The sequence below is a fragment of the Emys orbicularis genome, chromosome 1 (assembly GCF_028017835.1).
Source record: "Emys orbicularis isolate rEmyOrb1 chromosome 1, rEmyOrb1.hap1, whole genome shotgun sequence".
In the NCBI taxonomy this organism is placed as follows: domain Eukaryota; kingdom Metazoa; phylum Chordata; order Testudines; family Emydidae; genus Emys; species Emys orbicularis.
The window spans coordinates 105,527,968-105,600,056 of NC_088683.1; the positions used below are offsets into that span (position 1 = coordinate 105,527,968).

Consider the following 72,089-nt stretch of genomic DNA (forward strand, 5'->3'; position numbering starts at 1 on the left):
TTATAGTCATTGATCATCTAGTAAATGTCCATCATTAATCCGGAGCCATGTGTTCCCAAGAGATGGGGCTTGAATAATCTACCAGAGCTGAATTCGTTTGCTAGGTAGCGTTAATCTGAGTGAAATTCAAAATACTGTTACAACATACAACATTACAATAGAAACCAGCCCCTTGGAACAATATGGGTTTTCCCCCAGGGTGAAGTATGCAAAGAGCCCCTATCTGAGTGGCAGGTTGGGGGAAAAGGCTATTGAAAGTAAAATGTGAATCTGAAAGTTTAAAGCTGACTGCGAGATTCCGGACACCTTGCAAAAATCACAGGCTGTTGTTGACTGGCATCTCTTCTACTTCATTGCTTTAAAAAAAACCACAGATTTATAACATTCTTAAACTAACCGGTTGGAAATAATCATATTGCACGACATAGTTTAGGCATAGCTAATAACATTCTCTACGTGACAATATTTAAAGTAACGCTTAACACTCACAGCTGACATAGCAGCGGGGTTTAAACAGGGCTGGAAACCCATCGAGAGTTACTAGATTGAACAGCTGTCCCTTTCCAGGTCATTCTAATTTCCTCCCGTCTCCTCCCTGCGGCTGGCGGGGACTGTTGCTCCGGGAAATAAAATGTAAAGGTTTCTTTGTGATCACCTGTTCCCCAAATCGAAGACCTTGAAAAGAGAAATTCTACTTCCACCTTCTGAATGACCTGTATAATTGAACGCATTAGGTAGAATACGGACCAGTCCAATAGTGGGAATTCAGCTATAGAAAGAAGATTTTTCCAGTTAGACAATAAACGCAAAGAAAGACAGAGAGAGGGGGGGGGGGGAAGACTTTTTTTCACGCACAAAGCATAGAAGCTCAGATTCAGAGATGTAAACCGAATCCAGATTTCAATTGGCCTCTTAACAAAAGATCTTTATTTCTAAAACGGTAAAAAGATGCAACACTGCGGAAAATAAAGACACTTTCAAATAGAGCAGGAGGGTCCTGCTTTGAAATTACCATGAGAAGGGGGGTTATTTTAGTCTCCTGCGTACAGTGTCCGCAGCGCATTTCCATTGATCTCCCTGGGGCGGGCACTATAAATGGTCCTCACTCACTGCTGGGCTCCCCTAGTGTCAGACCCACAGGGAATCCTACATCCACCCCAAACCCGTCTCGCACTGTAAGGACGCCGGGGAGGGTTTTGTCCCACAGCCCTTAGCAGCGGGTGTATAGACCCCGTTAGCTGCCTATGACCGATCTCCGCTGGGGCTCTCACTGAGCAAGGCGAGGCCAAGGGCTGGTTCTCTGAAACTCGGCGCCTGTAGGCGGTGTGAGCTAAACTCCCTCTGCACAGGTGGATCTGGATTTCCTGAGCCGGTTTTCAATGAAGACCGACGCTGCGGGCGCCCCAGGCAGGAGAGCAAGCCTCCAAGAAGATGCGGAGAAGGAAACTCCGGCCACAGAGTCCCTAGGCAAGGGAGAGGGCCTGGTCTCGGAGGAAGAGGAAGGAAGAGCCACCCTGATCCTGACCTTCACCCTCCGGAATGCTAGAAAGGCCGGGCTCTCCAAGACAGTCAAAGTCTTCCAGGTACAAACCTCCCCATCCCAGCCTCTCTCCTAATCCTCGCCCTCCACAGCATCCTCCTGCCCTGCCTCTCGCCTCATCCCCTTCTGTGCTCCATCGGAGCCCCCTGCCTCTGTCCCCTAACCTTCCCCTCTCTTCTCACATGCTTATACTTTCCCTCAGACCCTGCTCGGCCTGACTCCGTCTAGCCTCTGCACGTGTCCCCCGCTTATGGGCCAGCTGCCTCTTCCCACTTCCTAGTCTCTCAGCTCTTCTGTTCCCCTGTATGTTAGCACCACCTCTTTGCTCAAAGGGGTTGGCTGGGGCTCTCCTGGCTGAAGGGGGATGCCAGGGGCACTTTGAAATGAGGATGGTTTGTTAGAGGGATGGGAACAGTTGTTTAGAGGAACCATCTTGCTGTATGGGGGTATTTGTCCAACGTAAGCAGCCCGCCCTGCCCTCTCCCATTCTCTGATTATGGTGCCTTCAGGTGGAGAACGATTCTAGGGTGAAGAGCCCTCAGCCAATGTGACCCTCTGGCTGTTATGATGCTGTGGATTCTCTCAGCAGATTCTATGCAAACTATCTGAAGGCAGGATCCGGAGTGAAAGAGTTGCTCATCTCCCACAGTAAAACACACACGCAATGGATAGTTCATTTTAGGCGTAAGAAAAATTGGCGTTGACATTTCTTGTAAAGCTTTATCCAGTTATCTTTTAAAAGACATATTACAGCTGCAGTCAAAGTGAGCTGTCTTTCAGTGATTTTAGATTTCTCACCACGTGGGCTTTTGTCTTTTGCAGACTTTTGAAGCTGGAATCCATCACCTTGAAACCAGGCAAGCCAAAAAATCCAAGAACACTACTGATGACCTCGAATTTTTTGTCAAATGTGAAGTTCATAATTCTGATGTCAGTGTCCTTATAAACTCCTTAAAGAAAGTGGCGGAAGATGTGAAAACTATCAGAGAAGAGAGAGGTATGCAATGTGTGGAACCTGTACCCTAATAGCTAAGTCCCCTCCTCCCACAAATGTGTCTAATTGTATTTAAATTATTCATTAGGTCCAGAGTTTCCAGTTTATGCATGTGACGTTAGGCCCCCTATCCTGCAATGTGATGTTCCTGAGCAGATCCCATATTCATGCATAGCTCCAGTGACCTCACGGAGGTCAGCCTTCCTAAAACACATCCCGGCATTGGGGTCCACCTGTTTTTCATGCATCTTCTGTTTCTAGATGATTCTGAAAATATAGCACATCAAAATATGCAACAGATTTTATCAATGTCATATTCTCCATAGTACTTCTATGCATTTTGTCTCTGTGTGTCAACATGTAGTAGTTATATTTTATATGAAATAGAAAATATTCAGGAAAGCTGATGTTCTATAAACAAGAAGTGCTATTATTATTATTTATTAGAATACAGAGTGTTCTCTTCTTTTTAAATTTCTAAAGGACAGGATATTCCTTCTGTATTATTACTTGTTCTCTTAGAAGAAAAACAGCCTTCTCACCAGCCAGCCTGAAATTAACAGTGGTCTGCGATCTAAATAGCCTTTGCCAGAGAACAGGGGCTCAGCCCATTGTGGTAATTCTTATGTTCATTGGCTGGTGAAGAGTGAATGATTTATGATCAAAACCTGAGGAAATGATAGAGAATACAGGTATATGGGCTTCATGCATGTGCGTAACACTCATTTATGCTAATGCAAACTACATTTTTTAGTTCAAGTATGAATAGGCATAGACTTAAACACATGCATAAGTGCATTACTGAATCAGGGCCTTAGGCCCAGTTCAGAAAAGCACTTACACACATGTTTATCTTTAAGCAAGTAGTTAAGATTCATTGACACCAATGGAATTTAAACATAGGCTTTGCTGAATGGGGACCTTATTGTCGGGAGCATATACTGTATGCAGTGAACTGTACACAGTAACACCTTCTTAATCAAATGCCACCTGGGACAGAGAAAACAATTCTGAAAATGGGGGCTGTATAAAGTGAGGTGTTATTGGGGGAGGAAATATGGGCCAGAGAGAGAAATGATAATGATAACACAGCTTTTCTTCAGCTTTACTGACATTGTCCGTTTGGGGTGGGGGTGGGGGGCAGAGGTTGGATTTTTTTAATCCATTGATTTAATAATCTATTTTCAGCATTCAAAGTCTGATTTAGGAAAGCACTTGAGCACATGTTTAACTTTAAAAAATGTGAGTTGCTAGTGAGGAGAAGTCTTGCAGAAATGAATTTTAAGCGGGGATTTTAACGTGACAAGGCAGGTTACCGAGTGAATAGGAACAAGGAAGGTGTTCCCATGAATGTGGAACTGTGAACGTGAGAATGAAACAAATGGGGCACCTCAGCTGGAAGCTTGGATGGAGGGCAGGGAGCAAGTAGGGAGCAGCAGAAGATGAGAGCAGAGATGTAGAGAGCTTGAATACAAAGATAAGGAGCTTGAATTTGCTGGGAAAGGTGAGTGAAAACCGGAGTGGCATGGTCAGAGAAATGAGTAGAGATAGTTATTATAGCACTGTTCTCAATGAACAGAGGGGAGAGAGGTTTGCTTCTGTCTTAAACTGTGATTTCATGTTGCTTAGCTCATGCAATTGACATGCAACCCATCATTAAGGCAGTCTCCTTTTTGTAAAGACAATTAATTGTCATGCAGTCATGAACTCAGAGCTCAATCCTGCAACATGCTGAGCTCTCTGGTCCTGAACCAGAAAAGCACATGCTGTCCCATTAAAATCAATCAGAATACTCACAGATTAAAAAAGTAAGAATGTGCATATGTGTTTGCAGGATTGGGGACCTTGATAACCTCAGCTGCACTTGCAAATAATCATGTCTGCAATTATTTGTTCCCATAACATTTTAGATGCAAAAAAGAGAGTGTTGGTTAAGGCCACACTGAACTTCAAGCATCCTGACTAAATGCAAGAATATCACCCTTTACAAAAGCAAATTTCCAACTGATTATAAATGGAGCTTGCCTGAGTGGGGAAAACTAAGTAGGGCCCTCAGGGTTTGGGTCACAGTGAACAGTGACATTGTTTGTAATTTTTCAACTCATTTTTAGTTCACCATTTGTAATGTGGGGGTGTAAGATATTCCTCCTATAAAGCAGAGGTGGTTATTCTAAGTGGCTCGTTTTTATTCTGTCTCTTCCCAAGCCTGTACTGAACCTATATCATTTAAATGTACCATTTTTTGCTGTCTCCAACAGTCCCATGGTTTCCAAAGAAAATACGAGACCTTGACAAGTGCCACCATCTGATGGCCAAGTATGAACCTGATTTGGACCATGATCATCCTGTAAGTTTAAGGTCATCATTAGTTTACCTTTGAAATTATTTAAATACATTGGTTAGTTCTGCTGTCCAGATGAAGCACAATAGAAAGAATTCTCTGTAAAACTATCCTCCGAAACAATTCTGTGCCCGACGTTTGTCTTTTAAAGAGGGGATTTACAATGGACATCAGTGAACTAGGAATGAATGAAGTAACCTAATAAGAAAAAAGCTTATAGACCTGTTGTATTAATTTATATGGAATAAATAGGCCCAAAGAGCTAAGTGTTAACATGATCCTGTCGCTGTCCAACATTAAACAGTGTCAAACAAGGTCTGGTGTTTAGTATACAGAGATCTCAGTCTGCTTAGTATCATGGCAAACATGCCATTAAAATAGTTTTAACCCTTTAATAAAGATACAGGGGGGGGAAAGGAAAAACACTTAAAACATTTTAAAGGTAAAGTATTAAGTAAGGTTTTCCTTTTAACGGTATCCCTTGTTCTCTTTCCCTTTAGCTGTAGAGTGTCTTTAGAAGGAAAATCCCCCTTGTCTGACAGTGTCTTAGATGGTAATAATTGTCCTTTTGTGGGGAAAGGGAAAAAAGTTAGTTGAGATGGGCTGGAGTTGTTGTTAGTGCCATTGTTGTTGAAATCTGATGCTGTTTCCTAGAAGACACAACAAGACAAGCACGCACAAAAGGGGAAAGTAGAGAATAGCAAAGATAGAAAATGCAATATCTGTCCCTGGTGTTGACTCTCACATGCAGTATCACTGTTTGAAAAACACTGGCACAGCACACGGTCTTATTAGGCTCTCTGAGGTGTGGCAAACCTGTACAGCATCAGGCTGTTTAAGGCATTGCTTTTATTTGCCTTTTTGGTCACAGGCTTACAGCAGTGTGCAAAATATAGTCTTGGCCAGCTAAGTCAGACTCTTGTTAGACAGAAGAAAAAAGGAGAGGGATAGGAAAGAGAAGACATAAAGTGGGGAAGGAAAAAGACACAAGAAGGGGCAAGGTGGAGAACAGTCTCACATCCCAGGTGGGGTTTGGGATTCAGTCACTGTCAGTGGAGGTGGTGATGTCATCTGGGTCCTTCTCTCTGGCCCAGTCTGGTAAGAACCATCTCTCAGGATCAGCACAAGGAAAGCCCAAAGGTATTACAGGAGATCCAGGGTCCCAGGAGACAGTGGGGATGGCAGCCATGATGGTAAAGCTTACTCTTTTGTGTTCTCCCATTTTTCAGTTAGCCAGCATGCTCCTAATTTCCCCCCACAACATCTCTTTTTGAGGACCCTAAAAAGGGAGTGATGGGCAGAATCCCCTCATTATTTTGTTCACCAACTAGGCCTAATTTCTGACACAGCTATTTTGGTTAATTAATTTCCAGATCCACACTTCTCTTGCTTACCAGCCATGATCTTAATATAATCCTTGAGTTATATCAGTGGCCTTTTTTTTTTTTTTTTTTTTTTTTTTTTTTTGAGGGGGAGGAGGCGGTTACTTCAGTCTTTCTGGCTCCCTTTTGAACCTTTCCCTGTCAACATTTATCATTATATGTGATTGGAACATTTTGTAAACTTTCATTCACTTTCCCACAGTTGAGCTTGCAATTAAGGTACATTTGTAGGCCCAATTATTACAACAAGTCCCCATTCAGAAATGCACTTAAGCACACGTTTAACTTTAAGTACATGGTTAAGTGCATCCCTGTTCAGAAAAGCCCTTTAGCACGTGATCAGGTCTCACTTTCTAGACAAGAAACCTCTCGTTCATTTGCCACCCCCAAATTACAACATATTAACCATGTGCTCGGCTGGTCTGACATAACAATGTGTTCCTGTTCCCCAACCTTCTGCATCTTGCCTTATTTTAGGTCTTGAGACTATGGTCTTTACATCTATTGGTAACTTTACACATGTGAGCAGTCCCATTGAAAGAGATCATACTACTTCCCTGGCGCACAGAGATTATAAAATGCTCTCAGAGTCAAATTCTTCCCTCAGCTAAATGTGCACAACTCTCATTGACTACAGTCGTATTCATGATCATAACCCTAAAGGAAAAGTTTGGCCCTTAACATGAAAAATGGTTCCAATAAATGTTGAATATTTTACAATAATAAATATTTGCACAGTGATACCGATCAGCTCTGCTTTATTAGTTGTGTTAATATGGAGCCAGAATTTAGATATGATTCTTATTATATCAAAAGTAATGTAAACCTGAAAGGGATTTGATTCCACATGTTTTTAATATTTATTGAATAATTGGAAAGACCTGACTGGAAGAGCTGAATTTCTATTAAAACATAAGGAAAAAGAAAACCCAAATTTAAATTTGCTCCCTTTTGAGCAAAATATCATATGTCCATCTCTAAATGTCTCATAATTAAAAATGGCTATCACGACCTTCCCTTTCCTAGGCGCACACTTTGTTCAGCACTGGTGTTTCTGTGTTGTTAGTACAGGCTTTTCCCCCCCATCCCTCAGCTTCCTGTCACGACCCTTGCCAGTGATAAGCGGAAGATCCTGTCTGCTTTTTCCTAACTCTATTTTGCGGGCCTTGCAGATCTCTTCAAAACCCACCAACTAACGACACTTCTGACTTTTATGTGTGAAAAACTACTCAACTTTTATTTAACCAAATTAAACATAACAATAGCTTTCAGTAACCCTTCTACTTACTCCCAGAGGGAAAGCCTGAGCTTATAAGAGTCTGGTGGTGCTTCCCTTCCTGACCACAGTCCAGCTCCCTGCCCTCCTCCGCGATCCAGCTCCTTTTCCCCATAGCAACGAACCTATGATCATTCAAATTCAACCCCCAAAAGTTCCAAATGAGCAGACTAATGGAGCTTCCATTCAGGAGTCCTGTGTTTCGGGTCACCCAGATGACAGAACAAGGAGTAATGGTCTCAAGTTGCAGTGGGGGAGGTTTAGGTTGGATATTCAGAAAAACTTTTTCACTAGGAGGGTGGTGAAGCACTGGAATGGTTACTTAGGGAGGTGGTGGAATTTCCTTCCTTAGAGGTTTTTAAGGCCCGGCTTGACAAAGCCCTGGCTGGGATGATTTAGTTGGGGATTGGTCCTGCTTTGAGCAGGGTGTGTTGGGCTAGATGACCTCCTGAGGTCCCTTCCAACCCTGATGTTCTATGACTCTATGATTCTATAAGTTCTTTTGGTCTTTGTCCAGAGACACATCTCATCTTACAATTTCACTTAACAACCCTTATCCTATAGCAACGTCTCCTAGCATACAATTTCACATCAACATAGTCCCTTTTCACAATGGCTAAGCAGAAAATCAATGGCGTGAGCTTAGTTTCTAACTCTCCCACTTAAATTGTGCCTTTCATTCTGTATAATGATCACTACTCAAGCCTACTATAGCTTCATGCTTAGCTGTGACCAAAGTACGCTACATTCCTGTTTAGGAACAGGTCCAAAGTCAGTGAGATTTCATGGGTGTAACTAAGTGCAGAATTTGGCTCACTCTGTAATATTCCCATGATTCCTTGCCACAGAGAGAGTGCAATAGAAGAAACAATCAAATTCAGGCCTGTTAGTTTTGAATGTTTCTGTCAGCAAATCCATTCAAGCCCATCACTGTCCTGATGTAAGAGTGATGCTAAATTATTTCCCAATTTAGGGCTACACTGACCCAGAGTACAGGAAACGGAGAGCCTTCTTTACAGACCTGGCCTTCAACTACAGAGAGTAAGTGCAGCACCACTGGAAAACTGCTTGTTCTAAATCAGTTTCACTCACATTTTGTGTGCTCTCGCAGTAAGTAGTCTGATTTTGTTCACCTGTAAGCAGCTTTATGGTTGATGTAACTTAATCCTAGGCCAATGGTCTGTGGTGCCATCTGTTGGAAAACTGAGTTAATCACAGAAACACACATCCCATACAAATCAGGAACATTTCAGAATACAATGAAAATTAATTTAATATTTAACTTTAGGGCTGCCTTCACACCTCACTTAGCTCTGCATAATTTCATGTAATTCTAGGGGGCAAATGGTCTCTATATGACTCTTTCATTTAAATTATAGGATGAGAGTATCTTCCTTCCAGGATTTGGCATGTACCTTAATAAACCTGTCAGGTAGACAAAGACTTGTGCATGTCCTACAGAAAAAAAAAGATGGACTTATCCTCAAATGAACAATTTACACTTTCTTGCCTTTCTGTGTAAAAACACATGGGAGTGGAAGAGAAGTCTGGGGGCTTGTTCTTGTGGACACTGAAATTCATTCTATGCACTTGTAGGTGGCATTAGCAAGATGCATAATGGCCTTGAGCTGTGAGCCACATGGTGCCCAAGAACTCAAGAGAAACCCTGAACCTTGGGAGATTTCTGCTTAATGACAGCCTCCGTACATTGTGGCTAGTCAGCCAGCTCCCTCACTAGTATTGTGAATTATCTCCTTCTCTGATGGTAGATACAACTACAGAGGGGAAGTTAATGCTGAAATATGCACAATATACCTATACACCCACTTGCTGTACAATTGTTGATGGTCTTCCAGCAGCTAAGCAATTGGAACGGGAAATAATACAGCATTGCTTCCTCTACATTCCATCAAGTGGTCCATCCTTTACAGTATTTCACTGTTTGCACCATCCCTGGGGATTTGGTGGAGCCTAGGACACCTGGGTCATAAAACCCTTTGGAATCCTTCAGGATGATTATTTATTATTTGTATTTATTTTAGTATGGCAAATAATCCTGAGGCGTATAAAGAAAATTATACTTGAAACTAGAACTCAAGTCAGCTACATAATTTTTTCTCTCTCTCTCTTTAAAGAGGAGACCCTTTGCCTCGAATTGAGTACACTGTCCAGGAGACTGCTACTTGGTGAGTATATTTTTCATATCCTGCCCCATGACAAGTCATGGGGTGATTCCACTGAAACCCAAGGGAATTTCAGAGGTGCAAGAAGTGCACAACAGTGCCCTACATTTTCAAATAATATTTGACATCTCTAATTTTAATTGATGTATTAATTATCCCTTCTTGTTGTTCATTTTGCAGAATTCTGTTCTCCCCATGCAAGTGTAACTCCTGGTGTTGCTAAGAGGAGTTACATACCTGCACTGAGGGGTGAATAGACCTCTGAATCTATTTCCAGGTTACATTAAGTGGTGAGAATACATCAAAAGGCTCAGGGTTGGTGCACCTAAGTGAGGGGGGCTTTCTGCTACATTTGTGGCCCCTCTTTCTGCCCCCACCCAGTTTCCAAGGTAACAGAGGCAAATTTGATCCCTGGCAGGTTGGAACAACCTCAGGGCTGCTCTAAATTGCACTGGCTAAGGGGCTGTTACATCCCCTGTGATGTTGGTAGGAGGTGTGGCACTTAGGACCAAAGCAGCACAAAGCAGACTTAGTAGGGATGTGGATCTAGCCCTCAGAGTTCTGGTTCAGTTAAAAGACACTAAAAAGTTTGGCTACTTAACCATACTATACAGAACTCTTGAAAAATCTGCAAAATTTGTCTGGAAAACTCATGAGAACAAGTGCTTTTTTAAGATTTCTTTTGCTTCTGGATGGGCTGGAAATAAAACGAAACTGTTTCTTGCAAGGTATTTTTGGCAGCTCCTGTCTTGGCCAGAACCTGGAAGTGTGTAAGACTGAAAAATGATCAAATAAATGTTAACTGAGCATTTCAGAATCTTTAAAAGAGATTGGTCCCAAGCCAGAAAATTCAGATCTGGATCCAGATCTGGATTTGAGTCTGTGGTTTTTGTTTGGTTCCTTATAAACATAGGGGCCTGAAATCATCTGTTACTGGTCTCTGCCAGAGAGAGGATGCTGGACTAGCTGAACCACTGGTCAGTCCAGCATGGCAATTCCTATGTCCTTAACTTAAAATTGAACATTATCTGGTTCATGTTCTACTTAGGGGATAGTGTGAAAAAAGAAGAGAGAAGGGGAGAAAGAATAATCCAGTGGGGGGAAAAAGGGTGAAGATGGAGCAAAAAGAGTGAAAAGCCATGTGAAAGTGGGAAGGAAGAGAAAAATCAGTGTAGTCAAATGTATATACATATACACACACACAGAGAGTGTATTTTTCCATTTGAATTTTTCTCTTCTCCTCTTTCCTCCCCTGTATATGCTAGAACCGATGCAAAGGTGTGCTCTTAATATATACATGCTGAGATAGATAGTAGTGCAAGGGAGTGCATCTATCTAGCAATTTATGGGGTGAGGGATGTTTCTAACCCCAGTGCACAGCACAGGTTTCCCTTTACGTTAAAAATGTTCCTTTTTAAGTTGACTCACTCTCTGAATAAACATGGTCTTAACTTACAGTAAAAAAGCTTCATGATCTCAGATGAACCCAGGGCAAGCCACACTAGAGAAAGTCACTTTTCACACCAGTGCAGCCCATTTCCCCTGGTGTTTTCCTCATTGTAGCTATCCCAGTGCAAAAACCCCAGTGGGATTTGCAACAAAAAAATAATGCAAGAAATTCATTAAACCTAGAAGACATTTGCCAACTTCAGAAATGGATGAAGGTTTTGGAGGAAAGGGGAATTTTGATTTCTTGTCCACCTCCTTCCATCTTCCCTAGCTGCCTTTCAAAAAATCACACTATATAGCAATAATTATTGTTATGGGTTACTTGTTTTACAAAAATGTCTTGTGGTCCCACTTGAGATCAGGGCCCCACTGTGCTAAGTACTGCATGTACACATAGTTGAAGATTGTACACTCTTCTGGGTAGGGACTATCTAAATGGACAAGACGGACAAAAGGTGGGAGAAAGGAAAAATTATTATCCCCATTTTACAGATGGGTAAGTGAGAAATTAGACAATTAGCCCAAGGTCTTACAGGGCACAGCCAGGAATTGAGCCTAGATCTCCCAAGTCCCCAACCAGCACCTCAGCAACAAGGTCATCCTTTCTCTCTGAAGGAGTGTTTTATTTTAAATAAAATCCATTGGGCCTTAGAATTTGCAAAATGAGCACCGGATAACTACCAAGGAACATCATATCCTACTCATCCAACTTCTATTATTTTCACACGCTAGATTTTCAAATAACCTTTGAAAAGTAGTAACATGCCTTTTAAGTCCTTAGCGTCATGTGCATGATGGCTCTCACCAGCCAACAATATTGGCATGTTCTGGTGTGTGGGAATGTTGTATTTAAGAAAATTAAATTTTGTGTTCTTTCCTGTTTTTCCCCTTTTTCTGCCAACCTCCGTCACGGCAGCCATTCTCCATCTAGAACTATTCCCACAGTGGTAAATGGAACAGGCCTTTTGGGGGTATCTATCTATCTCCTCAACACAGTTAGCCCCAGCAACCCAAATTCCAAAATTAGATCTCACAGTTGTTACCGTAGCTTCCTAGGGCTGTGTGCTGAGGTCAGCTGCATTACAGCACAACTTAATATGGATACAGGGAAACCAAAGGGGAAATTTTTTAACATGCTGTAAAGTCCCTTGATGTTAGCTCTGAAGAGCTGTTGGATGCCTTTAGTTTGTAGCAACATGTGTATAAAAATGAAAACAAGAGCAGAAATCTCAGCTTCCAAAAACAGGGCTTGGACAATCTGAGTCTACGTTGTCAGGCATAGTTATTGCAGAGCCATAAACGGAACGGTCATGGGAGCAAATGGGGAGATGTTTACTGGGAAGAAGTTGAGCAGGAAAAGGGAGAACAGAGGACAAAGATATTGAGACATATGTCATGTGACAATAGTAAAGGCGGACAGTCACCTTCTTCTAACAGAGAACACGGAACTTGATTAGAATAAGGAAACAGCATTATCCCTAAAGCTGTCCCAGCTGTCTTTCCCACTGCTTCACTGTCAAGATTCTGCCTAGAATCTTTCACAGCCCTCACCTGTCATTTTAAAGAAACAGCACACATATGGTTTCAGCATGCGTGCATTTACAGTGCACTTAATTTACAACACTATTCAGATCAAGGTTCAGTTTTAGAAATCCAGATTTTTACTAGCTTTTAGTATTTACAAAGAATATTCCCTTTTAAAATAGTTATTACCTTCCTCCTCCCACACTAAATAGGGCCTGATCCAACTCCACTAAAGTCAGTAAGAATCATTTCTCTGCCTGTAATGGGAGTTGGATCAGACCCTAAATTTCTCAGGTGTATTATCCTTAGTGTTCTGAATAAATTTTATCTAGGGGAGGTACTAGAGATGGTCAGGAAATAATTTTCATCTCACAGAATGTTTTTGATGAAAATCAAATTGTCATTGATTTTTTTTTTTAAATTAAGTATATAAGAATGGCCACATGAGGTCAGGCCAATGGTCTGTTTAGCCCAATATCCTGTCTTCTGATAGTGGCCAGTGCCAGATGCGTCAGAGGGAATGAACAGAACAGGGTAATTCTGAGCAGTGGTGTAGCCAGGTGGAGGGAACGGGGGAGCATCAAAAAAAAAAGACGCCACCTGCTGCAGCGCTTTTACTGACGGGGCGGTGCTTTTACTCACCCGGCGGCGCTCCGGGTCTTCGGCAGCACCTCAGCGGTGGGACCTTCACTCGCTCCACGGGTCTTCGGCAGCATTTCCTTCAGTGCCGCCGAAGACACCCAGAGCGAGTGAGGGTCCGCCGCTGAGGTGCCGCCGAAGACCCGGAGCGCCGCCGGGTGAGTAAAAATTAAAAAGGCGCCAAGATGCTCAGTGGGGGAACTGCCGCTGCCCCGCTCCCCCCCAGCTATGCTACTGATTCTGAGTGATCCATTGCCTCTCACCCAGTTCCAGCTTCTGGCAGTCAGAGGTTTAAGGACACCCAGAGTATGGGGTTCTGTCCCTGACTATCTTGGCTAATAGCCATTGTAGGACCTATTCTCCATGAACTTATCTAGTTCTTTTTTGAATGCAGTTATCATGAGAACATAAGAATGGCCATACTGGGTCAGACTAATGGTATGTTTTTAGGATTTTGTCTAAAAACCTACCACTGAGTGTGTATAGATATATATTTCTCTTTCTCAGCAACTGAAATTGTTCAGCTTATAATTTAAAAATGTAGGGTTTTTTTGTTTTTAAAAAATTGCTTTTCAGGTTTTTTATCAAAATCCCCTCAAATTTTGAGACAAACAGATTTTTTTTTCAAACATTTTCATTGATTCAAAAAGCCATTTTCTGTGGGAAAAAATGTTTTGAAGGACCATTTTCTACTTCCTCTAGCAACTCCAGCACTCCTCTGTGTCCCAGGGAATTTTAAAAACCCATCCCCATCATCTAAGGGTGGCGCATCTTTCCACAAACCATTGATCACACAGGGAAGTGACTACAGCCTGGCTCAGGATGGACTTCCTCCGCTTTCCCCCTCGTGGCCTGGGGTCTTTGAAGGCAATCCAAAGAATGAGAAGAGAAGGAAGTGCAGAAGGAAGGAGAGGAGCACATGTTCCTGAGCTCACCAGCTGCTCCTCCTGAGCCGCTCTGAAACTCTCTGTGGAGGGGTTTGGTGTTAGGAGGTTCCGCCTTCAAAGCAGGTTAACTTTTCCTCTGCCTCTGACAGCTTACTATGGAGCTGCTTTCCACGGCTTTCAAACCTAGAAAAGCTGTGCACTGAAGCAGTGGGAATTTTGCCTGTGTAAGGACTGCAGAATTGAGCCCTACGTGTACACAGTTCTGTTGTCCTGTCACTGAATTGTAGCCACCTCTGGGCTGGAACACTGCAGCTGTGCAGTGCAGATCAATAGTGCACAACAGCTGAGAATACTAAATGAAGACCACTGTTTCTTCTTTCTATTGTCTAAGAATAAAGTATGATATTTTTTTATTTGCAGTGCTTATAATTTTCTAAAAAAAGGAAACTGTTTGCAGTAAAAGCATATGTAATACTAAACTTAGTTCTAGAGCAACCCGTACAATTAATTTTAAACTTGTCTCTATTGTAAGTGTAAACACAATTTTAAATTTTCTAATAGGGAAGTATTGGTCTATTTTTTAAAGTTTTGTACAGTATATTTAAAGTAAAGTAAGCATATTTAAAAGTCTGTAATTTCTGTTTTCTAACTCAGCCCCTTTCTACTTGGTTTGTAAGCAGAATTCATAGGAACATAGGCCTGGAAGGGATCTGCTGGGTCAAGGCCAGTCCCGTGCTATCACAGGAAACCACAGCATATAAGTCCATTCATAAATTTATCAAGCTCCACCTTAAAACGAGTTAGGGTGTTTGGCCCCCACAACTGCTACTGGGATGCTGTTCCAGAACCTCACCCTCTGATGGGTAAAAACTTTCATTTAATTTCCAGCCTCTTGTTCATGGTCAGTTTATACACAGTTGTTCTTGTGCCAACATTGTCCTTTAGCTTCAATAGCTGTTCTCCTTCCATGGGGCTTACCCCCCAATGCATTTATAGAGAGCAGTCAGATTCCCCCTCAGCCTTTGTTTTGCTAGGCTAAAGAGGCCAAGCTCTCCTTGTCTCCTCTCACATGTTAGGCTCTCCATTCCCCTGATCATCCTCGCAGTTCTTCTCTGCACCTGTTCCAGTTTGAATTAATCTTTCTTGAACACAGGTGACCAGAAGTCCCACCCCCTGGTGATAACTAGAGGTAAAGCAGCCTCAACACAGGGAATGTCCCTTTGCTGCTGATCGTAGGCTTCCGAAGGCAGGATCACAAACTCTTCTGCAGGGATTCGCCTTGTCTTCTCAGAGTGTGGACTGCAGTCTGAGGGGCTGCTATAGGACCAGGTTCCTCTGCTTATCCCCCCACTCTCACTCTGCCCTTCCCACCCTTCTTGTTAGGGTGGGGATGGCCAGCACTGGCCCTTCATCATCATTGGTCCCTACAGCTAGAGCAGGCTGAATACAGGGCTCACAAATATTCATTTGAATTTCCAGCTGCTCAGTTCATCCTTATTCATGTGCTCTGTACAATGGTTTGGAGAATGCCTGTTCCTTGTACAAATAGCTGCATTCACATGTGAACCGAGGTATTTATGCCCACACAAGATATATTCATTCTTTTTATGTTATTCCCCATTTCTGTCATCCAACCAGGGAGTAAGAATAAACCATATGGAGAAGAAAGGGGCCAAAAAATGTCAAAATATCCTGGCAACAACTTCTTTCTCTGTGGGGCTTCTGTCCTCCATGTCTCCTCCTCCAAGCTCTAAACTAGAAGGCCAGTATCTAGTGGCTTCTCCTCTTCTATGCTGATGGTGATAATTATGCAGACAAATGGTGCTGAAAGAGACGTGGCTACAAAATACACTGTGGGCCAAAGCCTCATCCACACAATTAGATAAAATTCATTGACTGTGTCTATTTACACTGGCTGAGGCTCTGGCCCCTTGACTTTAAAGTTTGTTTTGTTTTAAAACGAAATGACTAATATTAGTCCCATAGAGAAAAGGGACAGGGCATCCAGCATCTTATCAAGATACAAACTTGCCCAAAGCTGAAGAAGAATATTTGGACCTGGAGTTTTGGGTCACACTCATTTCTAGTCTCCCATCCTGCCTAAGCTTTGGTGCTAGTATTAACAGTAAAGTCACTCTTGGAAGTAAGTATGTCCAGATTCTTCCCACAAGTCTAGATAAGACTGTACAGAGAGCAATCTTGGACTGATGCGCTGCTTTACACCCTATACAATACCATTAAAGTCAATGGTATTCTATGGGAAATAAGTTAGGGCAAAATCTGGCCTCTTATTCTCCTAAACTTTTCCTGTCTTCTCTGTGGAGATGGAGCTCATGCAGCTTTTACAATACTGACAACAGCCACTGTCTAAGTTTGTTTCTTTTTTTCCCAATTACACCCACGCTAACATAAGAAGTTTATGTGATGGAATGACAACATTACAAGATACTGGCTATCACCTCCATAGCAACAATAGCAGCAAAAAACTTACAATACAAAAACAAGAGAAAGTCATTTTCTTTAGTCAGTATTTCCAAGAATGATCTCAATTTTCATAAAACAATGTTTATACACTTGTTAGAACCCCAGAGCTGGGTGTGAATAAATATAACCATTTCTATAAGCTTCCCTGCCATCACTTGTTGGTTTATTTTGCAATAGCTAAATATATTTTGAAAGTGGGGCCTTTAAAATGAAATAATAAAATACATGAGAAGGGCCCAAACCAAAGCCCTAGATTCCATGCACTGCCAACTAATTTTATATAATTGTATATAGCACCATTTATTACAATAAGCTAAACACCTCCAAAATTTGAGGTGATGGACATCTCCATCTTGCATTCAGAGCTGCCTGGGTGGTATCTTGTACCTATTACCCCCCAATCTCTGTCCCGATTTTTCACACTTGCCCTCTGGTCACTCTACCCTGATGCAAGAAAGCACTGAAGCATATCCTTCACTTTATGCACATACTTCGTGCTTTCCTGAATAGGGAAACTCTGGGTGCCCGTTTACAATTGAACAGTTCATGGGGTTCCACACAGGCACCAAGATCTGCCTGAGCAGCGTCAAGTGCAAGATCGAGGCCCGTATCTGGTTCCTCGTTTTGTGCCCATCTCCTGGAAAAATCCTACCCTGCAGCGTCCATCCAGGCTTCGGCTTCAGAGCATCATTTTTTCTGAGCTCAGCTTGGTTTTAGATACCCTCTATGCACTGCCTGTGTGAATAGCTGTGGTTCTGAAGCCAGGGAGAAGAGGTGCTGTTCCTAGTAAAGGAGATGAACTAAGGGTTGTTGTTCTTTCAGGAGGGAAGTCTACAGGAAGCTGAGCAGCCTCTATCCTACCCACGCCTGTAAGCAGTACCTGGATGCCTTTCAGCAACTGGAGAAATGCTGTGGATACCAAGAGGATAGTATACCTCAGCTTCAGGATGTCTCCAGATTTTTAAAAGGCAAGACATTACAGTCCACTGTATTTTAGCACTCCCTAGGTTGGGAATCTACAATGATGTGTGATGGAAAGAGGTGTTGATGGTAGACCCCCATTCTGAATGAACTGGGCGTGAAGATCTGTTTGCTAATAACAAGGAGAGGGGGTTAGGAATAGATACAATATTGAGAGGGTGCAAGCTCAAGTTAGTCTGTCAGCAGACATTTGAGTGACAGAGGACAGTGGAGATTGAGATCCTGTATTACTAACCCCCCGGATAGATTCAGTTCCAAGACAGGGTGTGCCTTTTCGACAAATCGGCTTGCCAAATTCACTGTAATCTGGAGTAGCCAAGGAATGGCTGCAGTAAAAGAAAACACCCTCCTTGCTGCTCTCCCAGCAATAAGAAGGGTGCCAGACGCAGGCCAAAGACAGTTGCTAAAGTATGGCAAAATAAATATATAAATGGTAGATTTAACTTAAAATACATTAAGTTTAAATTGGATGTTTATCAAATCAAGTGAACCTCTCAATCTGCCAATAAACAGATGCAAGACAAATTGGCTTAACCTACTGCTGAAGAGATTTCCAGTACATTGTCATTTTAATTAGAGACTAACGTATATTGGGCCAGATCCTTGTGTTGATCCAGAAGCACAAAGGGAATGGACAGCTGCATTGCTAGTGCAGCCAGAAATTCCCCAGATGTAGAGACATCCTTCAGTGGTGTAAATTGGAATGGCCAGGACTATGTCATCCACTCACCCAACCCCAGGAATAGCAGGCATTCCTGGGTGGGCTGAGGACATTGCCAGGGCTAGGAGGAGGTGGAACTGGAGCACAATGCCCTCCAGCAATTCCAAGATGGCAAAGCAGTCCTTGAGATTTGCTGTTGCTGACATAATGTAGAGCTGCCTTTAGGCTGCTCTACATTATGCTGGGAGCCCGTGGTTGGGTTAAGGATAAGGAGAGTGGAAAGATGCCTGAGAGGCAACCTCCCACATCCCATATACTCATGAGTTGAACATTGCTCAGTTGGGCCTAGGGATCTGGCCCATTAGCTTGTTCACTAACAGAATGTGAGAAATAACTAAGAATATTGTAGGTTTCCTTTAAGTTTCCTTGCTGGATCATGGGGACAATGGCCTAATTCTGATATCACTTACACTGGTGATACACAAGTATAACTCCATTGTCTTCAATTGGGGGTTATTCCTGATTTACACTAGTGAACATGTGGTCAGAATCAGATTCATAATACACATTGTTTTTCTTAACACACCGTTGTTGTTACCTTCATGTCCTAGTCCTGCCACTGCCTCTGCTCAGGTGGCTTCTTCCAGACCCCTACTGATCACAGCCAGTGTCTGGAAGATGTCTTGGACCAGGTCACTTGTCTTTTTCTTATCATTTGCCTCCCACCAGAGGTCAGAGGGTGTTTCCCTTTGAAAACATGCCGCAGTGAAATTGTCCTGAAAAAAAGTGTAAGACTTGAAGGTGCCTTAGCTAAGGGAAGTTTGTTCAATATAAGAAAAAAGAGAATCACTTAAAATAATAATGGATCACAACATTCCCAATCCCAACTAAGGGAATATCATACCTCACTGTGTAGGTAAAATGACATTTTGTTTTATTGATTACCGTTCATTTTGGAAAATCCTACACAGTGGGTTCAACCATGTCTTTCCTTGACTCCCTGAGCCAAACCGCCAGGCTTCACCCATCACCCAGCTCCTTCTCTGTTCTCTCTTCCTTTTCTGCTCCATTGAGCCTCTCCTTGGTGTACATGGCAACCATATCTGCCCCTGACCAATTTAGGGCTTGTTTTAGTATTCTCCCTCCCCGCTTCCTGTCTATCCCACCCTGCACTCACTATAATATCGGAGCATCTCTGGATGGTGGCGAGGAATTGGATATGTTTCTTCTCTGTGTGTTTTACTGCCAGCAGTCAGCAGGGAGCTTTAGCTTTGTAAATAGGTCTTAGGATACTGCTCTGAATGTGACTGATATTGGTATTTTTTATCAGTCCTAGCTCACTTCAGAAGGGATAACAGAAGCGGGGAGATTAGGGCAAAGTAAAGATCTACTGGTGCGCACTCTTTGTATATGTACAGTTAGATTTTGTTTAGTGATGTCTGTGGCTATTCACATCTGCTCTAGATTGTGGTCCTAAGTTATTTCCATGTGTCATCATGCAAGTTGTTCTGGGCAAAAGTATGATAACAAATCATCAGTTAGAAAACTCTGCAAATATCTATCGGGGGAGGGAAATTCAGAGTGTTCCACAAACCAGTGTTGTTTATGGCTGGACTTATATAGTGGTGGATAAGATACTTGGGTCTGGACTGAATCAATATCCATCGATACCTCCTTGTCACCAATAATTCTAACTTTAGATTCTCCTTATCACACAGCGTTCCTCTTAGGGCATTGTGAGAGTTGCAGTTACTGTCAGATCCCTTTGGCACAAACTCACTCTAAGTCAGAGTCTAATGGTACCATTGCAAGATCTGCAGCAGCTGCAATAGCCAGTCCAATGTCAGTGAGCCATCTTGTGAGATTAGGGTGCATAAGGCGTACCTCTTATTTACAAATACCTTGGGTGGAATCCAGCCTGTGTTGTGGATGGCGAAGAGCTGCACTTCCCCAGAGGAGCTCTAGGTGGCATTGTGTCTCCCAGAATTCCATAGCATGTGGTGGGGACATGCCAGCCACTATATCCTATACTGAGAGGCAGTGTGCAGTTCCTTCCAGCTGTAGGTGGAGCTGTGGTCATGTGCAATGCTAGTCCTGAGCAGTCCCAGTGCTATAGCCAGGGCCTAAATGCCATGACAGGTCTCTGAATAGCTGGTGTAGGTTCTCCCAGTTCCTCCTGATACCCTTGCACAGGCAGGTAGTCCAAGTACAATCTAAACTCTTAGGCTAGGTCTACACTACGGGTGGGGTGTCGACCTAAGATACGCAACTTCAGCTACGTGAATAGCATAGCTGAAGTTGCGTATTTTAGGTCGACTTACCTGGCTGTGAGGACGGCGGCGAGTCGCCCGCTGCCGCTCCGCCGTCGACTCCGCTTCCGCCTCTTGCCGTGGTGGATTTCCGGAGTAGACGGCAGAGCGATCAGGGATCGATTTTATCGTGTTTTCACTAGACGCGATAAGTCGATCCCCAATAGATCGATTGCTACCCGCCGATCCGGCGGGTAGTGAAGACGTGCCCTTAGATTCACATGTACTTACTACTGTGTAGCTTACACGATGCATCTTACACATTGTCTTTGAATTTGGCTCAACAAATCATAGAAATTCAAGATGGAAAAGACCTTTCCTCCAGGTCATCATCCTGCCAGGGAAAGAGTGTTCCCTGCTTTGTCCAGTCTGACTTCAAATGTCTCTAGGGATGGGCTTCTACCTCTTCCCCCGGAAGATTGTCTTTATATGAGAAAGAGAACTAGTGACCAAACAGACTGAGACCAAATATGCTGGAAGAAACATAAAACATTTCGCGTGAACAGCTTGGTTTCTGTGGGAAACATTTCTGTTTAAACAAATTAGGAAAGCAAGTACAAAGCCATTTCTGTCCTTTTATTTTTTTAGTTGTACGCAATAAAAGTAATTAAAATGAGAGCTGAAACAGTATTTATGAAAGCAGGGAATGCAACACAGTTTTGGAATATGGGGCTTCAAAAAGATTATCATCTACTCTTCTTAAATCACGGCAGTTTTACATGATGCTTTTTGAACACATAGAAAACATGGGCCTTGCCAAATGGGGCTTATAGTTTAAACTTAGACAAATAAAACACAAAGGTGCAAGATCAGATGGAAAAATGGGAGCTGACAGCTCTGAAAAGAATGTTAAAATGAAAATATAGAAAGGCTAAGGGCCAAATTACCCATAATGAGTAACCCTACCTGTTACATACCTTGTAGGGGTCCCATGTAAATTCAGTTGCTGCTGCACCCCAATGATTTCAACAGACTGCAAAAATCAAAAAATACACTCTCCAAAAATGTATGGCAGTGTGCTGCCAGTGTGAATCCAGTTTCTGCTTTTGAATCATGCATACAAAATAAATGAAACACAACATAATACCATACGGTAACTTGACTACTTGAAGTTGATTGTGTCATAAAAGGCCCATGCAGGACCATAGGAATTGCCAGACTAGCTTAGACCTGAGGTCCATCTAGTTCAGTGCCGTGTCTCTGACAGTAGCCAGCACCGGCTTCTTCAGAGGAAGGTGTAAGAATCCTGCAATAGGTAGTTACAGGCTAATGTATAACCAGGGAATATACTTGCTGAGCCTCCAATAGCTGAAAGTTGCCTTGTGCCCTGAATCAAGAGGGTGTGCATACCATCCAAAACTCTTGTTTATTTCTGACATTTATTATTACAAGAGAAGAAAGCTGACAGTGGTTAGGGCAGTGGGCTGGGACCTGGGAGATCCAGCTTCCATTTCCTGCTGTGCCACAGCTTTCCCCTGTGGACAAGTCACTTAACCTCTCTGTGCTTCAATTCCCATCCGTAAAATGTGGATTATATCCCTGCCCTTCTTCACAGAGGTGTTAGAAAGATACATACACGAAGGATTGTGAGGCACTCAGATACCATGGTAATAGAGCCCATATTAGTACCTAAAATAGACAGACATTTTCCTTATCCATCTGTACAAGAAAGTTCTGAGACTAAATGCAAAGGAAATTTCAAACTGCTTGGATGGTGTGGAGTTGTCATGTTCACAGTAGATTTTCCTGCTGGGTTGTTTTCTTTTGCAGAAAGAACAGGCTTTCAGCTGAGACCAGCTGCAGGGCTGCTATCGCCTCGTGACTTCCTTGCCAGCCTGGCATTTCGTGTCTTTCAGAGCACACAGTATATAAGGCATTCCTCTTCCCCTATGCATTCCCCAGAACCGTAAGTAGGATGATACGGCACAATCCAGTGGTTCTCAGTCTGTGAGCCTTTCATGGTGGTGGTGGTGGTTGTACTAATTTAGATGGAATACAGGGGCTCAAAGAGTCAAGGGTGTTAATGTAACCCAGTCATTGTCCAACATTCTCAGTGTTAAACAAGGTCTTTGATATACAGAGACCTCAGTCTGCTTAGTACCATGGCAAAAACACCATAAAACATCCTTTAAACCTTTTATTAAACATACCGAAAAGAAGGAAAAAGTTAAAGCATTTGAAATGTAAAGTATTAAGTAAGGCTTTCACTTTAACAACATCCCTCCCTCGTTCCCTTTCCCTTTGGCTGGAGAGAGTTTCTAGAAGGAAAAGTCCCTTTGTTTGACAGGTTTTGAGATGGGAATAACTGTTCTTTTGGGGAGAAGAGAAGTTAGTTGAGATGGGCTGGAGCTGGCCTTGTAGCTGTTGTTAAAGTCCAATCCCATTTCCTAGAAGACAAAACAAGATGCACACGCACAAAATGGGAAAGAAGAGAACAGCAAAGATGGAAAATAGCAGCTTTTGTCTCTGAGGTTGAGTATCGCTTGCAACCTCATTGCTGGAAAAACACAGGCACAGCACACAGTCTTACCAGCAACTCTGAGACCTGACAAACTCATATCACCAGGCTGTTTAGAGCATTGTTTTTAGCTCCCTCTCTGGTCACAGGCTTACAGCAGTGTTAAAAAAATGCAGCCTTGCCTGGCTAAGCCAGACTCTTCTCAGACAGAAGGAAAAAGGAGAGAGATAGGAAAGAGAAGAAATAAGGTAGGGAAGGAAAAGAACAAAGGGGGTGTGCAGGGGAAATCAAGTCTCACATGGCAGGTGGTGTTTGGGGTTCAGCCAGAGCTAGTGGGGGAGGGGATGAGGTATGCCCCCTTCTCTCTGGCCCAGTCTGGTCAGGACACCTCTTAGGATAGAGATGCAAGTGGCCCAAGGTTCCAGGAGATGGTGGGGGTGGCAGCCATGATGGTGAACCTTGCTCCTTCCTTTTCTCTCATCTTATATCAGCCAGTGTCGCAGCCCATTAGCTTTTCCCCCAAGGTGTGTCTCTCTCTCTTTTTTTAAGGACCTCAAAAGGGAGTGATGGGCAGAATGAGCCCATTCCCTCATTATTTGGTCTACAAATTAGGCCTAATTTCCAAAACACCAATTTTGATTCATGAATTTTCAGACCCCATGCTTTTCTTGTTTACCAGGTGTGATTTTAACACAATCCTTGAGTTCTATCAAGAGGCTCTTTTTGTCTGGACTAATTCAGTTCTGTTTTTTCACTTGTGCTAATTTTTATAAACAACCTTATACGACAGTCTGAGTTGTACTTTGGTTACCTTTTGCCCATCAACCTGTGTTGTTATCGTAGGTTATTGTGACATTTTAAGACCTTTCAGTCACTTTTTACAGTTGAGCTCGCAATTAGGATAAATTTGTAGGCCCAATTACCACAACATGGTCAATGGAGTGAAATAATTTGAGAAGCAAGCAGAGGTGGAAGTGGTCCATGAGAGGGGGAGTCTGTTTCTTTTGCAAAGATGTCTGGAGAAGGAAAAGACTGGGGAGAATCTGGTTTAATCTGTTCTTTCTTATTGTGTTGACCATTTGTTGAACTCTGAGAAGATGTTTGGCTGCTTCCATGACACAGGAAATGTGGACCCAGCCATGAGAAGCTTACAATGTAAATTAGACACAGCCTCTTGGCTTGATTTTGAACACCCATCAATCTCATTGAAGTTACTGGGAGATGTGGTTGCTCAGCACCTTTGAAGATGAGTCCACAAGGGCCAAATTCAGAGTTGACATAATTGGGGAGGGACATTGGGGGGTAAGTTACACATTGGTAAGAGTGGATGAAAGTGAGTATAACTTACACATTGAGCCTGCCCTGCCTTATCTTACATCCTCTTCTTCGTTGCTTTGCTTGCTATGAGCCCACGCTTCTGCCTCTCCAAGTCCCACACCAGTTCCACACTCTTTCCACACCAGTTGCACACCCTTTCCAAACCAGCATTTGCACCACTTCTCAGTTTGGCTTATGGCGTGCTGTTCGAAATGGAGTTCATACACAGATTATATGTACAAGAGGCACTGGGTAAAAGGCTGGCCTTCTCTGTAGTTGTGGCCTGGTTTTCGGAGGAGCTGCTGAGCATCCACGGGTATGAATGAAGTCAATGGGAGCTGTGGCCATTGGAGTTCTGTTTTCATGATGTGCGTTCAGGGCTTGGCAAGGTTATCAATGAAAGGCTGCATGGAAAACGTACATTTTGGGGAGAGCTGTCCATGTAAAGAAGGAGGTATCTGAGCCAATTACTGGAGCCGGGGAGTTCTAAGTCATAGCCTGGAAAAAGGCTTAAAGACAAGAGTAGGAAGATAACACAGAGCTGGACAGGTAGGAGGCTTGGAAAGAGCACAGACAACTGGATAGGAGAAAATGAAAGCAGAGACCTAGAGCCAAATACCCAGCTGGCATCTGTCCGACTCCAGTGGTATCCTTATATATGTCCCCAATGGAGCTTCACTGAATTATGCCAGCTGAGAATCTAGCCCATGTGAAATTGCGGTGCAAAGAGCAGCAGTGAAACGGCAGCTATGCCCTGCTTAGAATTGCACTTGTGGGGATTTTCACCTAAAACAAGCTTTATTACATGAGAAAAGTGATTTGTTTTCCAGGGACTGCTGCCACGAATTGTTGGGTCATGTTCCCATGTTAGCAGACAAAGAATTTGCACAGTTCTCACAGGTAAGGAACCGTGTCTGTAATTCCAGTAGCAATGAGTACAAGGGACTAGATATGATTTGCTATTTTAATTTTGAAGGTTTGATTCTCCCCCATTTATGCCTGTATAGGGTGGTGGTGTTGTTTGTACTCTCTTGCATTGGGGGTGCCAGCTACACCCTAGAGGAAATATACCCCAGGGCAGGGCAGGGCAGGCAGTGTCACCTAGGGGAGATAAGTGGCAAGGCAAGGTAGGCAATGTCACCTAGGGGAGGTAAGCACCAGGGCAGGGCAGTGCAGGCAGTGTCTCCTAGGGGAGATAAGAACCAAGGCAGAAATAAGAAGAGGGAAGCTTCAGTTGCAATGGAGACCCCTAAGCACTGCCTGCCTGAGAATGAATAGGCTCTTCTCTTAGGTACCCATCATACTGCATGGGAACTCGCATCTCTGGGTTTCACAGACAGGAGCCATCATAATTTAGGCTGATCCTGTCCCTGCATTTTCATTTAAATCTGCCAGGGTACTTTTATCTTGTTTATAAATGGCCATATTCTGACACCATTACTCATATTGATTAGAGCTTTACCTCATGAGCAGTCTCCTTAAAGTAAACGGGACTTACATGTGAAGTAAGCTGTTACTCCATATAAAAGTATCAGAATCTGGCCCAAAGTGGATTTAGTGCTTCTGAAAAACTGTGTTCTGTGGCTAATTAGGGAACTGCAATCTCCAGGGGGTTGCCTGTGTGTTCTCTAATTAAACACAGAACAGGTACAGCATGGGAAAAAGCAGCACAAGCTTCCCCTACCCTGCATTGTTAATGTGCCTCAATCTTGAACTGGTGGGAGCCTCCCAGGGATGAGAAGGTTCCTCGTGCAGTCCCCATCAGTCTTTGCCCTCTACTGAGACTGCCCACAAAAGTGCCAGTATTTTTGTGATATAGACACCTGTCCAGTAATTCTGGAAAGAGATCACCAGTTGGTTTCATGTCATGGAGCCTGGGGTCAGAGATCAAAGCCAAGGGTCGGAGCCAGAGTCAGGAATCAGAGTCAATTACCTGGAGTGAAGAAAGGCTTGGGCAAGGCTGGAGTCAAGGCAGAACCAGGGCTGGGAACAAGCAGGAGCTATCACATGGTCATCAGTTTTGGTCATTACCATATTCGAACCAGTGAATCATATAATATTCTAATGCCCTGTGACTGCCATGCCCTGTGGGGGGAACACTCCCTTTTGCTTGATACTAGAAATAAAGAACCATTAAAAGATGTAAAAATAAGGGGCTATAGTAATTTCAGAACCACCAGGTTTTGTTGTTGTTTTCTCTGCTCTGTTATGGAAGAGCGAACACAGGCTCACAAAAGCTCACTGATTTAAGTGAATGACATCAAGTGTTTTTCATGGCTGAATTCCTGTCATGGAAATTCTTCTTGATTTCATCCACTATGTGAAAATTAATGGTAAAAATGCCCTTGTTTTGTTTTTGTTACTATGACACTGTATCCAGGGCTTGAACTGTAAGGAGGCTCCGGAGAATTGCTGTTCCCACTGTTAAAATAATGTAATTAGCTTAATGGGGAGCATACAAGGGAGTAGACAGATTCTTGCTGTCAACTCTGCTGCTGAAAAGTTCAGTAGTGCTCTTTTGAAGTGCCAATAGGCCCAATCCAGCTCTCACTGAAGTTGATGGGAGTCTTTCCATTGTCTTTAATGGCAGTTTTAACAGGCTCAAATTTCCATTGGGCTGGTAAAACTATAAAGTAACTTGTATCTCAAGCAATTCTGGAGGTGTATTATGCTCAGATTACCAAGGTCTATTTGATTCTATTCTATTTTATACCCATGTTCACCACTGTAGTATCTTCCAGTAGTCCATCAAGCCATGTGACTACACATCTGTCACATGTTGTTTGTTCTCTCCTCCTCTCCCCAGAGGGAGAAGTGTGAGTAGTGGAGTGTCTTTTCTTGGTAGCATATGTCTTTTAAAATATATATATACACTTGTTACTCGGTGTTTGTTCGAGAAGACAGGACAAAGAAATGCACCATGCCCTTGGATCGGAAAGTGGTGAGGTTTGTGATGTACCTTTGCTCTTGGGGGAATTCATTCCACAGATTGGGATTGCTCTGGAGAAAGATCTGTCTCCTGCACAGACGAACTTGACTCAGATTGTCCAGAATTCCACTGCACCGGGGAGCCTAGTTGTTGCCCGCAGACTTTTAGATGGTCTTGTACATACCCTGGGCCCAGGCCATGGAGTACCTTGAAGATAAGGACTGAGACCATAAATTTGATTCTAAATTCTATGTGATAGGGACATAGGCGGTCATAGCCAGTGATCAGAGCAGGAGTCATGCCCAATGATCAGAGCAAGAGTCAAGTCTAAGTCATTAGAACAGACGTCTGTAGCCAAGGATCAGAGTCCAGGGCCAGACCCAAGGGTCACAGCCAGAGTCGGTAGCCAGAGCCTAGGGTCAGCGATCAGAGCCAAGTGTCAGAGCCGGAGTCAGAGGTCAGGAATTGGAGTCAAGGGTCAGAACTGGATTACCTGGAGTGAGGAAAGGCATGGGCAAGGCTGGAGTCAAGGCAGGACCGGGGCTGGGGACAAGCAGGAGCTATCACAGCCATGGGCAAATGCTTTGAGCAGCTGCTGAACTGCTGCTGCAGCTGGGCTTAAGAGCCAGCCTGCTGACTCTGCAAACCAGTTGGGCAGTGTCAAGGCTGTATCCCCACTTTGAACTTTAGGGTACAACAGTGGGGGCCTGCATGAAGACTTCTAAGCTTAACTACCAGCTTAGTTCTGGTCTGCTGCCACCATTCCCAAAGACTAATTCCCTTCCCTGGGAAGCCTTGAGAAACCTTTCACCAATTCCCTGGTGAATACAGATCCAAACCCCTTGGATCTTAAGACAAGGAGAAATTAACCATCCCCCTCCTTTCTCCCACCAACTCCTGGTGAATACAGATCCAACCCCCTTGGATCTAAAACAAGGAAAGATCAATCAGGTTCTTAAAAAGAAGGCTTTTAATTAAAGAAAAAGGTAAAAATCATCTCTGTAAAATCAGTATGGAAAATAACTTTACAGGGTAATCAAACTTTAAGAGCTCAGAGGACTCCCCTCTAGTCTTAGGTTCAAAGTACAGCAAACAAAGATAAACACTCTAGTAAAAGGTACATTTACAAGTTGAGAAAACAAAGTAAAACTAAGACGCCTTGCCTGGCTTTTTACTTACAAGTTTAAAATATGAGAGACTTGTTTAGAAAGATGGGGAGAACCTGGATTGATGTCTGGTCCCTCTCAGTCCCAAGAGCGAACAACTTCCCAAACAAAGAGCACAAACAAAAAACTTCCCCCCCCCACAAGATTTGAAAGTATCTTGTCCCCTTATTGGTCCTTTGGGTCAGGTGTCAGCCAGGTTACCCGAGCTTCTTAACCCTTTACAGGTAAAAGGATTTTGGAGTCTCTGGCCAGGAGGGATTTTATAGTACTGTACACAGGAGAGCTGTTACCCTTCCCTTTATAGTTATGACACGCCCCCCAAATCACAGATAGTGTTGGACGTTCGGTTCCACACTGGCTGCGATTTCTTCCTGGAGTTCTAGGAGAAAACAGAGTTAATAAGACACATGTACCTTTAGACATACTACTGATTATATAAAAACTAACAATATGTTTAATTCCAAGAACAATTGTTAACCAGTTAACTCTGGGAAACTTTCCCGGGAGAGTGCATCAGCCACTTTGTTAGAAGCTCCTGAAATGTGTTGTATTTCAAAATCAAAATCTTGGAGAGCTAAACTCCACCGAAGAAGTTTTTTGTTATTCCCCTTGGCGGTATGAAGCCACTGTAGCGCAGCATGGTCTGTTTGTAGTTGGAAACGCCATCCCCAAACATATGGGCATAGCTTTTCCAGCGCGTACACAATGGCATAGCATTCCTTTTCGCTGATTGACCAGTGGCTTTCCCTCTCAGACAGTTTCTTGCTGAGAAACACGACAGGATGGAATTCTTGATCCGGTCCTTCCTGCATTAAAACTGCTCCCACGCCCCGCTCGGACGCATCTGTGGTTACTAGGAACGGTTTGTCAAAGTCTGGGGCCCTTAGCACAGGGTCAGACATGAGCGTCGCCTTAAGCTGGTGAAAGGCCTTTTGACACTCATCAGTCCACTGAACTGCATTTGGCTGTTTCTTTCTGGTTAGGTCTGTCAGCGGGGCGGCGATTTGGCTGTAGTGTGGTACAAATCGCCTATAATATCCGGCCAAGCCTAAGAAGGATTGGACCTGTTTCTTTGACTTTGGAACCGGCCACTTTTGGATAGCATCCACTTTGGCCTGTAGGGGATTTATAGTTCCTTGACCCACCTGGTGCCCCAGGTAAGTCACTCTGTTTTGGCCTATTTGACACTTTTTAGCCTTAACAGTTAGTCCTGCCTGCCGGATGCGCTCGAAGACTTTTTCCAGGTGCTCCAGGTGTTCTGTCCATGAATCAGAAAAAATGGCCACATCATCGAGGTAGGCAACTGCAGATTCTCCCAATCCCGCTAGGAGACCATCTACAAGTCTTTGGAAGGTGGCGGGTGCATTTCGTAACCCGAAAGGGAGTACATTGAATTCATACACCCCTGCCTGGGTGACGAAGGCTGACCTTTCCTTAGCGGGTTCATCTAGTGGTACTTGCCAGTACCCTTTGGTTAAGTCTAAAGTAGAGATGAATTGGGCATGTCCCAATTTCTCCAATAGCTCATCTGTGCGTGGCATTGGATAGTTGTCAGGACGAGTTACAGCATTTAGCTTACGGTAGTCCATGCAAAAGCGTATTTCCCCATCTGGTTTGGGAACTAGAACCACTGGAGATGCCCATGCACTGTTAGAGGGGCGGATTATACCCATCTGTAGCATGTCCTGGATCTCCCTTTGTATAGCAGTTTGGGCATGAGGTGACTCCCGATAGGGTGGGGTTCTAATTGGGTGAGCATTACCTGTGTCAATGGAGTGGTATGCCCGTTTGGTCCGTCCTGGAGTGGCTGAGAAAATTGGTGCAAAGCTTGTGCACAGCTCCTTGATCTGCTGTCGCTGCAGATGTCCAAGGGTCGTGGAGAGGTTCACCTCTTCCACGCCACCATTCCTTTTTCCTTCGTAGTAGACACCTTCAGGCCACTCCGCGTCATCTGTTTCCTGGGCTGTAAACTGGCAAACGTTTAATTCTCTGGAATAAAAGGGCTTAAGAGAATTAACATGGTATACCTTAGGCTTTATGTTGGAGGTGGGGGAGGCTATGAGATAGTTAACAGCTCCTAGGCGTTCCTGGACCGTGAATGGTCCTTCCCACGACGCTTCCATTTTATGGGTCTGGAGCGCCTTTAAGACCATGACTTGGTCTCCTACTTTGAAGGACCGGTCTCTGGAATGTTTATCATACCAGGCCTTTTGCTCTTCCTGAGCATCCTTTAGGTTTTCTTTAGCAAGGGCTAAAGAGTGTCGGAGGGTGCTTTGTAGGTTGCTTACAAAGTCTAGAATGTTAGTTCCTGGAGAAGGCGTAAACCCCTCCCATTGCTGCTTCACCAACTGTAATGGCCCCTTAACCTCGCAGCCATACACAAGTTCAAATGGTGAAAACCCTAAACTGGGATGTGGTACAGCCCTGTAGGCAAAAAGCAACTGCTGCAACACTAGGTCCCAATCATTGGAGTGTTCATTTACGAATTTACGTATCATGGCCCCCAAAGTTCCATTAAACCTCTCCACCAGGCCATTGGTTTGATGGTGATAAGGGGTGGCAACCAAGTGATTCACCCCATGAGTTTCCCACAGGTTTTTTATGGTCCCTGCCAGGAAATTAGTTCCCGAATCTGTAAGGATGTCGGAGGGCCAACCTACCCTGGCAAAAATGTCTGCTAATGCCTGGCACACACTTTTAGCCCTGGTGTTGCTTAAGGGTACTGCTTCCGGCCATCGGGTAGCAAAATCCATGAAAGTCAGTACGTACTGCTTTCCTCTGGGTGTCTTCTTTGGCAAAGGACCCAGAATATCCACAGCTACTCGCTGAAATGGGACCTCAATTATGGGTAGTGGCTGGAGAGGGGCTTTAACCTGGTCTTGGGGCTTTCCCACTCGTTGGCACACCTCACAAGACCGGACATAATTAGCAACGTCCTTGCCCATTCCCTCCCAGTGGAAGGACTTCCCCAACCGGTCTTTGGTTCTGTTCACCCCAGAATGGCCACTGGGATGATCATGGGCTAAGCTCAAGAGCTTTACCCGATACTTAGTGGGAACTACCAACTGTCTTTGAGGATGCCAGTCTTCCTGGTGCCCACCAGAAAGAGTCTCCTTGTATAAAAGTCCTTGTTCTACAACAAACCGGGATCGGTTAGAAGAGCTGAGAGGCGGTGGGGTGCTCCGTGCTGCCGCCCAAGCTTTCTGAAGGCTGTCATCTGCTTCCTGCTCGGACTGGAACTGTTCCCTTGATGCTGGAGACATCAGTTCCTCCTTGGACTGTGGACTGGGGCTTGGTCCCTCTGGAAGCGATGCAGGTGCTGGGGCTGTTTCCATTGACGGTGAACCGCTGTCCGCTGGTGCACTATGTGGTATCTCAGGCTCTGGCTGAGCCTCTTGGGTAGGGTTATCTGCTGCTTCCACCAGTTCAGGCTCGCTGGTGCCCTCTGGCATTGGAGTTGTAGACGGGTTTGCAAGCGCTGGACTCAGTGCTGGCAATGGTTCTGGTGCGGGTTGCGTTGCCAGTTCCGGTTCTGGGACTGGCTTTGGCTGGGTCTCTGGGATTGGATCCACTACGGCTGTTGCAGTCGTTGGCAGGGGATCCGGTTCCACTACCTTTGTTTGGGTCTCTGGTAACACAGACGGGGCCCTGGTGGACGGCTCAGGAACAGGAATGGGGGTGAAAGCTTGCTTAGCCTGGCTGCGGGTGACTATTCCCACCCTCTTGGCTAGCTTCACATGGTTGGCCAAGTCTTCCCCCAGCAGCATGGGGATGGGATAATTGTCATAGACTGCAAAAGTCCACATTCCTGACCAGCCCTTGTACTGGACATGCAACTTGGCTGTAGGCAAGGTTACAGACTGTGACACGAAGGGTTGAATTGTCACTGGAGCCTCCGGGTTGATGAGTTTGGGGTCCACTAGGAATTGGTGGATAGTTGACACTTGTGCCCCAGTGTCCCTCCAAGCGATAACCTTCTTTCCGCCCACTCTCAAGGTTTCCCTTCGCTCCGAGGGTATGAGAGAGGCATCTGGGTCTGGGGATCTTTGGTGTGATTGTGGTGTAATGAACTGTAATCGGTTGGGGTTCTTGGGGCAGTGAGCCTTTATATGTCCCAGTTCATTACATTTAAAACATCGCCCTGCTAAGGTATCACCGGGGCGATGTTGGTTGGTGGAGACTGGTGTGGTGGGGTGAGAAGGCGCCTGGGGTTTCCCTTGGGATGTGGGTGGGGCTTTGGGTTGTCCCCGGTGGTAAGGTTTTGTTTCGGGTTGCCCCTTCTGATATTCGCTCCAACTGCTACTAGTTTTTTTCTTTTCTGCCACCTCCACCCATTTGGCTCCAATCTCCCCCGCCTCGGTTACAGTTTTGGGCTCCCTATCTAGGATGTACTTTTCTATTTCCTCAGGAACACCCTCTAAAAACTGCTCCATTTGCATTAGGAAGGGCAACTCTTCCGTAGATTTAACATTTGCTCCTGATACACTGCTCTACAGCCAAAATGCTTCTGAAATAAATGTAGTCAAACTTTACTAATTCTGGGTCACTGAGAACGAAAATGATGCTTAAAATTGTTGATTGGCTCTAGTTTTCAAGATATGCTATTGGGTCAGTATATACGACCCTTGACTTGGGAATGGCGGAGGATAAGTGAGTTATAAAGGGAAGGGATCTCAATTTAAACCAGAAATGACTAAAATACATCTTTGACTGGATCTATGAATAAATCTATGACTGGGTTTGGACAGTACTTGCTTTTTAGGCAAAACAATGAATGATGCAATCTGAAGCTGGTATTGCGTCAAACATGATATGAATTGCATCATGTTATTCCTAGAAGTCATGGATGATGCAATCATAACGAAGCTTACATCACTCTGCTGAACAAATTGCCCTATATCAGCTCTAGAAATCATACAGTGTCGTGCTCTCTTATTTGTCAGTGTTTGATTTTGCAGAGGGACACATTTCTGTTTAGCCAAAGTGAGCAGAGATGCCTCGTACTTGTGTGAACAGTGCAGATAACTTCTGCTATGTTTGTGGTGAAGTGACTTTTGCTTCACAAAAGCGCAGTATAACCACTATGGTTAAGAAAGCCTATCACGTTTATTTTGGCTGCAAAATTGGAGATCAGGACAAGAGGTGGGCCCCACACATATGCTGCAACACTTGTGCAACAAATCTTCGCCAGTGGTTGAACAGGAAAAGGAAATCTGTGCCTTTTGCAGTGCCAATGATTTGGAGAGAGCCAACAGATCATACCAGCAATTGTTACTTCTGCATGGTGCCTCCAATTGGGAAAGGTGTGTCAAAGAAGAAAAAGTGGACTGTGCATTATCCAAACATTCCATCAGCTATACGCCCAGTACCCCACGGAGAAGGACTGCCGGTTCCTGATGCACCAGAATCATTCTCACTTGAGTCAGACGAGGAAGAGGACGAGGATGAAACTTCTGGTCCTGAACTATCAATGTCACAGGACCCACATTTTCTCCCATCCTCCTCCTCTGAACCACACCTCATAACACAAGGTGAACTGAATGACCTTGTCAGGGATTTGGAACTACCCAAGAGTAAGGCAGAGCTGTTGGGCTCCAAACTACAGCAGTGGAATCTCCTGGCAGGTGATGTTAGGGTTTCCATGTTCCGTGACCGTCAAAAGGATCTTGTCCCATTCTTCTTCATGGAAGGTGATCTTGTAGCCTGCAACAACATCGATGGTATGATGGCAGCCCTCAACATCGTTCATGATCCAGATGAGTGGAGACTGTTCATTGATTCATCGAAGACGAGTCTTAAAGCTGTTTTACTGCATAATGGCAATGTTTTGCCATCAATTCCAGTTGGTCAAGCAGTCCATATGAAGGAAACCTATGACAACATGAAACAACTTTTGAGGTGCATAAACTATGACCAACATCAGTGGCAGCTTTGTGGCGATTTGCAGGTTGTTGCTCTCTTGCTTGGTCTGCAGACTGGATACACAAAGTACTGCTGTTTTCTCTGTGAATGGGATAGTCGTGCAAGAGATTCCCACTACATCAAGAAAGATTGGCCACTCCGACAGTCATTGGAGCCTGGGAGGAAAAGTGTTCAGCATCCACCACTTGTTGAATCAAGGAAGATTTTGTTACCACCCTTACACATCAAGCTGGGTCTGATGAAGAACTTTGTCAAGGCCATTGACAAAACACAAGCAACTTTCAAGTACCTCCGTGGAAAATTTCCAAGGTTAAGTGAAGCTAAGATAAAGGAAGGTGTCTTTGTTGGTCCTCAGATTCGTGAACTTCTTCGAGATGATGCATTTGGCCATGCACTGAGTGGCAAGGAAATGGCGGCACGGAAAGCCTTCCAGTTAGTGGCAATACATTTTCTCGGAAACAACAAGGCAGACAACTACAGGTTGTTGATGGAAAACCTCCTCAAGGCATACAAAAGCCTTGGTTGCAACATGTCACTAAAGATACATTTTTTGCACTCTCATCTAGATTTTTTTCCACCGAACTGCGGAGCAGTGAGCGACGAGCACGGCGAGCGATTTCACCAGGACATTGCAACAATGGAGAAACGCTATCAGGGCAAATGGAGCCCATCAATGCTTGCAGACTGTTGCTGGACAGTGACAAGAGATGCTCCATTTAATGAATACAAGAGACAAGCCAAGAAGCGCCGAGTAGACACTGAATAGGACTAACCTATGTACATAATAGTTTTTTGCCTTTTGTTTCATAATAAATTTTATTTATATAACCCTTTTGCTGATTTTTAAAGTGTTACATAAACAGGACAGGTGAAATATTATCATGTAAACAACCATAAACACATGAAAAGACCTAGGTTTACAATTTATGATTAAAACTCTACTATCTACACAATATACATAGACATAAAATGTAAAAACTTAAATATCTTAGAAACAGTAGCCAATCAGTTGTTTTAATTGTCATATTTGAATTCAGCACATCAAAATACATAATAAATAGCACATTTTATCTCTGAAGCAGACGACTTCTCAAAAATTGTAGACCAGTGATATCCAGGCATCCCAATTTTTCCCAATGTGGTAGGCATGTCGGGTAAATGACACATCGGGTTTCCACCTTAGGGCTCTGAACCGCCGACGGGCATGCTCAGGTGTTAGCCCCATTCTGATTCTGGCCTTGTTTTTAAAAAGTTCATAACTGTTCATGTGTTCCTTAGGCATTTCAGCCGCCACCTCTGCTAAGGGTCCACTGAGCTGCGGCCTCAGCTCTACCATGTACTGGTCTGGAGTGATGCTGTATCCAAGGCAGGCCCTTTCAAAATTTTCTAAGAAGGCCTCAGTATCATCGCCTGCCTTGTAGGTGGGGAATTTTCTGGGATGGGAAGTGGTACCTGGAGAGGGGTTGTTAGGAGTGGCTGTTGTATCCGGCCTAGCCCTTGCTACTTCCAGTTCATGCTTCCTTTCTTTTTCTTTCTCCTCCATCTCTTTTTCTTTCAGCTCCATCTCTCTTGTGGGCCTCCTCTTTGGCTTTTTCTAGCTCCATAGCTCTCTTGTGAGCCTCTTCTTTGGCTTTCTCTTCTCTTTCATGGGCCTCCTCTTTGGCTTTTTCTTCTCTTTCTCTCTGCTCCCTAGCCCTCTCATCAGCTTCTTTCTCGAGTTTTTTAATTTGAAGCAGTCTCTGATGTTTTTTCTCATTTTCTTCTGCTTCTAGTCTGGCCAGTTCTATTTTGTTAGCTACTTCTTTGGTAGTCATTTTCCTGTTTTCTTGTGCTGGGTCACACCCCTCCGCAGTTGACTGAAACTGGGATGCACTTAGCTCAGGCTGCTGCTGAGTTAACAGAGACTTTCTAACTAGCTACTCCCGAGGATGTAAAAAGAAAAAAAAACAACAATTCAGCTTGTAAATTCCTTTTACCAGTCGTTTGCTCATTAATTGAACCCTTCTCTTAACAAAGGCTCTTGTTAAAAAAACTTAACACCTCTGCCTTCAGGCAAGGAGAGATAAGATATGCATCTACCTTCAGCTCTGCTTTCCAAGCAGCTAGAAGGGAAAAAAAATCTTACTGGCTTTTGGGTTTAAAATGATTTCCCACCGCTATGCCACCATGTCAAGGCTGTATCCCCACTTTGAACTTTAGGGTACAACTGTGGGGGCCTGCATGAAGACTTCTAAGCTTAATTACCAGCTTAGATCTGGTCCGCTGCCACCATTCCCAAAGACTAATTCCCTTCCCTGGGAAGCCTTGAGAAACCTTTCACCAATTCCCTGGTGAATACAGATCCAAACCCCTTGGATCTTAAGACAAGGAGAAATTAACCATCCCCCTCCTTTCTCCCACCAACTCCTGGTGAATACAGATCCAACCCCCTTGGATCTAAAACAAGGAAAGATCAATCAGGTTCTTAAAAAGAAGGCTTTTAATTAAAGAAAAAGGTAAAAATCATCTCTGTAAAATCAGTATGGAAAATAACTCTACAGGGTAATCAAACTTAAAGAGCTCAGAGGACTCCCCTCTAGTCTTAGGTTCAAAGTACAGCAAACAAAGATAAACACTCTAGTAAAAGGTACATTTACAAGTTGAGAAAACAAAGTAAAACTAAGACGCCTTGCCTGGCTTTTTATTTACAAGTTTGAAATATGAGAGACTTGTTTAGAAAGATGGGGAGAACCTGGATTGATGTCTGGTCCCTCTCAGTCCCAAGAGCGAACAACCCCCAAAACAAAGAGCACAAACAAAAAACCTTTCCCCCCCCCCCAAGATTTGAAAGTATCTTGTCCCCTTATTGGTCCTTTGGGTCAGGTGTCAGCCAGGTTACCCGAGCTTCTTAACCCTTTACAGGTAAAAGGATTTTGGAGTCTCTGGCCAGGAGGGGTTTTATAGTACTGTACACAGGAGAGCTGTTACCCTTCCCTTTATAGTTATGACAGGCAGTGTAGTCAGTCAGCCTAGCACCAGCAAGCTGCGCTCGTAGGTTGCCCAGAGACTTGCTGTGCTGCAAGCCCTGCTTCCATACTGGCAATGCTGCATGTCCTGATTCCTGACAGAGGGAAGGACAGGTGTGATGTGCTTGTGGTAGCCTGCATTGCTGAGGAGACACACTGTTGCATTCTGAACTAGTTGGAGCTTCTTAAACACAGAAGGCTTCATGGCCAGGTATATCGCAGTGCTGTAGTCCAGCTGAGAGGTGACGAAGGCATGAATAACTGAGGGCAGGTCTTCACTCACTAGAATGGGACGGAGTTTTCTAACCAAGTGGAGCTGATAGAAAGCATTCCTCACAGATGCTGCTATATGAGAGCTCAGCGAGGCATCCAAGAGTAGTCCTAGACTACAACTGAATTGACCAATTATGGCTGTATATCTTCCACCAACAGGGACTTCACCATAGCTACAAGCTGTTCAAAATACTTTCCTCTGCCCACCAACATCACCTCCATCTTGCTCAGGTTCAGCTTCGGCCAGCTGTTCTCCATCCAAGAGCTGAGCTCATCCAAGCACTGGGATCTCTTGATGGCAGTAGTGTGGTCACATGTGGTGAAGGATAGGTAGAGCTGTGTCTCATTTGCATATTGCTCGATCTTGAGTCCACGCCATCTGACCCATTTACCTAGAGGTTACATGTAGATTTAACATGAAAGAAACAGCAGCAGAGCTTCCTTGCCCATTGGAGTTCTGACTGTACGACGTGTCTGGCATGAGGCATGTTACTTCCTTACTCACACAGATTCTTTGTAGTGAGAGCCATTTCTGCTACTCTCACTCCTTCAATCAGAAAACACAATCGAGTTTGCAGGGTCACACCATTGATACAGGACAGAAGGAGTGAACTTTTTCAATCTCAGATAAGGTTTGGTTCAAGTTTTTGGTTATTTTTCTGGTGCTAAGGGGATGGCGGTTCTTTTTTTATCCAAACCACTTCACTCATTCTCACCTGTAACATGCTGCTGAATTCTTTTCTGTACAGTCAGGGTTGAAGATGGAGAGTTCCAGACTGGGCCTTGTAGCTGAGGGGGAAAGAGGAACAGTTAGGAAGAGAGGAGAAGGAAAGAATAGGGGAGACAGTAAAGAGGCAGGAAGAGTACCAGAGAACAGGAAAGTATCAGGGAATCCAGAAATGTAGATAGGGAGGCAGAGAGGGCAAGGGGGAAGCAACTGAAAAGGCAAGGCTGGGTGGGTAGGCTGGCAGCTGGGCATCAAGAACAGTGAGTGGAGCTGGCATAGGAGCTAGAAAGGGGTCTGGCAGGTGGGAAAGAGACTATTTGTATGTTGTCAGGCCATGCAATGGGAGAAGCTGGAGGTGTCATCCAGCCATATAGACCTTGGCCTCGTAACAAGATTTCTTTGTTGTTTGGGGAGAGAGGGCATGTGCCTTGGGTCAAAACTAGGCTAAGAGCTGGTCAACATTAGGCCAAGAACTACATGCAATTAAACAGTTTTAATGATCAACAAATCTGGTTCCTTCTGCTGTGTAGATGGGGCCAGAGAGACAAAGGTATCCTGGAAACCCCTGTAGGACATATTGGTTGACAAATAGCAATGACTATTTCATGTTAGAAATGAGATAGTACTCCTCTATGTCTGTCTTTCTCCTGTTGGCTAAACAATAACACAAGTATAACATTGTCTACTTGCTTTAGGCTATTGGACTGGCTTCTCTTGGATCATCTGATGTTGAGATTGAAAAACTGGCAACAGTAAGTATAGATTACACTTTAACATCAGAGATAAAATACAAGGGCCCTGATTTTGAGAAAATACTGAGTGTTCACTTTCAGGTGTCTCAAGTTGGGTACCCAAAATGGAGGCATCACAAAAGTCGTCTCTGAACTGTATCTCCAGATCAGGAAAGGGCAGAAGCATGTGCTCAAGTCCATCCTTCTTCAGGAAAGCAGATAAGCACATGCGTAACTTTAAGCAAGTGTTTAATTATTTTCCTGAATCTGAATGTCTTCCTGAATCAGGGTCTTCATTCAGTTTCAGCCACAGAAAAGTCACCAGTCACTTCCAGCTTCACATCACCCCAGCTACTAGGTCAGATTACCTGCATCCTACTATTAAATTAAACCAGCATTGAAAAAGAGTTTATTTTTGTTGGAGCACAAACCAGCAACTAGCTGTGATGATCCACAGTTGCAAACACTAGAACTATCAAAAGCCTGACTCAGCTGACCCAAGCTCTGAGACTTGCTGCTGTGGGTCTATTTTTGAAGTATAGCCGCACCCTGGGTCATTCTTTTGGGAATACCTACCATTTCATGCAAGCTGGCCTATTCCAAAGGCACATACTTGTTCATCAGGATGATTTTTGAGCACCAGGAATAAATCAGCTATGTCGGGGTGAACTACCAGTCTACGGAAAGCTCTACCAGAGGCAGAGGAATCCTTCCAACCCTCCCTTATACAAGCAGCTCCTGCAGCCCCTCTCTGATGAGCCCACATATATCTTTGCAAACCCTGCAGTTCTCAGTCTCTTTGTTGCAGACCAGGAGAGGGTCACCAATAATAGCCATGGGGTTGTGAGCCTGTCTAATGATCCCTTTCTCCAGTCACCTATTGGAGAAGATTTGCTCAGCCATGTATGACAGGATGCAGATTGAGAGCAAAGTGCCCCATAAACCTTTTAAATCTTCTGTGGCGCCTACTGTGAAACGCAGGAGCCCAGGCATCCCATAAAATGCCATGACAGGAGCCACACTCCCGCCCTCCCCCAAACTCCTCAGGAGTCTATGGCACACCTGAGAACGACTCTTTGTGGGTGAGCAAAAATGGGAAGAAAAGAGCTACGTTGTCCCTAGATTCCATCTAGGCCAGTACTTGGGAATTCAGCTCTGTGGGGGAACAAATTCATTCTCTTTAGTTTTTTATGGTCATCTAATAAAGTGATGCAAACTACGGGTCAGATTGCAAACCCCTTACGTGACTCATCCAAGTGGTCCCATTAACGTCAATGGGACAACTCCTGAGACTCCTGGCTCATCAGTGAAAGTATGGGGTCCACAATCTGGCTCTAAATCACCAGATCACATAGAGACACATTCTGACTCCTCCTGCTCAGGGCCGGCTCCAGGCACCAGCTTGCCAAGCAGGTGCTTGGGGCGGCCACTCTGGAGAGGGGCGGCAAGTCCAGCTATTTGGTGGCAATTCGGCGGACGGTCCCTCACTCCCACTTGGAGCGAAGGACCTTCCGCCGAATTGCCGCCGCAGATCGCGATCGCGGCTTTTTTTTTTTTTCCGCTTGGGGCGGCAAAAACCCTGGAGCCGACCCTGCTCCTGCTGACCTTACTCCATGAGATGTCTCCTGAAGTCAGTGGGACCACTTATGGAATCAGGCTCATGCTGAGGCATGAGTGCTGTTGTCACAAGCTAGTTCTTAATTGCCTCTCAAGTGAGATGCATGGTCTAGTGCCCAGAGCACAGGTCTTGGGAGCCAGGAATATCTGCATTCCCTCTCATTTTTGATACTTCTCTCTCTCTCTCTCTCTCTCTCTCTGTGATCTTGGTTAACTCATTTAGTTGGTCTGCTTCAGTCTCTCCACCTGTAACAGGGCTATTACTGCCTATATCATAGGACCATTGTGAGGACTATCTAGTTAATGTAATTAAAGTGTGCTGCTAAGTGTTATGAGATTGATTTTACTAAAGCTAACTCTGAACCACCATTGATTCCTTCATCTATTCAGTTCTTAATATTTAGATTGAACATGTTCTACACAGCTGTGTGAGAGCAGGACAGATTGAAAATTGTCAGCATTCCTATTTGAACTCACTGCCCAGACAGCATCATATCACATATCACACTATAGCTGTGAGTGTCAAGATTCAAGATCCTCACTCACTTAGCATCACAGAAGTGGCACAGGGGTACTTTCAGAAAGAACAGGGCACCCCATTCCACCTTCCTATCCCTCAGGATCCAACCAAAGAGATCCTATACTAAAAAGATGAGGAATGGGAAAAGATCCCCATTAGAAAATAAAAAGGACCTAGATGATTAGAACATCACAAATGGAGTATTATCATTTGAAATGTGGGTAAAGTAGTTAGAAGAGAAAACCCCTAAGGAACAACAATCCTGGGTGTTTGTTTCTTTGTTTGCCTGTTTGTTGTTTGGGGTTTTTTAATTGTAAATGTCCTTGCTAATAACAAGTCAGAGAACTATGAAGGTCTATATCAAAGAAACCAAGATATATAGGTAGAATAGTCTCATACTCTTCTGTGAAGTATCAGCAACTCTTTAAGCGGAGTGCTGTAAACAAATCACATAGGGCTTGATTGAAACTTAGGGCTCAGTCCTGTGTAACAGGAAGTGCATAGCTGAATGCCCCAGAAGAGGGCCTGAGATGAATTGTGACACAGAGCCACATTGGGAATATGAATGATTCCTTCCTTCCCTGTTGTTTCTTGTTCTTGGGGCAGGTTATAGGTTCCACCCCTCCCTGCCCTTCTGCTGGAGAAAGGTACTGAGTGGATAGGCCCTGCTTCCTCCCTCCCCCAGCTTCCCCATGTCTGAAACCGCAATGTGGGAAGTGTTAACAGGGTTGCAGAGGGGGAAAATGTCCTAATTCCCTTACTTTCCTGAGCAGGTCTGTAGGGCTGGGCCATAATCCAGCACTTAATGTGCAGCTACTTCAATTTGCAAGGGCAGCCAAAAGATATTTGTCCTTGTTGTCTGTTGTAATGCGATAAAGATGGAATGGGCTTTAATTTTAAAATGGATGTTGGTGCTAAGGGATGGATAATTTCAAATTTCTGCTAATAGTGCCATACAGAGAATGGAGGGGAGGGGACCTTTCCTATTTCATTTGGCTCAAGTAGTAGATAAATTTAAATATATAAATATGTAAATATATACATATGTAAGGATATTTTCTTAAAATATACAAACTTAATGCTTAAAGATAACTAGAAATTAAGAAAAGTAATAAGGAGAAAAGAAACAAAAGAAAGATAGGGCACAAGTCAAGTAAACAAAAAGGGAGGTGATTATTAGATTAGTTTATGGTTCTCACAAACTGATTAGTTGTTCTTGGTTATCAGCTCTATTGGTTTACTATTGAGTTTGGTCTCTGCAAACAAAATGGATCCATCAAAGCTTATGGGGCAGGACTCCTTTCATCTTACGGGGAGCTTGTGGTAAGTAAAATGTATTTATTATTGACTGATTCCTATGATCCATTTTCTAACATTTGTGGGAAAAGTTAATGAATGTTTTCTGACATCAAAATATTCTGAGAATCATTTTAAAAAACACTTGATCACCACGTTTAGAACCTTACTTCTCCACTCCTCCCACCCTAGAGAAATTCAGATATTCCCTTCTCTCCTACAACAGCCATCACAAATGTGAATAGAAAAATTATAGCGTTGTCTGTCTTACAACTAAATAGCCAACATAGCCATGAAAACTAACTATACTCGTGAACTAATAGACTGTCTCCTTACGGTACCTTCACCAGTACAAGCTTGGTCTCTCTCAGCATATGCACAATGTGCCCAGCCATTTGATGGCATCATCAGTAACCAGGTAGAGAGCCGGTAGCCCGCCCTCAAAATAAGTCAGTGAGCACTTGTCAAGGATATGCGACAGACTGAAGTTGACTGCAGCTGTATCGCAGGTCATTAGAAAAACCCTATTTAAAGAGATTAGCTGCACAGTTGCCCTGTCCTGTTCAAAACTGGATGAGATTACTAGGGCCCTACCAATTTCAGGGCCGTGAAAAATGCATCACGGACCATGAAATAAGCCCTTCCCTGTGAAATCCGATGTCCCCTTGTTCCTAGGAGCACCCCAGCAAAGGGGACTCCTTGCTTGGCTGGGCAGGGAAGGGACAGGACTTGTCCATCTCCTGCACAGCTGCTCTGTGGGGGGAGACCAGACCCATCTCCGGGTGCCTTCCCCTGCTGCAGGACGCTCTCTGGGACTGGGCAGCAGCCCCAGAGGTTCCTGCAGCTGGAGGAAACTTGTGGAGTTGTGTCTGATCTTCCCTGTGCTGCTGGGAGCGCCTGAGCAAAGGGGGCTCCTAGCTCCGGCAGGCCAGGGGAGGGACAGGTCTTGTCGATCCCCTGCACAGCTACTCTGTGGGGGAGGCAGAACTCAGACCCACCTCCACCTCCAGGAACCTCCTGCAGCTGCAGGAAGCTCTGCGGTTGCTGCACAGAAGTGAGGGTGGCAATCCCATGACCCCCCTATAACAGGTTCGCAACCCCCACCCCCACAATCCTTTTTGGGTCGGGACCCCCACGGTTACAACACCGTGAAATTTCAGATTTAAACATCTGAAAACATGAAATTTACCAATTTTCAAATCCCCTGGCCGTGAAATTGACCATAATGGACCGTGAATTTGGTAGAGATGACCACAGATGCCTTGGCAGATCAAAACCTGGCAGACAGAAGCATGGTTGTCCGACATTAAGCTAGTGTAGCTGCCTGTTGTTCACTAGAGGGCAGTGAGTCTTCTGGGATTGGTGTGCTCCTACCTCCTGCAAACCAAACTGCAGGGTTCAGTTTCCAAACTGAATGGTGCATGGTTTGCAGAGCTTTCCCTTATGGTCTGCAGGGAAAGCTTCCCTCATTAACACTAGTATAGAAGTATGTGTGTCTTTGTTACAATATGGTATTGTGATCTTGTGCATGACCGTTTTTTAAAACTGTATTATAGAGGTACAGCACCTATACATATAATACTGGACTTTCTCGCTTTGAACCAAAAGATCAACGTGCATCTCCACAAATTATGCTCAATTACCATATATTTGGTTTAGACTTGTACTTGTTCTAGGATAAAGTCTGCAGGCTACTTGTATTTTCTTAAACTTCCCTCTGCCTTCACCATGTGCATTGTCAACAAATATAAAGTTTATAGCTGATTTTATTTATCTTTTAAAACCTGTCAGATCCATTATCAAAACTGAATATGGAGCAAGGCTCAACATTTGTTTTAATCCCCTTATATGTCTGAATACTTTATAGCTTTAAATCTAATTTATTTCAACGCTAAGCAGGGTAATAAAGGATACTGGTGCTCATGTCTCCAAATACGTATGTTTTGAGGCACCTAGGTTAAAGTTCAGAAGCTCAGCAAAGGTTAACTAGTAGTTTTTCAGCATGGCCTCTAGTGATTTTGACAGAGCTTTAAATCTCCTTTAAGTGATTAATCACAATAGAGGAATCCAGTCAAGTCCTAAGGCTAAGTCTGTGGTGAGAGAAACTGAGTTAGTATACGACCTTGGTTGTAAAGGCTAAAGTTACATCTGCCATTTAACTCAATGTAGAAGGCAAGCAATTTATATTGCTGCCTAATTTTCTCATTAAGAACTGTAGAATCATTCGGAGATGTTTTAACTCCTTCCCTGCGAACTGCTGCTACTTCATTTTAAAATGAACTGCTTCCATTCAACCATTCTATTCTATTTTATCAAGGTTCTCATACCGCGTTCATCACCGTAGTCTCCAAGTGCCTTCCAATATCTCATTAAGTAACTCGACTAACATCTGTGTGTGTTCTCTCATTCTCTATCCCAGGGGGATATTTTTAAAATATACATGTTGCTATGTATTTATGTTACAGAAGGCAAGGCCAAAGAGATGCACCTTGCTCTTGGGGTGAAAGGTGGTGAGGTTTATGATGGCCCTTAATACCTGGCATGGAGGGGATCATTCCACAGTCTCAAACCAGCCCCTGAGAGAGTTCTAGCTCCAGCAATCTTTACCCTTATTGTAGAGAATTCCGTTGTGTCAAAGAAGCGGAGTTATTGACCCTGATTTCTATCCCAGAGTACTAGGTGGTCTTTTAAGTATCCTGGGCCCAGGTTACAGAGAGCCATAAAGGTACAGACTGAGACCTTGTACTTGAATTGAAATTCTATTGGAAACTAGTGTGGAGAGCAGAAGATAGATGTGATGTGCTCGCAGTAGTCTATGTTGCAGGAGGAGAGGTGCTGGGCCATGCTGAACTAGTTAGGGCTTCCTACGTGCTGAAGGCTTCATGTCCAGATATATCGCAGTGCTGTAGTTCAGCTGAGGTGTGAATAAATGAGGCCAGGTCACTATCCACCAGGATGGGACAGAGTCTCTTAGCCAACCAGAGCTGATAGAAAGCATGATTCATGGATACTGCTATATGAGAGCTTGGTGTCAGTGAAGAATCCTAGAGTACTCCTAAACTATGAATTGAATTATTCAGTTATCTATGGATCTAATGGAGACTTCTCTGTAGCAGTACACTCTTCCAAATGTTCCACCAGCATCACCTCAGCTTTGCTCAGGTTCAGCTTCAGCCAGCTGTTCTTATTCCATAAACTGATCTCATCCAAGCACTGGGCCATCTTGATGGTAGTGGTATGATCCTATGTGATGAAGGATAGGTAGAGTTCTGTGTCCTCTGCATGTTGTGGTTCGTGAGTCCCTGTCATTTGACCGGTTCACCTAGTGGCTGCATGTAGGTGTTGAATGGGACCAGAGAACCATGTCTGACTCTAAGCCTAGCAGTTGTGCTGAGTCTGCTAACTAAACTTGCCTTCCCTGAACTGTATGGATAATCCCAAATCGGCTTTCAGTATTATACTATAAGTTCACTATACCATAACTGTCAGCCATTCAGCATTATGTAAAACTAGTAGCTGACAGCCTATACTGTTGGACAGGTGTAATTCATCAAATCATGTGTGTAATATCATGGTGCTATTCTAAACAAAAAGAACTTTCAGTCATGTTTGTAGCTGTTCCCATTACTTCACACTGACTACAGATCATCTAGACTTCTGAGTGATGTTTGGGGTTATTGTATGTGCTGGTTGTGGTGTTATGTGTGGGTTGAGTTGATTTGGGTTAGGTTGTGCTGATTTGAGTGGGTGACTAATGAAGTGTATGTACTGCCATGAGGGTCTATGTGTGTTCGGGGTTATTGTGTATTCTGGTTGTGTAGGTGTCTGTGTTGATTTGTGGCGGGCTGTGCTGAGAGACTTGCATTGATTTGTGCGGTTGGCAGCTGGGTGCATGGGTGTGGCAGTTGGGCCAAGTAATCACCATCTGGGCAGTCTCTCTCATACAACCAATGAAAATGTTGCATGCAAATTAGCAGTAGAGTATGGGTGGTGATTGGTTGAGTTACCTCTGATACCACAATGGCCTAGGACTATTCTCATGACATAAATGCCTTACTGTAACTGTACACCACACGGATGCAATTCATAAAGTCAAAATGGCTGAAAACTTAAAAATTGGATGGTAACAGATTGTGAAACTCAGTGATGACTCAACCTGGTGATATTCTGAACAAAAAGAGCTCTCAGCCATGCTTGTAGCTGCTTCTATTGCTTCACACTGACTCAACAGACCTTTTAGGCTTCAGAGTGACGTTTCTGGAATCTTATTATAATATTCAAAAATTCATAGATTCCAAGGCCAGACTGGACCATTTGATCATATAGTGAGTCTCACCTCCTGTATAACACGGGCCATAGAACTTCTTCAAAATAATTCCTAGAACATATCTTTTAGAAAAACATCCAGTTTTGATTTTAGAATCCACCAAGACCCTTGGTAAATTGTTCCAATGGTTAATTACTCTCACTGTTAAAAGTTTATGCCTTATTTTGAGTCTGAATTTGTCTAGCTTTAACTTCCTGACATTGGATCATGTTATACCTTTCTCTTCTAAATTGAAGAGCCCATTATTAAATATGGGTACTCACAGACTGTAATCAAATCACCCCTTAACCATCTCTACATTAAGCTAAATAGATGGAGCTCCTTGACTCTATCTCTATAAAAAGCATGTTTTCTAATCCTTTAATCATTCTTGTGGCTCTTTTCTGAACTTCTCCATTTTATCAACATCCTTCTTGAATTGTGGACCCCAGAACTGGACACAGTATTCCAGCAGTGGTTAGACCAGTGCCAAATACAGAGGCAAAATAACCTCACTACTCCTACTCAAGATTGCATTATTTATGCATCCAAGAATTGCATTACCCCTTTTGGCCACAGAATCGCACTGGGAGCTCATGTTCTGCTGATTATCCACCACAACTCCCAAATCTGTTTCAGAGTCACTGCTTCCCAGGATAGAATCTCCTATCGTGTAAGTATGCCCTACATTCTGTGTTCCTAGATATATGCAGTTACATTTAGCCATATTAAAACACATATTGTTTGCTTGTGTCCAGTTTACCAAGCAATCCTGATCGCTCTGTATCAGGGACTGTCTTATTTATCACTTCCACAATTTGTGTGTCATCTGCAAACTTGATCAGTGATTTTATGTTTTCTTCCAGATCATTAATAAAAAATGTTAAATAGAGAAGGACCAAGAACCAGTCCCTGCGGGACCCCACTAGAAACATACCCATTCAATGATGAGTCCCCACTTACAATTACAGACCTAAAATTGAGACCTATCAGTTAGCCAGCTTTTTTGTGTGCATTGTTAATATTATATCTTTCTAGTTGTTAATCAAAATATTGTGCCATACCAAGTCAAATGCTTTACAGAAGTCTATTACATCAACACTACTACCTTTATCAACAAAACTTGTAATCTTACCAAAAAAAAGATAAAAAATAAACATCCAGGATGGGCTCTGTCCTACATACAGTAAACTGTAAAGGCCCAGACTACTGTTTTGGCAGAATTCAATATTGTACACACTTCCTTTGTAGCACAGCGAGCCCTTAACCTCTATTAGTTATATCAGACCATCCGTGTTAAGCAGAACTTCCTTCTAAAATCAATGGGGAGTTCTGCTTACACACTGATGGCACAATGTGGTCCCATTGTTTTTGAGTTTCTAAAATCTGTCCTCATTGTTTCACAAAGCTAGTAACACACATGCAGCCTTTTGCTTGCACATTACTAATACACGTAACTCAGGCCATGTCTACATTACGAGTGCTAGAGTAGCACAGTTATGGTGCCATAACTGTGCTGCTGTAGTGTAGTAGTGCGGATGCTTCTTATCGCACTGGAAGGGTATTTTCTGTCATTGTAGGAACTTCACCTCCCCAAGCAACAGTACCTCAGTCGAAGGAAGTATTCATCTGTCTACCTAACTGCGTCTACATGGGGGTTATGTCCGCATAACTACCCCTGAGCTCCATAACTATGTCTTCATTTTATATATATAAATATTTGGCCATACGATTAGGCAAGTTCTGTACCATTACCCCCAGCAAACTACATTACTGAACAAGTTAGGGTGAACCTCAAAATATTCAGAGTTCTGGTGTGGTTCAGATAAGATTCTAAAAATTTGCTTAATGAACTTATTTGACTTTCTCAAGTCAGCACATTGAGCTGGAAATCCCATGAAGTATCACTACCTCTTGCAATTTTATCACTAGTGTCATGATATTTGGTGATGTTCTTCAAGCCACAGAACATGAATTAACGAGAATCTCAGCTGCTTTTTTTTTTAAATGAAAGTTTCTAGGTGCTTCTAGTCATAGTCAGAAACAGACCACACAGAGCCTTTTTCATGGGATTTGGGTACTTCCTATAGCAAAACTGGCTGAAACCAGCAGTGTAAAACACACCTCCAAACGTTTCTGAATCTTTAGAAAATGGCTATGTAAGTGTGTAGGCATGTGTGGCTGTCCCTCACTGTCAATCTTCGAGGCTGGCCCCACCTCTTTGCTGTCACGCACCTGGAATGACAGTCTGTACAAAAGAGAAATTAGCTTAAAGAGAAATTTGTCTCTAGGTCTCAACCCTCAGGCAGGGCAGAGCTGTGAATAGTCTATGAGCCCAGGCCCTCAAGCAGGGTGGGGCATCACACAGTCTAGGGCTCAGGAAGGGGGTGAGCACCACACAGTCTAGCATCCTAGCTCAGCAGATGGTAGAACAACACAGGTCTCCTGGCCTATGGTGTGGAGGCTGCCACCTCAGGGGTGAGATGGCAGGGGGACGCAGGCCCACCTGACTCCACCACATCCCAGCCCAGGGCCCTAACAGTTGCAGAGTGATCCAGCCACAACATGCTGACCTAGAGTCAGCCAGCAACGTAGCCAGACAGTAGTCGACTGCCCATGGCTACTACCTGAACCCTGGGGTCATCCTCCGTCTCCCCAGGGTACACTGCCAGTGACAAGCCCAGCAGCTTCTCAGTGTCAGCCAGGTCTGGCAGCTCTGGCACCTCGGGAGAGTCCTTAGACCAGAAGTCTTCTGCAGTCTCCTGCATCAGCAGTGGGGAGAACATGTCCATCTCCCTTGGTGGCTGCAACCCAACTGAGCTGCAGAGTCCACCTTTTATACTTCCTGTTCCTCTCCCACCCCTCTGCTTCTGGTGTGGTGAGTGTGGCTTTCCTGGTTCTGCCCACTAGGGGGCATCTGGCTATCCCTCGCTGTCAATCTCCAAGGGTGGTCACACCTCTTTGCTACAGGTTGGTTGTGCAACAGGCTAAGTGGAACTGGAGAAAGAGGATAAGATGTCAGGAAGAACATACACTGGTGTGAGACTAGAGGCTCAGGAATGCAGGCATGAGGATTGTTCCTGAGCGTGGCTTGAAGACAAACAGCCATGCCTCAGAACATAAAGGTGGCCTCTCAATATGTTTAATAGAGCTTTGTTTCTTTCATCGCCATGAGCTTGTTGCATAATTTATTGCTAATTAAATAAGTTAATGGGACTTTAAAAATAAAACGTGAGGATTGTGAGGTGAAGGGACAGCTGTGTTACTGAAACCAGGAGCTTCACCCGCAGCTCATTTGCTTGGGAGAGACCTGCATAGTCAAAGACTTCATAGCACTTTTTAGCATTTAGAAAGAAATTTCAAATCATTATCTGATAAGAGGCAAGTGACTCAAAACTAGATGGTTAGCTCAAAATCAGAGATAATGTCATCAATCTCTGAATGATAGAGAGCCAGATTCTGCCATCCTTACCCACTTTGGTAAAAGGGATTATTGTTATGACATTTTTTCTGTCAACTCCCTATCTAGTATTTATACCTATGACTTGCATTTGCCTTCTTTATTAACATTTCAGAATAAATGTTTAAATAGCTTCACACCCTGAATTTGATTCTAGAAAAGGGTTACGGTATGCCCACCCTGCATTGTTGCAATGCATGAAACATCTTCTTTTCCATGTGTGTTGTATTAGTGAAAAATTATGAAAAATAAACTTTAAACTGTAAATGTAGTATCCTAATCATAATTTATCTTGCCCCATCCCGAATGCACTTTAGAATCTTAATCAGTACAGTGGATGTTTATTTTGTTACGTCTTTATGCACAAATTCTAACCTTTTGTGTTGTTTTTTGTTTTTAAAGTATGCTTTATCAAACAACCCTGAGCACAAACCGTTCGATCCCGAACTGACTGCAGTTCATCTGTATCAGGATCAGACCTTCCAACCTGTCTATTTTGTAGCAGAAAATTTTGAAGATGCCAAGGCCAAACTCCAGTGAGTCTGCCATTGATGCACATTCTTTTCATTGAGACAGATACACTGGGCCAGATGCTAATCTCCAATGCACAGGAGGCACTACTACACCCCTGCCCGATCTGATAGCTGAGCTAAGGTTAGAAGCTGGGCTCCATTTACAGTATCAATGTAGATACATCATCATTCCATAAAATATGGTGGCTGACTCAGAATACACACGATCTGCACATTATTTTAATAAATAAAAGTACACCTCTCCGCCGATATAACGTGACTCGATATAACACGAATTAGGATAAAGCAGCGCTCCGGGGCAGCGGGGCTGCGCACTCCGGCGGATCAAAGCAAGTTCGATATAACGCGGTTTCACCTATAACGCGGATAAGATTTTTTGGCTCCCGAGGACAGCGTTATATCATGGTAGAGGTGTACTGCTTTTTAAAAGTAATAGTTGCATATAAGACTCCATCTACATACTTATCCAGCCCCCAGCCCCAACATACAAAAGATGCCTTACTCACATTTGTCCTCGCACCATCTCTCTGAGGTAGGTTCTGTTGCTGAGAGGTAGAGAGATTAAATGACTTTCCCAAAGTCACACAGGAAGTTTGTGGCAATCAGGAATTGAAGCTAGATCTCTTGTGGCCCTGTCAAGGGGCTTTACCATAAGGCCATAGGCGCTGACTCCGTGGGTGCTCTTGGGCTGGAGCACCCAAGGAAAATTAATAGTGGGTGCTCAGCACCCACCAGTGGGTTCCTCCTCCCTCTCCCCCTCCCAGTGTCTCCCACCAGCAGCAGGCCCCGCCAATCAGCTCCTCCCCCTCTCCTCCCAGCACCTCCCACCTACCCTGATCAGCTGTTTGACGGCATGTGGGGAGGCAGGAAGAGGTGGGGGCGGGGCTGGGTGATGCATGCCCCAGATGCCGGGGAGTGGAAGGGGCAAGGGGCCAGGAGCAGATGGGGCGGGACCAGCCAGCCCCTCCTCCGGCTGCCAGGATGCCGTTCTGCAGCATGGCGGGCCGGCGTTGGCAGCTGCCTGACATAGCCTGCTCAGCCTGGCTGGGGAGACAGCTTCCGCTCCCTGCCTGGGCTCAGGTGCCAGGGACCGGGGGTGAGAGAGCCAGAGCCTCCCTCCACCTGGCACGTTTCCGGCTTGCTCAGCCATGGTCCCCAGCAGCCAAGCCCCGGCAGGGAGCGGAAGCCGCCTCCCCAGCCAGGCTCTCTCAGGCAGAGCAGCGACCGGGAGGGGTGGCATTGGAATGGCTCCCTCCCACTCCCTGCCCGAGCTCCCGCCTGCCAGGAATGTGCCCTGGGGGGGGCAGGTGCAGAGGGATGACAGAGTGCCCCCCCCCAAACACACACAGGTAACGTGTGTCGGGGAAAGCACTGTGACCCAGGCTGGGCATGGGGGAGGGTCACCAGGGGGGATGACATGTGACTGGTCACGGGACCTCCTCTTTAGATCGCGCCCCCCCACACCACCACCCCGTATGGGGAGATACCAATTGTCTATGAGGTGCCCTCGGGGGAGGGGGCGGAACAGGGGTGGAAAGAGGCAGGGTGGGGCCTTGGGGGAAGGGGTGGGGCCTGGGATGGAGTGGAGGTCGAGCACCCCCTGGGAAATGAGGAAGTCGGCGCCTATTCATAAGGCCATCCTTCTGTCCCAACTGTGTAAGCACAAGGGAACAGAATTAAAATTCACAGTCAACCTAAGTTCTGGCATAACATTAGAGTGCAACCTAGGTAACATTCTTATAAAACAGGGTGTGTCTGTGGGGGGGGAGATATAAGTTCCTAGATTTTTTTTAAAAGGTAATAAAAAATCCTATTGTGTAACAATGCCCTCCCCCGCTTTTAGCAGTGTTTGAACACTGAACCATCAGCACATTAGCTGGCAGGAGGAGAAGGCAGCTATTAGTTTGTAGTGGTGGGTAAGAGGCTGCTGGGGACATGTGATGGGTCAGGGTGGGGAATTCTTCAAGGAGAGCCCACTCCATCTGTCTTTCCCTCAACCTCCTGGAGACGCTGTCTTTTCCAAGGGTTCCCAGTGTACAGTCTTCTATTGAGGTAGTAGCAGCAATTTAGGCCTCACCTTAGGTTACAGTGTTCAGTTATTTTCACACTCTGCCAAAATGTTGCTGACAACTCACCTGACTGAAGAAAAATGGTGATTTTTCAAAAGTGTAAATCTCTGTCAAACCTGAAGAGAATGTTATGGAGCAATGAAAAGGCAATTCTCTGGCCTCAGGGCTTTATCCAGTCCAAATTTCAAAAGCCTACTGCAATGGAGGTTTTGCAGCATCTCAAAAAAGAAAAGCTTCACAAGAATCCTTCATGGTGGAAGGTGTTAGGTAACCTAAATGTAGGGATTGCTTCCAGCTCCCCCTATAATTATATAAATTCCAAATGGAAACATTGACATAAATGACATAAATGACTGCTATTGATGTAAAACAGGAGTAACATAGTGGTAAATAAGGCCCTACAGGTTTTATGTTTAGGGTTTTGTCTGCAGGTTCAAATGTCATTTACCTATCTCTTATATTCTCCCCCCACCCCAATAGAAAATATGCTCTGAAGATCAAGAAGCCTTTTTCTCTTCACTATGATCCATTCACCTGCAGCATAGAGGTTCTGAATACACCTCAGAAAGTCAAAAACACGCTCAGTCAAATGAAAGAGGAGCTGAAAAACCTCTGCTTTGCCCTTGAAAACATTTCTTAAAAGCCAGTCTTAGCTGGTGCTGAAATGTGTACAAATAACTGGAGAACTTACTGATTTCTAGTGGTGAAACTGCGTATCTGAAGATCCTAACTCATGAGTAGCTGAGTCAGTCTAATCACCTCACTGAGTCAAGCTACACAATCTTAGCCACATTCATTACTTGTTATAGTATGTTTCAGTGACAAACAACAAAATCTTCTACTTTTGATAGACGATATAAGCTAGTATTGAGTGGAGTATATTTATCTACTGCTGTACCCTTTATTGCGTTATATTGATATATAGACACCCATGCCATTTTTCTAGGGCTATCTCATTGAATGACACAGCTTTTCAGACATGTGACTTTTGTTTGCCAGTTAAATGACCCCAAACTATCAGGGCTGATAACTGCTTGAAAATATCATCTATATATTTTTGGAGCTCAGTTCTGCAAACAGTTACTAAGACGTATAATACTGGCTACCATGCATAGTCCCCTCAATATGTCCTGTAGAAAATGTTTGTAGGATCAGGCCTTGAACTTGTACACGGTATTTATTTGCGACTGTCACTTCATTTAACAGCCTTCATATACTGGTAGATAATTTAGTGCCATTCACAGGGTCCAAAGTATGCTATGGATTTACTTTCCTCTCTCTCTCTCTCTCTCTCTCTCTCTCTCTCTCTCTCTCTCTCTCTCTCTCACACACACACACACACACACACACACACACACACACACACACACACACACACACTCTCTCTCTTTTTCTTTAGAGCCATTTGTTTCATTACATCTTATAGTAATTTATCTGTCTGCTTCTTGCCAATTGGGGCATAGGCAAAAATGTTTGATGACTAATAATAAATCATTTTTGAATAAATCAAGTTTTTTAAAAACAAAATATTATGTTCATCAAGCTAGTTATTTTGCTTTGTTGACTGAACCATGTGCTCAAGGAAAAATAGGTGGAGGATAATGCCAGAGAGGAAGAGCTATCAAAATATTTTCTATAGGTGGACTACGCAGGCCATAGGGTCTCGTTTGTGAATTCCCTCTGAGAGATAGAATTTGGATTTTAGACTTGAGTTTGGCTGGAGCTCAGAGTAGACCTATATTTGGAAGAAATGGCTTTGTTTTGTCCAAAGCCTCACACTTGCCTTGGAGGGACTCCAGGGCCGCCCACACACCCTTGTCTTTTCCAGTTCCTGGAGCAGTGAGAGAAAAAGAAATAACTTAGGGCCAGCTTCTCCTGCCCTTACACATGCTTATTAGTGCCTTACTTCTCAAGTAAGGCCATTGATTGCAGTGGAACTACTCAGGGAGTAGGGTACTGCTCCCTGAATAACGGTGGCAGAAGCTAGTCCTGAGCTGATTTTAGTGTTTTTAACAACACGCTATTTTGCTAAAATGCAGATTTAATGGCAATTGGCCAGATTCATCCCTGGTGTAACTTCATCAACTCCTATGGAGTTCCAACAGTGATTAATTTGACTCATGATTTCAGGGGTAAGCTGCTCTTTCCATAAGAGGCAAAACTTGCTGTCCTTACGCAAGTTCTAGGTCAGGGTCTCCTATGATCCAGCAAAGGCTGTTCCAAAAGCAGCACTGATCACACTTTCTTAAGGACTAAATTCTTTAACCCTTATTTGGTGTAAGGACGGAGGAAGAACTGCAGGGTTTGACCCAAAATGATGTGGACCAATTGCGTTGCTCTTACAATAGCTGTTGTTTCATCATCATAAAATAACCATGAAAAAGCTAGCATATGGTGCCATATGGGGGGTGATAGAGGCTAGCAGCAGACAATATCAAACAGAAAAATATATGTATATAGTTCACATTTGAGTTGTTTCATGTTAATCTGTCATAGGGTGACTTGAAAGCCAAATAAAACATGTCTTGTGACTTGAAACTGAACTATTGATGAACTCCCTGTGGTGGATATTTTGCTTATGCTGATAAACTTGTTTTTCCTCGATTGGTTGCATGTAAAACAAAACTGTGTATTTTATTAAATCTGTATTGTGTTTTTCTGTGATATGTGGGAGAATTCTTGGGAAGTCATTACTTTTTTTTTCTTAGCCAACTCCATCCCCTACCCATATTGACCCCTCTGAAGTCTCCAGGTGCCTGATTGCTTCCTTGTGGACTTACAAGGAGTTCCCAGCATGGTCACTTCTTAGGCTTTTGTGGACTTGGCAAGGCAGAGAGAGGAGTCCTAAGTTACCTCAAGTCTTCATGAAACTGGGCCATGTTTCTCCCCATTTCTCACCTCACCCTCCTCTTTTCCCCATTGAGGATCTGTATTTCATTGCAAGGCAAAGCTCTCACAGTCCAGTGGGATACCTCTATTTCTCAACCACTTTCCTCTGAGACATCTTCATTCTTTACACTGGGGTGAGGATGTGTTATGGACTGAACCTCCATCCTGACATGACCAATAAAAGAAACCAAGGAGCAGGAGAAAATCATGACCCTTCCCCCATGAGTAGAAAGTATCACATCCTCAATAGTCCCACTCCCTACTGACCGAGGAGGAAAGAAGCAAACTGACATGATAAATTCCTAAAGGATCCTAAAACACATAATGAACTGATGTCTAGACATAATCAAAGGGGTCACTTAACCCACCACTGAAATGCAGCCACCTCCAAGATTCCCCTCAAGAGTGAATTTTTATAACTGTTTAATAGCTAACTGAAGCACTACACAGCAAGTTAAGATAGGAAGCAAAGATAAAGGGCCAGATTCTCAGTCCAGTAGCCTTGCACTACTCAGGAAGTACAAAGGGAGTGAAAACTTCACCTAAGTCCCCTTCTGGGGATTCATGGGCTAGTCTCCAGCAGGCATAGAGGCAAGCTATACACCTCCCTCACCACATTACCAGTGCAGGAGGCATGTCACAGGTAAGGGGGTGGGGTAGGGGATGACTAGAGCACAATGTGCATTAGCAGTCCCCAGCTGGTGTCTGGGGGTGTTTTCTGGTCTATATTGCTATTAAATTTATATTAATCTAGGATAAAAGAGGAGGAAACAATATCACAATATATATTTCGCTAAGTGGTGGGAAGTGCGCCTTTAAGTAGCCAAAGCAAGCCCCTCCTTCCCTTCCATTGCTGCAACCCAGTTCTACAGCACTGTTCATTGGGATATTATTGTAGAAGCATGCATCACATGGAACATACCACAAAAGACTGCAATGACCAGGCAAGGTAAAGTGAGGAAAAAGCTCTTCCAGTTTAGAAGCTAAAACTGAAGCTGAACTAGCTGGTTTAAATCAGTTTGGGATACCACTGGAAATTAAAGGACCTGAGCCTGCTACCACCGAAGTCATGAGGCCAGAGCTTCAGCTGACTTAAAGCAGTGGGGACCTTTGACTTTAGTAACGCTACACTGATTTATAGCACACGTGGCGCTGCAGCAATAGAAAAAATCCCATTGAGTGCAGTGGGGCATAATCAGGATCAGAATTCAATAAAGAAGTCATTTACAGTAATGTCAAATCACAACACTTAGTGACATGGCTCTATATTTATTAATAGATAATAACTCAGTTGCATGGATTTAATTGAGGTTCATCAAGCGCTATGGATAGGCCCACTTTAAATACACTGAAATAAATAGACAGCAAACGAATTCATAGAGGGTCAGTAGCTGTAAGGTGGCAATTAAACAGTGTTGTGTTTCAAGAATGTCTTGAGATGACACAGTTAAGCAACACTTTCTCTTTTGCACAACAAGAGTATTAAAAACTTTCTCAACCAATTTTTTTTTAAATCTGTTGTTTTTAAGTGTTTCCTGAATTGATCCCAGAACTGTTGGGTTTGAAGTGGAACGTGTGTTGGCTGATGGTATGAAATTTGTAAAAAGTGTTTAAGCCTTGTACTTCAACCAGTCAGTTTGGTTCCTACTCTCATGTCAGTTCATATTTCTTGGTTTAAATCTAAGTAAACAAAATGATTTCACTCAACTCTTTTGTCTCTAGTGTCCTACAAATACAAGCTTTGAAACTGAATCTGACCCTTATGTTTTGCTCCCTTATTAAACATTTTGTTAGCTTTAGGGCATTGGGAAATGGAAGGAGCTGTGTTTGTAACTTATTATCCACTATTGTTTGTTGCAACCTTTTTCTAATTACTTATTTTCTTTCTTTGGCTGATTTTATCCAACGGTTAGCAAAACATGCTTTCAGTTACAAATGTGTTGTCCAGAAATCCTATCAAAATATTAAATGCATAGAACATAAGAACAGCCATGAAGGGTCAGAGCAATGGTCCATCTAGCCCAGTATCCTCTCTTCTGATAGTGGCCAGTGCCAGAAGCTTCAGAGGGAATGAACAGAGCAGCACAATTTTGAGTGATCTATCCCCTGTCATCTAGTCCCATCTTCTGGCAGTTGGAGGTTTAGGGACACCCAAAGCATGGGTTTGCATCCTAGACCATCTTGGCTAAGAGCTATTGAAGGACCTATCCTCCACTAATTTCTATAATACATTTTTAACCCACTGGTCCTTTTGGCCTTCACCACATCCCCTGGCAGTGAGTTACACAGGTTGGCTATGTGGAGTGTGACAAAGTACTTCATGTTGTTTGTTATAAACAGGGCCGGCTCTAACTTTTTTGCTGCCCCAAGCAGCAAAAAAAAGCGCCGCCCCCCGCCGAGCACCGCGCCGCGCCCCCCCCACCGAGCGCCGTGCCCCCCCCCAGCGCCACCCCCCCCGCCGAGCGCCGCCGGAGCCCGCCCCCCCCCGCCGAGCGCCGCTGGAACCCCCCCCCCCGAGCGCCGCGCCCCGCGCCGCCCCCCCCCGCCGAGCGCCGCGCCGCCGGAGCCCGCCCCCCCCAAGCGCCGCGCCCCGCGCCGCCCCCCTGCCGAGCGCCGCCGGAACCCCCCCCCAAGCGCCGAGTCCCGAGCCCCGCGCCGCCCCCCGGCCGAGCGCCGCGCCGCCGGAGCCCGCCCCCACCCCCCCCGCCGAGCGCCGCCGGAACCTCCCCCCAGCGCCGCGCCCGCGCTGCCCCCCCGCCGAGCGCCGCGCCGCCGGAGTGCCCCCCCCCCCGCGGAATGCCGCGCCACGCTCCCCCCGCCGCCCCTTACCAGGTGCCGCCCCAAGCATGTGCTTGGTTGTCTGGTGCCTGGAGCCGGCCCTGGTTATAAACCCGCTGCCTATTAATTTCATTGGATGACCCTCGATTCTTGTGTTTTGTGAAGGAGTAAATAACATTTCGTTATTCGCTTTCTCCACACCATTCATTATTTTATAGACCTCTATCATATCCCCCGTTAGTCGTCTCTTTTCTAAGCTAAACAGTCCCATCTCATTTTAAGCTCTCCTCATATAGAATCTGTTCCATACCCCATATCAGTTTTGTTGCCCTTTGCTGTACCTTTTCCAATTCTAATATATGTTTTTTGATATCACTGAGGTTATAATTTATTACTATGGTATTTATTTCTTATGTTGGGTGTAACCTGATTAAACAATATTTTTTCTACCTGCATAGTTTTTGGTCCATTATCAGATCCTTCATGACTTATCTTGCTTTCACTCAACTGCATTAAGGGAAGATCAAAGTGAATTTCCATGAGGAGGGAATCATCTTTCTGATTCCTTTGCACTTGAGTTCTCGGTTTGCCCAGGAGCAGGGATGATAGCATGAAAAGACAGGAACCTTAGAAACCTACAGAGCAGCTCACTATACAGTACTTTGAATGGCAACAACAACAAAAAAAGGCTCTAAGAACAGCTGCATGATTATCTATTGCAGAGCTAATTGCTGTCCACAATTTTTCTGTTACTCCCTAATTCTCCACAGTTTGGCAAAAGTTCTAGGTATCAATTATCAGTGGTAAGACCTAAAACTTGTTAGGAAGGATTTATGGGCCAGATCTTAGTCTCATTGAAGCCCTAAGGCCATATCAACTGGTATAAAAATGACATAGCTCCATTGGCCTCAATAGAAATACACCAATTTATACCATAGGTACATAAGGCCTAATCCTGTGCTCCATATTCAGATGCTAACCAAGATCTAAATGGGAAAATCCAGTCAAAGGGCCAGAAAACTGTTGCATTTAACTTATGACATTTCCTTCACATCAGCTCTTTCATTGGGTGGAGGTGAGAAGAAGGGCATAGGGATTGGGGAGGCAGGATTGGGCCCTCATGTAATGGTAAGGCGAAATGGCCTCAAAAGGCCATTAGGGCTATAGCAGAAGCAAGGAACTTCTTCCCCGGAAACCATCAGGAAATACATGCAGCTGTCACTGTGAGAGGAGAAAAGAAGGTGTGGGCTGCTCCTTGCCTCCCCAACCACCACAGTGCTCCCTGTGTAACTGAGCTGTCATGGGAACCCTAAAAACAGCTTGCTTGATTTCCACCCCCCAATTCCCACCACTTTCACACCAGTCACTGGGTCAGCATTTGCATGTGCAGGAAATCCCCAGGGAATTGAAGGAAGCTGAAGTAGAGAATGGCCCTGTCCTTCACCCACAGCACATCTGCCCTTGAAGAGGCAGAGCCCAAAACCTGCAAAGGGCCTCTGTAATGTTTAGAGGGAGGGGGGGATTCAGCTGTTTGTTTGCAGCTTCTTCTGTACTGAGAGTCAGGTCACTGGTACCCAGTACTTGTGTGGGTGCCTTCCCCGCCACAGCTACAGCCCTACAGGATGAACTGCTCCTTAGTCCTGTCTCAGGTAAAATTCTTCTTAATAATGGTTCTATGGCTGGACTGTAGGGCAATATTCTGCTTTCCCCTCTCCACAGAAGCACAATGGGTGAACTGTAAGCAACGTTCCCCTCAAGAGCCTACAGGGGGAACTCATAGGCAGCCCTAAGGGCTGAGGTTGGAATGTGATCAATAGGTAAAATTTTACCATTTTTAAAGCTTATGCCCAAATAAAATTGTTAGTCTTTAAAGTGCCACCGGACCCCTCGTTGTATCAATGGGTTTGTTAGCTATATGAATTCAGGGGCCACACAGGCCTGATTCTCCATGCAAGAGGAGAATCAGGCCCTCAACACTTAGGGGGTGGCCTGCAGCAGCTATTACAGTCCATTGGCTATACCACAGTTTTGCCACACTGGTAGTTTGTATTGTCTTGGTTAGCAGGGAGGATTCAGCCTCTGATATGCTTCCAGATAGGTCACTCACACGCAGCCATTTTTCCCTGGGTGATGTGACTTCCACCCTTATTGCAGTATACCTGTGTACAATAGTTCAGTGTTATTTATATTTTGTCCACAAGGTGGTAGCATAACATTAATATTTAATGTAAAGACAGCAAGTTTCTTAATTCCAGTCCAGCACCCCCAGAAGCTTTGTGGCATAGTGTCAGACTTTACTAATCAAATAACGTAAGGGAAAAAAGTGAAGTTCAAACAAGAATACCGCAAAGCAGGTAAATATTTCTAAACAAACAGGCATACAAAAACCCACTCCAAGCCAAAGAAAAAGGCTACATGAGAAGCATGAACAACCTGGACTAAAAACATGTCACTGATATGAATCATCTTGGGTTTGCTATTTTGATTTGTTTTGAGAAGTAAGGGGGCAAATATTACTAACTGTTGCTCGTGATGGTTGAAATCAGCTGAGGTGCAGTAGCTGATAATGCTTAGAAGCAAACTCGAGAAGACTGGAGGGAGGAAGATGTTGGTAGAGGGTCCGGAGTTGTGGAACTTGTTCCTGCTGTGCTCCACCAGAGCCTAAGTTCACCGACTTTCAAGACAGTATGCAAGATCCATTCCTTTAGCTAAGTAGTCGCTTGACTAAGGCTCGGTTGGCTTCCCTAAGGTCGGTTGGGTTGGTTACCAGGGATTGTGGCTATTTCTGCAGTCTTTTGTGGTAGTACAGATTAAAGTGTTCTTTTAAAGTATACAACCCATCCATATACTATGGTGATCATGGCACAATAAGTCATCAGATAACTAAGTATGGACGTTAGTACTTAACACCATTAATCTACTATATAATATAGTGAGCATGGTGAACAACTCGTGACGACCCATATTTTCCCATAGTCCACTTAACTTTCTTGGTTCACAAGGTTACAGCCAATTGATTTGGAAGAGTCAATCTCCTATTCCACCAGAAATAAGAGCTTACTGTTCACTGAAATCACCTGGCTTGACCCTCTTACCCAACTAATAGTCTTCTACACAGTGTTGATATCACTATCTACATTACCTGCTGGATCGATGGGGAACGATCGATCCAGCAGGGGTCGATTTATTGCGTCTAGTCTAGACGCGATAAATCGACCACCGAGCGCTCTCCCGTCGACTCCACTACTCCACCAGGGCGAGAGGCGCAGGCAGAGTCAACAGGAGAGTGTTAGCCGTCGACTTACCACAGTGAAGACACCGAAGATCTAAGAAGATCTAAGTACGTCGACTTCAGCTACGTTATTCACATAGCTGAAGTTATGTTACTTAGATAGATCTCCTCCCCCGCCCTCCCCCAGTGTAGACCAGGCCTGTGTTTGAATACCTGAAAACTAATCAAGTTTTTTCACAGCGTCTGAGAGATTCTAGTGCTGTCCCAGTTAACTACAGCATTAACATTTCCTCTCCCATAGCAGCTGGAGATTTTCTTTCTTTAACAGTTATCAAAACCAGAAAGCCTAATCTTGAACTTCTTGGAGTTACTGGAACTACCTGCATGTGTAATGGTTATGTACATGAACAAGGGTTTGTAGGATAGGGCCCATAACGAGGGTTAGTATGCTGCAGATTATAAATATTGCACAAAACCATGTAATTTCTTAGCTTCCCAACGGCATCTCTATATTCCGTAGGTGCTATTTCTGTGTGACCATAATTCTTCATCCATGGCTAGTGTACTGAGTTTGGAGATAAAAACATATAGCTCGGAATCTCTTAAAAGGCTTTTATTTGTAGAAACAATCACATAAAATAAAATCATTTAAAAGGAGGTCTTAATTATATTTCTGTTTCCAAACCACACAGCATAATGAGCGTGGAACATGATTACAATAAACTGTTGTTCTGCAAATCATCATTAATGAAGTTAAGAGCAAAATTTGGGTGTGATCAAATAGTGTGAGCCCATTTTTTATTGCACACTTGGAGTAAACATAAATCTTTCTGAAGATCAGTTGGGGAAATCAGACATATCATATATCATCTTTTTTGTAAGGCCAAATCCTGATCATATGGAAATCAATAGGAGTTTTGTTATTAACTGTAATAAGATCAGAATTTCATCTTTAAAACTTTACAATGGAAAAGACATTGGATCATGCTATACATTTCTCTGATATATTGAAGAGCCCACTATGAAATATTTGTTCCCCACATATGTGATGATAGCCTGTAATCAAGTCACCCTTCAACCTTCTCTTTGTTAAGCTAAATAGATTGAGCTTCCCAAGTCTATCATTATAAGGCACGTTTTCTCATCTTAATCATTCTCGTGGCTCTTCTCTGAACCCTCTCCAATTTATTAACATCTTTCTTGCTTGTGGCAGTGGTCACACCAGTGCCAAATATAGAGGTAAAACATCTTCTCTACTCCTACTCAAGATTCCCCTGTTTAGCCATCCAAGCATCACATCAGCACCACACACTTTTGGCCACAACATCACACTGGGAGCTCATGTTCAGCTGATTATCCATTATGACCCCCAAATCTTTTCTACATGTCATCGAAGAAATCAGATTTAGAGAGATTTGGGTTTCAAAAAGTACAGAGCACCCACACTCAGAGTCAGACCCCTTTAATTTTGATTTTCATTGATTCATAGAGCTTAAGGCCAGAAGCGATCATTAAATCATCTAGTCTGACCTCCTGTATATCATAGGCCCTTAAATTTCACCCAGTTACCCCTGTCCCAAGCCCCATAACTTGTGTTTAATGCCTTGTCTCAAGTTGGGCACCTAAGAACTGAGGAATCAAAATTGCTAGTCACTTTTGGAAATGTAGGCCTCAAGATTTTTAATTACCCCTTTCCTGGAGATGCTCATGACCCCTGCAAGGTGTTCAGAAGTACTTCCACTGACTTTAGTGGGTTTTGGATTAGGTCTATAAAACCAGCACAAGCCGCCTTTTCAGGAAGGCTAGGACTACTTGGATCCCATCCTCGAACCATCTGTTTTCTTCACCTCCACCCTTTATATTCAGGTGCCGGTAATGAATCACCTGCTTGCTTCAGTGAATCAATACAATCCACTTAACCTTTCCCCAGCAGGATCAACATCTGCTAACACAATGGAGTGTTTCAAACAAACTCTTCCTGCCTGTTACAGAGAGTGATCAATCTTTACAGGAGAGTATCAGCATCAGAAGTGAGCAGTGCAAAAGGGTCCTCTGCCCCAGAAGAGATCACTTCAATCTCCTAATATAGTAGGCTGCCCTATGCCAGGGTGAGAGTGTTCTTTACAACCAACACAAAATTACAAAAATGCTATAAAAATACACTAACTCAAACAAAATGACAGTATGTGGATTCTCTCACCATGCACCAACACGTGTCACAAAACACATTTCCTGTACCAGGCATCTTAATGAAAACAGTCACCATAGGCACAATTTCCAAATATGAAAACCTGAACATTTAAGGCCAGGGGAAATCTAACTCTGCAAAGATTTTCACCTTCGCAAACTAGGCTGAGCACTGACGGTAGCTAATGTTTCTCACAGCACATACTTGTTTAGGCTTGTCACATCTACGCTCATTTATGCCTGGACATTCATTTTGGAACCTTTGCACCTGTAGAGTTCTAGTCTGTCAGCACCCTCACTCTGGACATTACTGCCAGCTTCTCCATTCTTCAGTCTAATACCTGCTTTGCATTCTCCTAGATTAGGGTGACCCTACATCCCGTTTTGGCCGGGACTGTCCCTCTTTTAAGCCCTCTCCTGGCCATCCCGACTTTTTTTTCCAAAAGGAGGCATTTGTCCTGTTTTCTCTTGCTGACTTGCTCAGTTGGCAAGAGCAAACAGGACAAATGCCAATTTTTGGAGAAAAAAGTGGGGTGCGGTACAGAGAGGGTGAGTGGAGATGCCAGCCCCCCGCAGGGGAGAAGCAGGGCTGAGAGTGGGGACAGAGTTGCAGCATGCGAGGACCCCCGCAGGCTTCCAGCGACCGGGCAACAGCCTGGTGCGGGGGGGAGGAGGGGGCGCACAGGGTTCCAGCGATGGGCAACAACCGGGGGGGCAGGGGGGGAGGGTTCCAGCGACAGGCAACAGCATGGGGAGGGGCTCTCAGGCGAGCAGCTGAAGGTGTCCTGTTTTCCCTTTGGGAAATATGGTCACCCTATCCTAGATGGAATTGAGATCTTGATACTGAGACAGCAAAAGGGGTTACATATATGTTTGGGAACAGAAAGGATATTTTCCTGATCATGTATCTGGTCTGTAAAGAATTTTAGAAATGGGCTTTTATAATCCTGTGTCTCCACTTTTACACTAACTGAGATATTCAACACAACATCTTGTAATGTCAGATATCTCAGAGAAGTGTTCATTCTAGATGCCCTCATCATTGGTCTCGTATTTATCTACTCCTTTTTGTGTTGTGTATTGTTTGTTTTACTGTATTATTGTGGGTGGTTTTTCAGTTAAGCTTTCACTATGTTTTGACTGTGTAGTTATCATGTGGTACAGCAGCCTGAGATCATTATAAATACATGAATTATTAGTGTAAGAGGGAATTTCCAAAAGGGCTCAGAGTTGGACTAACTCTGCTCCCTTTGAACTCACTGGAGCTTTACCAAAGACTTTACTGGGAGCAGAGTTAGGCCAATGCTGAGTACTATTGAAAAGGCCACCTGGAGATCTTTACAATGTACGTTCTCAGTTTACTTCCGTTTTTCCTAAGGTCAGAAAACCCAGGAGCCATCCTTGAGCCTCCAGGGAGTCTGGATCTGGACAGTTAAAGGTTTTATTGAGTTTTCATAGTAATGCCATTCGCCATTTTGTGTATTGAGATTCAGGCATAACTATGACATCATAGGGGCAGCTTACCAGAATTTCCATACTTTATTTTCTTGGCCTCACCTCCAGTTTAGCAAAGTTTGATGTCTCAGTATTTCATTCGGTTTTTTAAAAAATGTATAAAAATTGCTCCACTAGGATCAATGTGAGGCCAACTCTGCCATAGTCCATTCAAGGATCCCTAATGTCCCCCAGGTCACTGAAAGGCACTGAGGGGGAGCTTAGTAGAGGAATTTTCTGAGACTTCAGGGAGGCACTAAAGGGGGAGAGAGGCCCTGTGCAGCTTGTAAAGTCCAGAGGAACAACAGCGAAGTTGACAGGTTCTGCAAGAATTCCTGTGGCGAACACAAGATGAATAAGTAGAGTGCTTCCCAGTCACATGACACATGACAGCAGCTATTTAGGCACCTGGTAGCCTTTGGCTACGTTATTCCTAAAAAGTACATGCTGTTGATACATTGCTTAAGGAGCACATAACTGGCTGATAGCAATTTCCAAACAAAGTACAAAACCAGCATGCTATATATAGAATATCTCTGTGTTCCAAATGTGCATCGACATTGATGTTACTAATATTTAAATAATAACCATCAAACCTTCCAAGACTAGTCCATGGCACCAGTCCTTGCCAGACACAACAAAGTAAACAAATTTGGAGTTTCCAAGTCAAGACAGTTTTTAGTTGACACTCCTTTAACAAAATGCACAATTAGGAAAAAGTCAAAAAAGTGAGATCACCCCTATTTTTAAATAACTCCAAAATGCCTTGCCTGATTTTTCTCAAACTTTCCAAGAAAATTCTAGCCAGGCATAGGAACATGCCTGTGAAATTTCAGGTGGATTGATTTCATCCTGACAAAATTAGGGAGGAATTCAAAGTCAGGCTTATAATGGAAGGCTTTGCGTCAGTCTTAACTATGGAAGAAACAAGTATCACTCCATCTTGTAATATACTCTCAGCGAGAACTAACAATAACTTTGCCTCCGTTACTACAGAGTTGTGCCAAAAAAAGCAGAAAGACACAAGGCCAAAGACAAACCAAAAGACACGACGCAGAGACAGAGGAGAAGACAGACAGAGTAAAAATCCACCCCACATGAAAACATAGCTCACAGATAAGAAAAGCTACCTCTGAGAAAGCCTGTTCAGACATTAGGAGATGACTGAAGCACCAGGGGATGGAAAACTACCTAACCTGACCTGCTGCAGAGAAAAATTAATGGAAACAAGGAGGAGAAATTGGCAGAAAGTGAAGTTTATCACTTTAAAAAAATCATTATTAATTATGACAGTATGCAAAGCAATAAAATACAAAAATGTTGGAGCAGGTCCATACCAAAGGAATTCATTCTATAATTACATGCTAATAAAAAAATGTCAAAACACAATAATAAAGATATTGCAGAGTTATTTCTATTTTGTGCAGCATGCACATCTACGCCACCATAAAAGGGAAAAAAATTATATGCTAGCTGAGTGTGGGGATGACAAGAAAGGGATCATAAAGGAAAGGAAGAGGGAGGAAAGGAAAGAAAGGAAAAGGAATGAAAAATGGTGAAGAGAGAGGGCTACATTCAGATGAGGAGACATATTCAGCAAGAAGTTGTGATAAAGAGGCATCCTCATTGTCCTTTGGGATAAAGATAAGAATAACTTGCAGGAATTTCCACCCCAGAGGGCTAGACCTGCAGCTGGCTTTGGTGAAGCTAGGCTGATTTTTAACAGCTGATAAATCAGCTGAGGATCTGGCCACCAGAGTGCATCATCCCTAATTTCCTTGACAGTAAAATGCTCTCAGAAGTGCTCATTGTTGGTCTATGGGAAGTTTTACCATTTTTACCATCTCAATATCCCACCTTGCATGTAAACTTCAATTTATTTATTTTTCCTGGAGAAGAACCCCAGGCTCCCTCTTCTTCACTCTCACTTAGATCTGAGATTCAAAATATCCAGCAAATTCATCCTGTTACTTCGCATTTCTTTTTCCTCCCGCTTTCTTCCCACCGTGTCAGCAGCACAGCAAATGCCTTTCCATAGCTCCCTGCCAAGGATTAGACACTAGTATGTACTGGAAACTTAAGGAGCTTCCATGTCTTCTGATCTTTTCCCTACAACTAAATCAATAGCTACCTTTTCTACCCTTGAGAGATCAGCTGCACTGTACACAGACTAAATGTCTATATACAGGTTCTTTCTAACATTCATGATAGAGTATGGTGCACATCCTAGGTCTGATCCTCCACCCATTGAAAAGACCCCGAATCTAATTTATCAGTGACCTCTGTTCCTTGTCCTTCCTGTCCCTGTCCTTTCACATTTTTCTTTGCCAGAAACTTGAGTGTAAGTCCCATAACCCGAGTCCAGGAAAATGGAGAACAAAATGAGGAGAGGCTAAAAGGACTGCACCTATCACTAACAGCTTTATCCTAACCAATTGCAAACAAAATGAACAAAAGACCAGAGTCTTCAGGAAGCGCACACCAGCCTCAGCAACAATCATCTCCCTTTCTCCAATACCCTGCTACTTTTTCCTTGTTATCACTCATCATCTACTATCAAAATATAAGGAACAACCTCACATTTTTGCATCCTCAGATCACTCACTGAAGTCAATGGAAGCTTGAGTGTGCAAGGAATGCAGGACAGGACCAGATCCGAGGCCAGGACTATGCCTTTTACTTGTTTAAAAAGTGCTGTGCACCTTTAGGTTGACCTGTCCTAGATGAAGAATAATACATAACTAATAAAAACAACATAACCAAATAAATAAAATAAAATAATAACTATGTGGGTGAAACCAGCCAATACTCTGCTCTCAAATGAACTCACACAGAAAAATTAAAAAAGACAAAAACACCCTAGCAGCCAGGGGTAAACACTTCTCACAAAGCAAACACTCCATACTTGATCTTTTAATACTTGTCCTCATGGGAAACCTACACAATCCCTTCAAAAGGCAAGGCTGGGAACTTAAATTCATAACCCTGCTAGATATCAATAACCATGGACTTAACAGGGACACTGGTTTTATGCTCTTTAAAACAATTTTAACAAACCTTACTGCCGGCTAACCTTTAATTGGCCATTTCAAACCCTTTGTGCATAATAATCTAACCCCCAATTGCCCATGTCAAGGAACTACCTCACCCCTTCTGCTTAATCAATCTATCCCAGCTTGTATTTAGTTCAGACACTCTGCTTCCTTCCCCAGATCTGAAGAAGAGAGCTGTGTAGCTCCAAGCTTGTACCTTTCACAAACAGAAGTTGGCCAATAAACTATATTACCTCACCTGCCTTGTCGCAAAAATAGTTGTAGTAGTTTTACATTGCACTAAGTCGTGTTCAAACTGTTCAATTTTTCTCCAGATAGGAATAGATGTATTTTAAATTATTATTATTACTTATATTGCTCGTAGGAGCCCGAGTCATAGGCCACAGGCCCATTGTGCTCACTGCTGTACAAACACAGAACGCAAAGACAATCCCTGCTGTATAGAGTTTATACATGAGGGTGGGATGAGCTGAACTTATATGTGTCCTACATCCTGAATTTCCCCTATTCTGATAGACCTTCACTATTTTCCCTATCACTGATTAGTTTCAGCAGCTCTGGTGAACTGAATTTGATGCCACTGGAATTCTGCAACTGGGTTGATTCCGCTCCTGCTTCTTGGGCAGACAGACAATCAGACAGTGCAATCGGACCAGTTCCAGGCTTGCAGAGCAGGACTGGCCTTACCATGAGGCGAACTGAGGCATCTGCATCAGGTGCCAGACTGTGGGGGGGGCGCCACTAGGACCCAGAGTGTAGAAAACTGTGTCTGCTGCTGGTGCATATGTATTCTCTCTGCTCTAGATGCACAGAGATGGTGGAGTGCTGTGCTGGAGGAGGAGGACACAAGAGACATAACAGGCAGGCAGGAGAAAAGGTGAGAGGAAACAACAGAAAGCAGCAGGAGCTGCAGGGAGAGAGAGAGGACGAGGAGCCTCTTGTGTACCTCTTTAGCACCCCAGGAGTCTGGACTGATTAACACCAGCTTCTCAGGGAGCTTCCTGTTTCCTGCTGCTTCCCTGAGCCCACTTGAGGAGAACAGGCAGTCAACTGAAGTACTAGGAGCCAGTTAGGCCCTTAAGACGCTGATATCTTCCCTCACACAGGCCCTGCTACCAGCCTGCTTATTTGTCCCCTTCAATTGAGTGTTGAGAGCCACTATAGCTAGCACAGAACAGCAGTCATGAGTGAAAGAAGAAAACGCCCCTCTGGGGCAGCATTCAGAAAAAGAAAGAAAGCAAAGGAAGCTTTTCTATCTAAGCAGGAAGGAGCTCTCCTGAGATACATAGACACAAATGTTCATGGTGAGATGCCTGATCTTCCAGTTAGTCAGAGTGCAGGTGACCTGGCAGCTACTGCAGCATCCATATCTCGTTCTCAAATGGATGTAACCATGCACATTCCTGAAGAAAAGTGTAGATCAGAGAAGAGTGTGGTAGAGGCGCAAGAAACAGCTGCTGCTGAGTTTAGTTCCTTAAGTCTAGATGATCCAGGACTGTGGACCCACTTGAGCAGTAGCCTGAGGGACTTCTTTGTACTACATGGGCCATAGCAAGTGAAAAACTTCATGTTCCCCAAAAACAATGAAAATAGAAGTTTCCATCCAACACATTACTGGCGTGAAATCCCCAATGGTGACGAAGTGGAGAGTCCATGGCTTATGTACTCAAAAACCCAGAATGCTGCATACTGTTTTTGTTGCAAACTCTTCCAGTCTAATGTTCCAGCCACATTGGGTTCTACACGAACAAAGGACTGGATAAATCTGGCATACCATGAGAAGGCAGCAAATCACCAGAGAGCATTCCATAGGTGGAAAGAGCTTGAGGTGAGACTATGGTTAAAGGCCACCATAGATGATCAGCATCAAGAGAAGATTGCATCAGAGTCTCTTTACTGGCAAAATGTTCAGAAAAGGCTCATTGCCATTGTGAGAATGCTTGCTACCCAAAACCTAGCACTGCGTGGCACTTCAGATCAGCTGTATGTGCCAAACAATGGAAACTTCCTTAAAATTGTGGAGCTGATGGCTGAGTTTGATGCTGTACTCCAGGAGCATCTAAGAAGAGTCACCACCCAAGAAATGTACACACACCACTACCTTGGAAAAACAATTCAAAATGAGATCATACAGTTACTGGCAACAAAAGTCAAACAGAAGATTGTGGCAGATCTGAAGTCAGCAAGATATTACTCTGTTATTCTGGACTGCACACCTGACATCAGCCATACAGGACAAATGACGTTAATGGTGCATTTTGTAACAACAATAGTGCCTAGTGAAAATGTCCCTGCAATGGGGACTATCAGAGAGCATTTTCTAGAGTTTATTGACATTGATGATACTACAGGACCTGGTATGATGAACGTGCTTTAAAAAGCTGGAAGATACGGGAATTGTGATAGTTGACATGAGAGGTCAGGGCTACGATAATGATGCCAACATGAGAGGAAAGAACAGAGGAGTGCAGACATGGATCCAAGAGTTAAACCCTCGAGCTTTTTTTGTCCCAGGCAGTTCTCATTCATTGAACTTGGTGGTCAGTGATGCAGCATCAGCTTCTAGTGAGGCTGCTGAATTTTTTAATGTAATTCAAAGCATCTATGTATTTTTCTTTGCATCAACTCATCGATGGCAAATTTTGAAGCAACATCTGGGAACATCCTCTCTGACACTGAAACCACTGAGTGCCACACGATGGGAAAGTCGAGTGGAGGCAATAAAGCCTATCAAACTCCAAATTGGGAAGATAGATGATGCCATAGTTGCCAGTATGGAGGATAATGCTATGACAGGAACTGTTTGTGGGAGAACAGTGGCAAGGGGAAATGGAATCACCAGAAACATACATAACTTCAAATTTCTGTGTGGCTTAGTGTTCTGGCATGACATACTGTTTGAAATAAATGTTGTAAGCAAGAGACTCCAAGTTGTTGACCTTGATATATCTGGAGCAATGGAACAACTGGACAAAGCAAAGTCATACCTACAGTCTTATCGGTCAGATGAGGGATTTCAAAACATTCTGAAGAGTGCACAGAAGTTGGCAGAGGAACTTCACACTGAAGCTATTTTCCCACCCATTCAAGAATACAAGAGTCACCGAAGAAGAAGACATTTTGATAACGAGGCATGGGATAATCCCATAAGAGACCCCAAACAACAATTCAAAGTTGAATTCTTTAACCAGGTGCTAGATTGTGCAATACAGTCAGTTGAAGAATGTTTCATGCAGCTCAAGGAACTCATCAGTATATTTGTGATGTTGTATGATATTCCAAAACTACTCACTATACCTAAAGAGGACCTACACCAGCAATGCAGGGCACTAGAGACAGTGTTGACACATGATGACATGTGCGATATTGATGTGAGAGGTTTAGGAAATGAACTGAAAGCCCTTTCAAGGTACATTTCAGCAGGATCAACTCCAAAGGCTGTTCTGGAATATATGTGCACAAATAAGATGACCACCC

General features: G+C 43.9%; 1 protein-coding gene across 1 annotated transcript; it reads left to right on the plus strand.

Moving 5' to 3' along the window:
* The first annotated feature begins 1,013 nt into the window (after positions 1-1,013).
* On the plus strand, positions 1,014-53,619 carry LOC135880024 (tyrosine 3-monooxygenase-like). Its single transcript, XM_065406141.1, has 13 exons — positions 1,014-1,175; positions 1,473-1,583; positions 2,363-2,537; positions 4,793-4,881; positions 8,507-8,574; positions 9,669-9,719; positions 17,522-17,667; positions 22,421-22,556; positions 25,256-25,325; positions 39,143-39,199; positions 42,543-42,638; positions 50,780-50,913; positions 53,460-53,619. The coding sequence occupies exons 1-13, from the start codon at positions 1,014-1,016 to the stop codon at positions 53,617-53,619; spliced, it is 1,455 nt and encodes a 484-aa protein (XP_065262213.1).
* Positions 53,620-72,089: the final 18,470 nt, after the last annotated feature.

Bases quoted from the DNA above. Each gene is read 5' to 3' on its own strand.
- LOC135880024 (XM_065406141.1), top strand. From the start codon at position 1,014: ATGAGAAGGGGGGTTATTTTAGTCTCCTGCGTACAGTGTCCGCAGCGC. The intron at 9,720-17,521 runs GTGAGTATATTT...TTGTTCTTTCAG, and splicing joins GTCCAGGAGACTGCTACTTG to GAGGGAAGTCTACAGGAAGC. The intron at 50,914-53,459 runs GTGAGTCTGCCA...CCACCCCAATAG, and splicing joins GATGCCAAGGCCAAACTCCA to AAAATATGCTCTGAAGATCA.